General features: G+C 46.0%; 4 protein-coding genes across 5 annotated transcripts; 1 reads left to right on the top strand and 3 right to left on the bottom strand.

The window, feature by feature from the left end:
- Window positions 1-792: 792 nt before the first annotated feature.
- Window positions 793-21,332, bottom strand: Aimp3 (aaRS-interacting multifunctional protein 3). 2 transcript variants are annotated; one of them, XM_077691048.1, is made up of 6 exons: window positions 21,179-21,332; window positions 17,101-17,200; window positions 14,577-14,686; window positions 7,959-8,054; window positions 4,116-4,175; window positions 793-4,020 (listed from the first exon to the last, which is right to left on the bottom strand). In XM_077691048.1, the coding sequence occupies exons 1-6, from the start codon at window positions 21,254-21,256 to the stop codon at window positions 3,949-3,951; spliced, it is 516 nt and encodes a 171-aa protein (XP_077547174.1). In that variant the 5' UTR covers window positions 21,257-21,332; the 3' UTR covers window positions 793-3,948. The 2 variants fall into 2 exon arrangements, with proteins under 2 accessions (XP_077547174.1, XP_077547175.1); XM_077691049.1 differs by lacking the exons at window positions 793-4,020; window positions 4,116-4,175 and adding an exon at window positions 4,198-5,397.
- Window positions 21,333-21,451: 119 nt separating this feature from the next.
- On the top strand, window positions 21,452-28,773 carry LOC144159507 (transmembrane protein 234 homolog). The gene is made up of 5 exons (XM_077691047.1): window positions 21,452-21,682; window positions 22,833-22,984; window positions 23,907-23,973; window positions 26,204-26,296; window positions 28,503-28,773. Exons 1-5 carry the CDS (start codon window positions 21,520-21,522, stop codon window positions 28,577-28,579), a joined length of 552 nt encoding a protein of 183 aa, XP_077547173.1. The 5' UTR covers window positions 21,452-21,519; the 3' UTR covers window positions 28,580-28,773.
- Window positions 28,774-31,904: 3,131 nt separating this feature from the next.
- LOC144159506 (ras-like GTP-binding protein rhoA) lies at window positions 31,905-41,411 on the bottom strand. The gene is made up of 6 exons (XM_077691046.1): window positions 41,114-41,411; window positions 39,681-39,763; window positions 39,372-39,618; window positions 35,404-35,604; window positions 33,729-33,923; window positions 31,905-32,039 (listed from the first exon to the last, which is right to left on the bottom strand). Exons 2-6 carry the CDS (start codon window positions 39,701-39,703, stop codon window positions 31,989-31,991), a joined length of 717 nt encoding a protein of 238 aa, XP_077547172.1. The 5' UTR covers window positions 39,704-39,763; window positions 41,114-41,411; the 3' UTR covers window positions 31,905-31,988.
- Window positions 41,412-47,375: 5,964 nt separating this feature from the next.
- On the bottom strand, window positions 47,376-52,043 carry LOC144159512 (ras-like GTP-binding protein RHO). The gene is made up of 4 exons (XM_077691051.1): window positions 51,541-52,043; window positions 50,052-50,252; window positions 49,492-49,680; window positions 47,376-47,569 (listed from the first exon to the last, which is right to left on the bottom strand). The coding sequence occupies exons 1-4, from the start codon at window positions 51,703-51,705 to the stop codon at window positions 47,531-47,533; spliced, it is 594 nt and encodes a 197-aa protein (XP_077547177.1). The 5' UTR covers window positions 51,706-52,043; the 3' UTR covers window positions 47,376-47,530.
- Window positions 52,044-62,254: the final 10,211 nt, after the last annotated feature.

The following is a 62,254-nucleotide window of genomic DNA, read 5'->3' on the forward strand; positions in this document are numbered from 1 at the left end:
CATTTTTTGTCCAGGATGACAATTCCACTTTTTTACACGATGGCCTTAATTTGATCGATAGTCAAATGTTGACAGTGCTATCAATTTTGCTTTATCAGATTTAACGATTTGGCATGATCCTGCATTACGAAATGCCGAGAGACAAAATTTATCACTGCTAACAAAGCATTCAACATCACCAAATTAATTTTTACTTTCCCGAGTACTGCTCCTTTCTCTCCCTGATGTGCGGTTGTGCTCTTCTAAGCTCAACGAGGCACAGGATCCTGCTCCTCGTTTGGTCCCTCACACCAGTGAAAAAGGGGGTCACCCGATCACCCGTTGTGCCAGTGGGGAGCATGATCCCAGCTGTGGACACATCACCTCCCTCATCAAACCTCTGGTGGGGAGCATTCACAAACCTGCTCCTAACTGCACCCTTCATGCCAGTGAACAGAGGCATGAAAGACCCCTGTCCTTCATAGTGGCAGAAGCAATTGCCGTAGTCTTCACAAGGAAAGAGATAGCAGTAACTTTGCTGCTCTTGCTAGCAAAGGGCAGCATGACACTTCACTTCTTGGAAAGGACTAATGGTTGGCGTTTTGGTTAATGATTCATTGTCGCTTTTCTTGATGTATGTGTATCTAGATAGTGTACTTTGCGAGTGTTGCCAGATGAGAAATGGGGCACGTACGAGGTTCAGTAGCTTCTCCTCCAACTTCTCCTTCCCACCTTAGGAATCTTTTCCACAACTGTTAAGGAGCTATGGTGTTCAAGGAGATTGTGGAGTTCGCAGAACTGAACACAGAGATGTTCTCTTAGGTTAGGCTTTACTGCATCACCAATGCCCATGCACAGTGCAAATGTATCTTTTGCAAATCGTCAGCAACCAAGAAATTAAAAAAAAATACAAACTGCTTGCAAGCAATAGCACTCAACATACTGCTCTTCTTGTTCTTCAGTAACAAAAGAAAGAAGAGGTTGCCATGTTGCTTTCCAAAAAGGAGACGTGATGTTCAATTAGACACAAGTAAAAAACTTTACATTTTAGCTTAGTAGTTCACGAAATGTCAAACAATAAAAACAAGAGCCGCAGAGGTGAAACAAGCCCTACGACAGCGACAGTGAGTGACAAATTTCTTGTCTCGTATGTGTGCGAAGCCCCCAAATTTCATTAAAGCCGAAATATTCCCGCTACACCACAACAAAGACTCAATCAACAGTTAAAAAGGAGCCCCACGTAACAAATATCACGCCCAGGTATATCACTGTGCACTTGGACGTAGAACTAAATACAGAAAACAAGTTATAAGTGATAGGGTTGAAGGCGTCCAGAAGAAATAATAAATAGTACACACCACACGCAATCTAAGTGGCACAAGTTTTCATCGCTCACAGGCCAACAGAACGGATTCACAGATAAGTGCATAAATACTACACAGGCAAGGACACACATTACACTATCTCATTGTTTTCAATGACGCGACGGCGAACACAGTAGAACCGGACAGCAGTGAAAAAAGCAAGCATACCCTAGACAATTGTGCGTTAAATTACGCAGACATTCACCTAAACATGCATGAACGCTGGTAAGATACAATATGTTTCGAAAAAGTACAGACGTACTCAGAAAAATAATAAGACGTAAATTACCACAGACTGCCTTGAAAGCCAAAGTACATTTCAATAGCCCGTCATCAGAGGCCCAAGAATAACCAAGCCAACGAACAGGTATTTAACCGATGTCTCCGGTGATAAACGAAGTTAGACGGAATGATGTCAGCGCAAGAATACATGTGTGCTGCGCATTTTTTTCAATAAGAACTTGTGTTATTTGCAGCCACCTCTTAAGACAAAAATACCACTGAGGAGAAGGTGTCTCAATCAACTTATGAATGAAGCTGTTCAGTCCACGTTAAAAACACAATAAAATCCCAGCAGTAAGACAAAGGAGAACAGCAGCACTTGTATGTGGCCGAAAAAACAGTCAGTGTAACTTTCATCCAGGATCCAACTTTTCTCATCTCCTGCTGACATAGCTCTAACAAAAATAAGTGTCAAGGTATTCACCACGCTCTGATTACGTATATTTGTGCATAAAAAAAAATCCGAACTCACAAAGTAGGCTTGTACGAATATTAATAGTCAATTAAATGTTAGGCAGCTGAAAATTCACTTAAAACTGAAAACCAATATTTGAAAAATCTTAAGTATTCAGTAAATGCAAATAATGTCACTGAAGCTTAATTTATCGTTTCTTTTTCCTTGTTACGTCAGTGCAGGCAAAGGCCGTACTGCATGAAGCATCTTTACCTTTCAAAATGCACCATGCGCTGGAAACACCAGACGTTCTGATGTAAGATCACAGCGGCAGCCACACCGAGATGTCATCAGTGTTGAAGACAAATCCTCAAGCCAGCCAAGCCAAGCCAATTAACCATCGCAAAACAGGTGCAGGCATGGGCGTTAGCACATGTAGTCGCAAAAGTGGGAGACATGCTTTAAACTGGTACTTTACCATAAGTGCAAGTGTGGAAGGCGCTTGTCAAGAGCATCGATACGCGCAGGCCCTAGCGGTGTTTGTCTTATACCCCGGCTACACTAGGATCCAAATGTCATTTAATCTAAATGTCATTTGACTCAAATGGGGTGCTTCGAATGCCATTCAGAATCCGTCGTGCTACACAACAATTTCAATGGCATTTGAAAGCTTTAACAATCGCTCGCCGTGCTGCATGGCACTGCTGCTGTAGAGTTCTGTTTCTACACAATGCCGCAATCAATTTTAGCAGCAGTCTTTAGAATTAAAATGACATCAAATTATCACTAACGTTAGATTTGACGCAGTTTTTGCTTAATTCTGAATCGAAATCGAAGTTTTTTGTGCTGTCTGGCCACACTGGTTTGTCGCTTGCCCGCACTGGTGCTGAGAGTACGGAATTATTACATCTGGATATCACGACCTAAGTGAACGAGAAGTAAATAAAGTCCCACAATTAAGAATATTTTGCTTGTTTTATGTATGCCAGTCATGTGTTCGTTAATGCTGACTTGGAACGCTGTGCACAAGTGCTAGAAATGGCATTTGAGAGCCCAAATGTCTCCCTGGGTGCTCATTTGGCTAGAATGTCATTTGAGCCAAATAGCATTCCAAAACCCAGTGGAGCAGCACAACTACACATTTGAGTCAAATGACATTTGGTTCAAATGACATTCGGACGCTAGTGTAGCACGGTATTAGATAGCGGTGGAATGTGTACAGTTGCCGCTCTTTGACGTTCCAAGCGGACGGCAGCATCCTCCCTTTTATTGCCAACAATGCCGCAGTGACTGGGGAGCCACCAAGAGAAGACTTCATGACCCTCTTGGGCAACCTGGCCATATAACATTCTCATATCTGTCAGCAGCTGTTTTTGAGGTGTCTGAGTGGAGCGACTGAAGCGCACGCTCTGAATCACAGACGGTCACCCATCTTCGGAATTTACTAGGCCCGATGGTGTGAAGAGCGCTATGAGTGGCCGTAAGTTCTGTAAGTTGTGGAAGTGGCAGGACGGGCCATCTCGAATTCAGCAGATGGATTAACAGCACCGGCAGATGCAGACGTTACCGAGCCATCGGTGTAGCATGGGGATCAGTCACTACTTTTCCCGGAAAAAAAAATAAACACTTCGCCTGACAAATGAAATTCTATTAACGATTGTTGCAGCCTTTATCTATTCACTTCGTATTCACTGCTAACCACACTGCAAACCAAAAAAACCACTATTCGCACAAGCCTACAGTGCAGAGCACACAATCAAAACAGACCCTGACTGTTCCCGATATCAGATGTCACAATTGGTTCCTTAAAGTAAAACGCAAGATTTCTGCCGAGCGTAGCCCACCAGATGTACTACAGCCCAAGACTAAAATCGACATGACAAAGTGGAGAGAATGAGAGGAAGAGAACATATATCAGCGAGCTGTCAGTTACACATACAGCCGAGTTTTGCTGAACGTCACGTATTGGAGATCCTGTCGAAGTCCGTCTTGATGTTGCACCTGCACATGGAAATCCAAGGATGCATTATTAGCATAACAACTACATATGCCGCAATGGAACACGCATTGTAAGGAGATGAACAGATCAAACTTACCAGATCAAACCAACGACTCAAGTGACAGTACTTTTCTTTCTCCCTAAAGCTGAGTGAAGACTGAAAAAAAAAAATAATAATAAAAGCATAAAAAAATTTTTAACATGAGAAATTACTTTCGTGCAGAGGGAAGAAGTAGCATTCGTTGGAGGTGAATGAAACACTGTACATAGTTCACACCTTTGGATCATTAAGTACTCTGTTGGGTTTAGCCTCCAACCTTGCATGCCTTCAAATTACATGAGCCCCCTCTACCTACCCTCTCGTCGTTCGATGCAAAGCTGATTTTGCCATAAAACATCCACGCTTCCAACGCTACATAGAAGCGCATGCTCGCTGAACTACTTTGTAATCAGCAATGAGTGCAGCCAGTTTAACGAGGCCTTGGCCATGTGGGTCGACTGATTTATACATTGTACGTCGACATCACTTCCCCTATTTGCAGGGTCCCCATCACAGCTCAGAGCACAGTTTGTATTCATCAGTCACAAAAGATTCACACCAGACTGTCGTTCCTGCTTGCACAGCAGCAGTATTCAAGGCAGCCGAAATGCTATTGTGGCAAAGCATTGCTAAAAAAAAAAAAAAAAGAAGGCAAACACAGAAGCGATCCAAACATCAGGAGAGAGCAAGCAAGATAAAAGTACACACAAAAAAAGAAGAAACGAACTAAGCAGAGAACGAACGTTGTTAGTTACACAGCATGCAATTATTACCACTTGTTATTCACAGCCAGCAGAGTAAAAGTGTGAATATTTGTACGTTTCTCTCGTTTGTTGTATCTTTCGTGACAAAGCCAGCGCCAGCGAGCACATGTGTCGTAATTTGGCAGTAGTTTGATTTTTTCGTAGTTGCGGTACAGTTGCACTTCGTTATGAGACAGACAATTGGGTATAAGAGACACTACTATTCACCCACATGGTTGGCCCCCTACCTTTCCCATTGGTTTGACCTCTTATCTAACAGACATCGGATATAGAAGATAGCAGTTGGTTGTCAAGGGCAAGTTATCCTTGAACTTTGGTCAACACGCTCACTTGGAACAGACATCGGATATAGAAGATAGCAGTTGGTTGTCAAGGGCAAGTTATCCTTGAACTTTGGTCAACACGCTCACTAGGAACAGACATTTTAACTTTAGGTGTGGTGCCGCCAGTCACTACTTGCAGTTGCATTTGTTGTTGAAACAAAGGGGGACAACAGATCCCTGCAGTCGCTATTTATTAGAACTTCAGCAAAAGAAGAGTGGTTCAGCCAGGTATGAAATGGCGATGAGAAGCCACTGCAATAGAAATGCAACGTAAAGAAATGCTTAGAGCCTACTGTTAAGTGTACAAGCACGACCACGCATGTGGGCGTCTGCGTTAGCCAAGAATACCGGAGACGCGTGTTGGGCTCTCCTGATCGCAAAGCTCCCAATCAAGAAGCATTGCAGCTGCTGAGTCCACAAGCCTGATGAATAGCCGAAACGCACAGTGGAAGAACCTATCCATCAGCCTTGCAAACTCAACATTTGCGATGCTTCTTTTTCCGCACACAGTGGAAGAAGTGAAAGCTTTAAGAACCCGTTGTAAAACACATTGTATACACAGCAATAACACAAGCATATCCAGAACCACTTCCTAAATTGTGGTGGCAAAACATGAACAGACCGTTTGCGACATGCTGTAGCCTTCTAATGTGCTTAATTTCAGTCGTGCGACGCCCACATTGAACTAGGGGTTGATCAGTAAGTGAAAACATGGTACCCTGCTTATAAGAAACTTCTTATATAGAAGACAGAAACTGCTCTCCAGTGTGTGTCTCTTACAAAGTGGCCCAATTGTATAAAGGTTGTTTTGTTGTCCCTCTCTCTTCACTGACTGCTGCTGGCGAAACCAAGCAGTGAAGGCTGACCCCTCAGCGCTGCCGTGAGCTATCAGCAGAGCTCCTAGCCCAGAGAGCCCCAAAAGGTGACACCACAACTGGGAACCACTGCTTTACGGAAGGTTTCCTGTGGGGGGCAGCCTGTCCCATCTACCCCTTCTCTTCTGAGAACATAACCTCGTCTGGGCAAAAAATAGTCCGGCTAGTGCGGTCTGTGCTCACGCTTCATTATCGAGTGCTGCTGAGTCTCCGAGCCTGCCACACTCTTCCCAAACTACAGGTTACAATGACTACAGGTCCTATTGTTAGCACATGGTGTCATTCAGCATGACTGCTTCAGTCAAGTAGAAATTAAAGCAGACAAATAAAACTGTATCTGGCAGGAAACGTAACACCATGCTAAATTATGTCATCCCCTAATGCGTTGTAACTACACTGGAAGTTCATTTGATTGAGAAATATCCTCCGAACATGAAACATTTTGTATAAAAAGAACAATGTTACGAAACATGACCAAATAACTTTGTCACTCAAACTACTGATAGTGCAAGCAATCAGGATCAATGAGAGCCAGCTGCAGTCCTAAATTTTTCCGACTTCTGAATACAGAAATATGTGTTCCTATCCTGGAACCTAGAAACACCAACGAATTTTCTTAGCAATATATATACTGTATATGTAAAAATATAGGTCAACGTTTTTTACCAGAAAACAGCCAAAAATTCGCCCCTCTATATATATACCAGTCACTGGCATAATTTTAGTTGACATCCGCCAACCGCGCAGCCCATCAAGCCCATTTAAACCCCAAAGGCACCATCGCCTCTGCCATCAGTCGGACGAGCCACCATCTTTTTTGTAGTTTATCTCGCTGGCAGTGAACGCGTGCATGCTATTTTCTCCTTGCTCAGGATAAGTTCAGCCACTCAGCACCAGTTCCCTGCATCACTTAAAAGAAAGTCCACCAAGTGCCAGATTGGTACCACCGAAAAAAAGTGTACGCTACTGGCGCAAGCTGAAGGGGCAGCTCTCAACATGCACTGCTCGAAAGACCTTGTTTTTAGGCGCCCTGCTGTGCATTTGGAAATGAACAAGGTGGTGATTTTTGTCCGTGAGCGTCCTGCGACGTATCTACGATAGGATGGCGCGTGACAACCCCAGGATGCCTGCTATACTCGAGAACAAGTTAAGAACGGCAATAGCTCATATACGGTATCACTCTGCCTAAGCGACGGACCCGGATGTCAAAGGGCGCGCGCATTTTGAACGCAGATGCTATGAATGCGTGATATCGTCTGCCTTTCCTCGCATAATTTGTCTGCGTCGCTGCAGTACTTTAAAAGCATATTAAGTACAGAAAATTACGGAAACGTCTCGTGCCATGTTCAAAACATTCCCAGTAACGCACTACGTACTTGCGGTGTGTGGAGTAACATCCGGCTGCGGTGATGAGGCACAGCGGCAACTTCCGTTGCCGTTCTTAAGTTGTAAACCGAGTATAGCCACCTGCACAGACCGGGTTTCGCAAACATACCCATGGGTGCCCTATGCTTGGCACTCGCTTCCTGATGACTTGGTCTTGCAAGTGTTTAAAAAGTGCTGCATAAGCGACTCCCTGGACTGCACTGCGGTCAACTCGCCGTGTGCGAGACGGCCAGCCAGAAGCAGTCGTCCAATAAGGTTTCAGACAGCTCTAACGAGTAATCTGAGATGAAACGAGTGCTTATAGCCTCAATAAAATGATGCCGCGTATCTCATTTTTTCCTTCACATTTTTCAGTTTCAAGGTAAGGGGGTCGACCTATATTCCACATTATAGTATGGTAACATTTCTTTGTGCTTTGTATATTTATCTTGAGGGGTGGTGTTGTTGGTGGTGTTGTTGGGCTGGTGTTGGGCAGCCACAGCTCACTTTCAAAGCTGTAAACAACAGGTCACAGCGGTTGACAAAACAAGCTCCCAAAGTGTTTACACTTACCATGGTGGGTTGGAGGCTGTAATACAGGAAAACATCAGCCAGTGTCAGAGTGATGCCTACGAAGAAACACCGGTCTGCGAGGTAATCGTTCAGCTCCTGAAACATTCAAGGAGAAACAGCTCGTAAACGTCAGTGTCTCAGATGACGGGGGAATTGAAAACAAGAAATTCCCTTCATTTGTTCACACAGCACAACAGAAAAAAGAAAAACCATGAAGAAAAACAACATAATAGCAGATGCTAATTCAGGTCACGCTCACATTAGGGTTGTACAAAGCTAGGCAACTTTGTGAGCTCTCTCTCTCTACGTGCTACGTAAAGTCTTTATACTGTCGGGCCTGTGCCACAAGCCAGGCCTAAGAGCAGCACGCAGCAGTGTGCCACCTTTCCATTTCAACACAGCGAGTTGGCATGGAAACATTACAGGAGAGCAAAAAATTCCTTGGGGCACTTACGTCCTCTGAAGGCGAGAGCCTGCCGATACTTTTTAAGAACTTTTTATTGCTAATATTTGTGTCTGTTTCTTTGCTATCGTTTGTTTGACTCCTGGCGCAAATTACTTCAACCACCTTCTTTTTTGCTACACTGTGTATGTGTCTCTTTCTTTGCTTTAGTTTCTTTGTCTTACAATGTGAATCCCTTCAGCAAGCAGCTTGGCACACGCCACAGCTTTCCTAGCCCCGGGGTTCTGCGCGGCTGGTGAGCACCTGTTTCAATCACGTGCCATCACGTGAAGGTGTCATGCGGCACACACTATTCTACAACTTTTACGTTTCCAATTCATAGTCTTCCAGCGCACGTTGAAGATCTCTAAGTGGTCGCCCAATCGGCAGGCTTAAACTACACTGCGGCCCGTATCATAGCCTTGGTATCGCTTAGCCGCACGAAACTTTACGATTATTTTTTAACTTCGCAAAGCCGGCACATTCCTGGTCAATCCCCAAAGTAGGTATGTGCCAAAGAACGGAACAACAGCAACAACCTTTGTTCTATTGCTGCCACAGTGCTGAGATAGCGTAGCGGTTCTCCATCACACTCTACTGTGGAGACCCGCGTTCAAACAACATCAGGTCCCAGATGTATTTTTTTATTTGCTCTTTACAGTGGTGCCATTCGGTTTTTCGCAGAATAGGACACTTAAAGGTACACTAAAGGCTGAATAAAATTTTGTTTCAACTCAAGGATTATGCGTTTCGTAGTTCTCTCAGCTTTTGTTCGACAAGCAACGATGCATATTTTCCGAGAAATAAGTAAATAAATAAACCTTGCGTTTCTCTCTCCCATTTCTCTTTCATTTTTTCGTGACTCAGCCATTGCGTCACAAAGTAGGAGCAAGGCACTGGTGCGGTCTAGGCGCTCTCACGCTGGCTGCGGTAGCGTTTACATCTGCAAGCCATGGCCGGCGCCGACAACGTTTCTCTGGCCGAGGTGACTGGCTTGGACTTTTTATGATTTGTCCCCGACGGAACAAGAAATGCTTTTTGACATATTGGTGATGCCCACAGCAACAACATCACATCAACCACTGCCCAAAGCCACACACCTGGGAGGTGATATGTGGAACAGGTATGCCATGCCAGCTTTCTCCACGCCACTCTAGCAAGCTCCCACGCTGGCGCCTTCCCGGCGTGGTAAGCAGTGCGCCAGTGAAATTTGATCAGTTGCGACCACTCTTCCCTTAAAGCAGCAGAACTCAATAAGCTGACACTAAATATGTCTTTTTGTATGCTCCTTGAACAAACCACCGGTCACATATTACGGCCTGCAAACATTACAACTGAGCCGCCCTGCCGGTTTCCCTGGCGCAAGGGTAGAGCTATGCGACGCTTTTGGGTTATCAGCAGTGGTTTGAGGCATACGGAAAAGTGCAAGGAAGAGCACAATACCCCTTTACCTTTCATGGGCAATAAGGTTCGAACTGGATGCGCGCACACTTTACCGATTTCAACATCCGCATGCAAACAACGGAAGATTAGAAGCTAAGGCGAATAGCTTAAACATCTGGTTCCTTTTGCCGCTTTCTGCCGAGGTCATTGCTTGCAGAAGATCGGTCGTTCACCATCGCAGATTATTGACTTCGCCAGTTGCGCACCAATGCAGAGCCCGTTTTTTACAAGACGAAGCAAAAAACATGATGGCCGACTCTGAAGCTTTAGGGAAGAAGCCTGTCTCGCAACGTACAAAAGCTGCAGTCTGTGGTTTTTAAATAAGATGAGCTCACTTAAAGTTTTCATTTACATTTATTCATGTGCTCAACCACCTAAGAACTGTTTATGTCAGGAAAACAATTGGAGATGCTTCGCCAATGAGCTCTCACCATTCGCAACTTTTGTGACACCACAAACCATAGTACCCAAAAGCGTACGAGGCGTTGACACCCGTTTTCACGTTTCTGGCATTTTCTGCCTTAACTCTTTCGTTACCGCGCCTATTCAAAATCGTTCAATTTGAACGATACTTTGGGAGCGCCTTTTCATAGCGTTCCAGGCATTGCTAGAACATGTAAAATGGCCTTTCAAAATCAGTTGTTTTCATTTTTTCAACAAAAACATGATTTTTTACACGTGTTTGAATCACCTGGTTGTGGAAAAGGGGCATGGTCATCGCGCGTCACTGCTACCAAAGAAGAATGTGTGCCACTCGTAATTATTCTGCATCAGCGTTTGTTTTTTGTTATCAGGGCATGAATGATGAACCAGCAAATGATTTTCAATCGTCAGGTTTGCACTCCGACAGTAATAATCCCAGAAATCGGCTGAAAATGTCAAGCAGTGCCTGTTTGCAAAGCTACTTTATGATTTCAGGCAGTTTTATTGCCTTTGTGCACGTTGTTCTATGTTGTGTGGTAGTTCTAAGTATACTTACTCCAGGACCATTCGCAAACAGTTTACAACAGTTTCAGTTTCGTTTCTGCATCGCGAAATTTATATTTAGCGCTACTACGCAGTTACCCAACTTCAAGGCTACCGACATGGCACCTTGAGCGTCCACGACTGGTCCTTGAACAAAGCATGCCGCTCGTGATTTCACTGAACCTTAATCCGATTTTTGCGATAAGAACTTCAGATGCAAGTCGAAAGATCATACCCAGTCGCCAGATATTTGTTCTGACGAGGACAGCACTTCAAACCGGCCTTACACACTGCCAGCTGTTTGCCTTCCAGTTTCGTTTCCATACAAGGGCATTTCCTGGGGTCTAGTGTTGCTGCTTAGTTGAACTGTCTATCTGGACGGAGTCTCCGATAAGCTTTTGTACTGTTTCATTTCAAAATTGTTAGGTGGCGCTGCAATGGAGGAGGCTCGTTGTGCTGGCCTTTTTTATCACGCAACAGCTACTCAGCCAAAGTTTGCAGGGCACGAATCTAGCGCATCACACCTCATTCCTGCAAGCAAGGCTACAATTGTGAGTCAGAAGATGATAATAAAGCTCAACTTCATGTTTTGAGAGATAACTGACTGTGAACGTCAACAAGCATCAACCACGGAGTTCCGTTTTAAACTTCATGCATATTTTTCCGCATCACATGCTTGCCCAAAATATTTTGCTGACTGTAAATGCAAAGTCAGTCGTTGACAAGATGTTTTTATGTTATGTGGGGGCAAATTGGTGCCTTTGATAATGTGAAACCGCCAGATTTCTCCCATGGAACCACCCGAAATTGCATATTTTGAATTGCAGGTTGGGCCTCACTGCATGACACTAGCACCGCGCGTGCTAACATTTTTTTTTATATCTGAAAAACTGTTCCGCGCACGTCGACATTTTTTCTAGGGCGTGTTTTTGAAATGTTTCCCTACAAAATGTATCTTATAATTTTTTTCTATTACCGGTGGTTTGTTATACACAACTCCTTTTTTATCATTTTTTTTTCGACATTATGACAAAAATCTGATTTTGATATTTTTTTTCCGCAACTATGATATATGAAAACATTTAAAAAACTGGTGTTATTCGAAAGGCTATTAAATAATCTGCATTTTGTGCTCCTGTATTCAGTGCCTAACCAATTTTTTTAGCAGAACAAAACGTTTTCTTGGACCCCTAAAAATCGGTCAATTTTCCCACGGTAACGAAAGAGTTAATAAACTGCTAGTCTGAAGAATGGCGTATGTATATTTATATTCTTGGCACTGTAACCTATTGATACAGGCCAACTTGTTTTTACCCTTTAGTGTCCCTTTAAAACTTTCGTATTAAAGGGGCCATGAAGACAAAATACACGTTTGTTTATTCGAAAGATTGGGTATTTTATAGTTCCCCCAGCACGCTTCCGGCTGCGAACGATGCTTTATTTCCTGAGAAATTACAAAATTTAAGCCATAAGTTCAATTATCCCGCTAAATCATGTGTTTCATGAGGTCAGCAATGATGTATCCAGGGCAGGTATTTGAAACAAATGTATTTAAAAATGTTTGCAAGGGCTGCACCAGACGATGAAACTACTTTTGTTGCCTCGTTTACCGTTCGTCCTCTAGAGGGTGCCACAATGCCGCTAAGGCCCATTGTCCCCATTTGATTTGTTTTTGACCGCTTTGCACCCGGCATATTTTTGTTACGGTTTATAGTGATCTTTTCGTAAACAAATGAAGGCAGCTCACACTAACGCGTAAGACTTGAAGGTAGTGAAGCCGTGTGCAAACTTCACGACCATCATGACGGTTTAAGTCTACGATTGCAGCCGATTTGCTTCTTCTTCACGGTCGCACTGACCTTTACTCCATCTCTGTTGCTATAAGCATGAGCTTCCCTCATTTTTTTTTTTTTATCACTGGACATCACCTTGGAGGGGCGTACGCCATGACGTGTCTTTCTCGCTCCAAGCAAGTGTTGCCACTATCACGCCGAACGTTGGAGTTTTTTTGTGTTTGTATTTGGGCCTATCTCCCCAGTTGGGTATGCCTGGCTTGACAAAGTGCGTCTGAGACGCTGGGCGGTTGTCGCAGGGCTCGCACACACGAGCGCTCGACATTTTCTTGTTGTTTTTTAACTGCCGGGTGATCGCTACGAGGCATGTGCTCATGTGCACTCAGCATTTTCTCGGCATTTTTAACTGAGGACACTAGGCTCAAAAGATTTGCTAAACAGCTTAGCAGTTAAAACATTGGGTATGCTCGACAAATAGGGTCGCGCAAGGCAATGTCGCTCATGCCGGGGCGACCGGGGTCCCGGATGGGGTAGAGGTCCAGCCCGACGCAGTTTGTGCATGAGCCGCTAGGTGGGTAGCCAAGTCCGTGGTCAAGTCCGGTAATCCCCGCACCCCGAGTGTGGTGGTTGGACGCCGGGCTGGGTTGGCCCGGCGCGCCTAACATTTTAAAACCCTTTTTTCCACCACACAGTCCGCACCCCTTTAGCCGCCGGGCTCGTAAGCCCAACATTGCCCGTGGGACACCACATGGAGGCGGGTGCGGACAGGGGGGAGAGTACGCCAACTCCTACTCACCCCCCCCCGGAGCAGATGGTCGATGCTCTGGTCCAGTCATACAAACCACAGTAAATGTGTGAGGCCATTCATTTCCCATTGTGACACATTTAAACATTCTTTCTTTCCGAGGGCTATCAAAATGTGGAATGGGTTACCGCGTGAGGTTGTAAGTATGAATTGTGTCGACGGTTTTGCTGAAACAGTCAAGGAACTTTGGTTACGCAGCAATGTATAAACATGCACCATGTATCGTTTTTGTTTAATTTTGTGCCTGCAATGTATGCTGGCTTCATGTTAGTTGTGTATAAACTCTGCGTTGGGTGTTTCCTTTTTTGCATTTGCTTTTTTTGCGTTCAGTTGTTCATCAGTGTTTTGTTTATGTATACGCTCTGACGATCTTGTAAGCTACTCTTGTGTTTCTCTTTTATGCCTACCCCTGTAAGGGCCTGACCAAGGCTCACAGTATGAATAAATAAATAAAAATAAAAATGCCAATCGGCCAGTGTCGTGTTAAATAACCTAAAAGCGCCGGACTGCTGCACAGTTATAACAAGCACAGTGCATGCAGTATGCACTAGTGATTCTATATTTACATGTGTGTGTGTAACTTCCATTGTTTACCCCCCATTCTTACTGCTATAAGAACAATGTGCACTAAATTTAGGCACAAATAGCTTGTTCTGCAAGCCTATCAGACCTGCCTACTTGCGTTTACTTTTGCCAGCCTCAGCAAACTGCATATATGTTATAAGTGCTAGCGTGGGATATGAGCTAGTGTGTCGCATGGCCCAGTGAAACATTTTAAAACAGTGCGGTAGAACTGAGACAAAGAAGAGGACACACAGGACTAGCGCTGGTCCTGTGTGTCCTCTTCTTTGTCTCGTCCTACTGCACTGTTTTAACGTTTCACTGCTCCAGCAACCCCCTCGGCGGCACATTTATGCGTTGACAAGTCGCATGCCCATTATCTTTTTTCCTCATTATAAAGCTTATTTCAGTGAATTTTGTGCTAAAAGCGGGGCCAGTGTTATTCTAACGAGGCAATCTTTTGAATGAACCAAAATGAAGCAAATTTCATAGCCCGTTTAAGGTTGGCGGCATGCTTAAAAGTGTGCTGCACAAGGCCCATTTTCAGGTGCCACAAAACGTCATCACGGCTATTGCCACAAAATTCCCAGCCCGAATCGAAGCATTACCTGCAGGATTTCGGCCGCACTGTCCGACGGCAGTGCAGCAGAGCCTGTAAAGTGGACAACGGCATAGTCGAGCCACTGCTGGATGAGGGCACGTTCTTTGGCGTCCTTTCCTGCGTTGCATGCAATGGCACAAGATCAGTGGAAGAGAAAGAACATGAAAAAGCAACATGCAGATCAAGCCACTGAAGACCCACACACACGCATCAATGCATTACGACCAATACGATAATATGAGCAGAGTCCTTCAATGCTTCTCTGGTCATGAAACTCCCGGCCAAGTTTCGTACGGGGACAAAGGCTACCGCGGGTGGCGCCACCGCAGATCGGAGGGCATCGGGTGGCCGCCGCTGCTCTGTAGCCAGACCGGCAGGCAGGAACGCAGTAGCAGCATGCCCATTCACACCAAATTTTTTCGCCACTCACAAAATGACAAGTCCATTTTAGCGGCCCACGACAAGTAAAGCGAGAGCGCACTGCTGATAAGGCAGCGAGCGTCTGTTTTATCTTACTCCATGGTCCGCTCCCTGCCAAACGCGCTCTGACCACGCCCCCGGCTGCCCTCCGATCAACACCAGCGCCGCGGCGCGGCAGCGTACAAAGCTCTCCCATAGCGCGACAGCGAAGTTTCATGACCAGAAAAGCATTGAAAAACTCTGGTATGAGCTAGGTTTGAACAAAAAGAACAAATATCAACAACCGTCTTGGACAAAAACAGCAGCCCAAATGAACATGCGTGTTAACTCAAGTGTTCAACAAGTCGCCTGTAAGCATTGTCTAATTAAATTAGTATTACAACACCAGATTAGAGTCTAGAAAGTCTTGGCCATGTCTGGAGTTCTTTCTGGTGCATCCTTGGATTTCTAAAGGTTCATGCAATGGTGCCATTGCTCTTGCGCCATCCTCTGTGCCATGACAGCCAACTGGCAAGCCACAGGGCTAAACTTCACACTTGGTAGCCCATTTACGCCATGAAACTCGCCCATGTTTTGTGGACAAACAAAAAGACAATACAGTCGAGCCTCGTTATAATGAACTAGTATCGGGGCGGTGAATGAGTTCGTTATATCGAATATTCGTTGTAACAGTAGAGGTAAAAATTGGCTTAAGAAGTCGACAATCTGGCTTGCGCAAAGATCCTAGATACTAAAACGCATTATTCTAGTCTTGGAGACCAATATGAACGAAGTAATCCTTATCTGTCTTTTTTTGGCATTTCAAACTAAAGGGACCGGGGAATCACAACACGAAAAGACAACAGAACAAGGTCTGTTTGACAAAACAGGCCTGCATTCTTATTTTTTTTTAAGAAGGATGTGAGCTTCGTGCGGTGGCTTTTTACGGTACTGCAAGATGAAGTTTTCTAGTGTCCATGCACAAAGGGCCTTTTCTACTTCTGTAGTTTTACAAGCAATCAAAACATTGTTGATTGCTTGTACTTTATGCTACCTTGTACTTTTTTATGCTAGCTTTCGAGTTTTGAGCCTCACACATACCACATACTTCTTCGTTATGGCCGATATCGAGCGCGTCCCTCGCGGTTTCTATTTTGTTCGATTTCGTTATAAAAAGAACAAGTGTCACTGAAACGAAGCGAGACCAACTAAGTTTGTATTCAGTTTGTTATAGCTGATAATTCACTATATCAGTGTTTACTTTAATGAGGTTCGACTGTAGTAACCTTGAAATGGGTAAAAATGAAGAATCTGAAATATGGAATAGCATGAAAACACACCACCAACCAGCGTAACGAAGAGATGTAGTATACTCGCAGATGTGTAATGACCAACACCTACGGTCGGAATCTTTCGTTTCGTGAAAGTCCTTATGCTCGCACAGTGCTGCAACACACCCACAGCACTGTACTTGCCACCACTTTTACCGCCATTTTATTTCTGCACGAGTCCCAAAACTCGCACAGTGTTGCCAACATAACACTTGCAGCATTTTCACTGTTACAAAGCAAGCATGTGTAATGCTAATGCAGTCCAACCAGCTTTGCAGTGTGAATCGGAACCACTTGAATTTCTGGAACAGCATGCTATGCCCTGTCACTGGCGCAACGCGTGCTTGTTTTTTCCTCCCCTCCCTTCCTCTGCCATCACGCACGTCACCATTGCCGACTACTACGGCACCTTTTTACGTCGGACAAAGTTCTCGGAAAGACTGAGATTGCGAGGAAGAATAACAGCTCTGAATTGACGTTGGCAATTACTATAAACGTTAAAAAAAATCAACGCCATTTGGATGACAATATTGGGGGTGATGAGTGCATATACATCTCACTATCTTTTATGGCAAAGAAGCGGTGCTCTCAACAAGCAGTTTGTTAATTCTCAGCAGCAAACCAACCCAGCTAGCAGAAGCGGTTTTTGGCTGGTAAAGAAAGATGTCGTGGTGTGGGGCTTGAGTTGTTTTTCACGCAGCTTCTAACAAATGTATGCAGTAGACGGTACACAAGTGCAGGTACCGCACCAGCATGTCATGCATAGGCAAGTAGCGATCCCAAGACGTAAGCAACCCTCACCCAGGAGGCTCCGTCCCCTCTCGGAGTGCTCAGCTATGTGGCGCCCAATAGATGCACAGCCTGTCAGCTGCAGCCCAGAGACGGTCCTGGCACTTGGCACCTGCGACGAAAAAAGAAAAAATGTTGTGCGTGTTGGGGCATGCACTCTGTGGACTGCATCTGATGCAGCCTCCTCCTAATGGTAGCGTGCACTAACACCACAAGCAGACAACTATCACAAATTATTGCTTTTTTTTGCACCTTGCACTTGTCAGCACAAGAAACAGAGCCAATTCATCAGCAGTATGTGGAAACTTTTGAAATTAGGGACAAGGTACTTGCAACTTTTTCAAAGGTGCTAGCCTCCTCTTTCATAGTGAAAACCTGCAGCTAGCACAGAGGACTAAGACACGTCTAAGTAGAGCACAATGCCGTGCATTGAAAATTTGTTGCTAGGTCCACTGAAGGACTTTTTTTTTTTTATGTGCCTGAAAGTGCCTTCAAACAACCATGTTCATCTACACACTTGTCAGCCTTTAAAATTCTTTGGAAATGTTCAACCTTTCCATAGTTCCAGTGAATTAGCATTTATAACAACAGACAAGAAAATTGTGTTACCCCTGTGAAACGAGCTGCTTTTCACAAGAAATTTAGCAGTGGGGAATCAGTTGTCAGCAAATCAGCTTAAAGGAGCCATGAAGACAAAACACAAGTTGGTGTTATTCAAAAGATTCAGTGTTTTTAGTGCCCCCAGCGCTTGTCCGAATGCAAACGATGCTTTATTCACTGAGAAATTAATTAGTTTAAGTTGAAATCTTGATTTTCCCGCTAAATCGTGCGTTTTCGTGGTCTGCCATGACATCACAGGGCCTTGTTTACCGTTAGTTAACCTAGATGGCGCCACCACACCGCAGCAAGTTGTTTTCTGCCTTTGGTTTGCTTGTGAATGTATTTGTACCTGGCTTGTTTTGTTCATGGATTTTGTGAAACATGGTGCTCGCTCAACAAATATGGCCACGTAAGACATCGTCGCTTGCGTCAATCGGCCAGTGTCGTCCGAAACAACCCCAAAGCCCCGCAGTCCTGCGCAGCTAAACCAAGCATGGTGCGCGCAGTAGCAACAGCAGTAAGCATCGGTACTTCTATGTTTACGAGTGCTTTCGTAACTTCCACTGGTTTTCCCACCATTATAAGGGCTTTAAAAAGAATGAGCCCTAAATTTAAGTGCAAATAGCTCGTTTGGCAAGCTTTTAAGCTCTGCCTAATTTGCGGTTGCTTTTGTAGCTGTCTGGTATGACATCATAGGTTCTGTTGCGGGAAATGAGCTAGTGGGTCGCATGGCCATTCCCTTTTTTCCTAATTATATAGATTATTTGAGTGAAGTTTACATTAGAAGTGATGTCAGTATGATTCTAACGAGGAAATCTTTTGAATGAACCAAACTTGTGTTTTCTCTTCATGGCTCCTTTAATATTTATTTCCCCCGTCAGAAAGCACCAAGACTGATGCAAGCAGATAACACTCACACTACGAGGGCACTTCTAATGACCACTAAACTGACAGAAATTTGGTTTTTCTTCTACACTTTTCCACCAGCCAGCTTACTTCAGTGGCAAATAGAATTTCTAGTGGCAAGAGTTTAAAACCACTCCTTAACTCAAACCTTAAACAAGGATAGGTGAGGGATTCAACAGTGATTGCCTCAGTGCTTGTCAGGATAACCCACGTATGTTAGACATTGGAAAGGTGTGCTGGCAGAATTATGCACGGCCAAGCAAGGGCCGCACAGTTGCGACCACAGACCCTGTTGGAATGTATGTAGCCCATAAGTGGTATCCTGACACTTCAAAACAGGAGGCGAGCAACTGCATTCCAACTTGCCGCGTTGACTCAGTGGCAAAGGCATTGGGCTGCTGAGCGCAAGGACACATGTTCGATTCCCAGCTGCAGCGGCCGCTTTTCTGATGCAGGCGAAAAGTAAAAACGCCCATGTGCACGAGATTTCGGCGCACGTTAAAGATCCCCCTAGGTGGCGGAAATTAATTCAGAGCCCTCCACTACGGCGCGCTTCATAGCTCAGGTGTAGTTCCAGCGTGCTAAACCCCACAATCAATCAAATCAACTGGGTTCCGGCTACACTACTGCACACAAATATCTCAATCCACCCGTTAACTATTCTGCGACTCTTGAAGTGAAACAAGGGCTGAGTGAGGAGTTCAGTGGACCATGACAACGCAAGCGGCATGCCTCGGCATGCCTCTATGTCACCTCCAGCAGTAATATAAGGAAGCCCAAAAGTGGTTGCCCCTCCGGACGGCCGCCGGAACTTAAATTACCGAGTTCACAATAACAGCATTTTACTTATTAGAAAGCCACATACAAGGGACAAGCACACCAGCCTGGAGCAAGAAAATCAGATGAGTGGGCGGCGAAGAACGTGAAAGGCGAGAGATTTTGAACTTGGCAGAAATTTATGCCGATGTGGTGGTAAGCCAGCTTGGCAACATAATTAATGTCTTCACTTTACAAACATAGTAGAGAATTCAAATTATTAGAAATATTTTCCCCTTTGCATCTGGATCCCGCACTTTTCCCTCTTTCCTCGTTGTGACCAGTGGTCTTCCCTCTCCAATGAAAGGTTCCACTACTACTAATTTTTTGACAGCAGCTTGATGGAATCGGCTGTGGACGTAATACGCTTGACCACGCAGTAATATGCACAGGTGCCGTCAGAAGTAATTGGAACACGGCAGCAGTGTATATGATCCACATAGGAGAGCTGTGTAGCTGCATCGTCGCTAAACAAAAGGAGTTGAACGCGCAAGAGCACCTTTTGCCGGTGATAATCCATTTATACATCTAATCTACTTCTTTTAACCTGGCTTCGAGCATTTTTCGCAGCATTCTGGTTCCAGCGATGGCGCTGATAGCAGAGAGACATCTGGCAGCGTCTCTCGCACACTTACAGCGCATGCGAGCTGCTGTAGAAGCGGCGCTATCGCAGGCATCTTCAGTGACAATGTTTAAAGCAAAGCTTTAGCACTTTCGTCCAGCGATTTCGTGGAAGATGCGCTAGGTGACCTTTTGACCGGAGACACACCCCTCGCAGCGCATCGCGTTATTCGCCGGGACCGCTGACGGCGCTGCGCACAAGGCCCCGTTTTAAGTCGTTTTGCGACTTAGCAACGGCGGCCGCTACGGGAGCGGCCGCTCAGCTGATCGGAAGCCGACCAAAACCACCGCCTTCCACGCATGCGTTACTTGGTCATTTCGGGATATGCGACTCATTACGAGCTGCGTTCGCCGTGAAACAGCCACGTTCGCCGAGAATGAAAGCAAGGCCGGGCCTGCTGTGAGCGTTGCACGGGACCTAACGATCTCGAGCTGTGGTCGGCAATACAGCTACATCAACGGTTACAGCTACAACCAAGCGAAACCAAGACTCAACCAGACTATGCCAAGCTTTTGCTTTGCAGTTCCAAGGTTAGCTGAGCTAAGCCGCAACCATTTTTTTTCTTTTCAAATATTTTGAAGTGTCTGCTACAAATGCCATCGCAGAGATGAGTATGCTGCGGGCAGTGCTCGATGCCAGGTTAAAAAGAAGTGGACTGAGAGGCATAATGGATTATCACCGTCGGCAGGCGCGCATGCGCGTTCAGCTCCTTTTGTTTACCGACGATGCAGCTACACGGCGGTCCTATGCGGTTCGGTCACAGCTCACGTGTTCCTATTACTTCTGACGGCACCTTTACCTAACCAGCGCCGAGAACGACGTGTTGGTGATAAACAATATGGAGGCGACACTACCACAACAAAAGTAGCAATAGACTGTGGCAACGCAGTGCCTCCTGAACTTTTTTCAATTTATTCTACGCGTGTGCGAAGAATTCCCGGGAAGTTTTGAACATCGAAGCATCGAAACACAATTTTCGACGGGACAGCTATGCACACCGCTCAGTGATGGGTGTAGGAAGCGATGCACTGCCGGCGAGCACGCTAACACATGTGTGCTCACTTTGGCAAGTCAAATCAGCAGTTCAGATAAGATGATACCACGGGACGCACTGTGGGCGGTTCATTCAAAGCGAACACAGCTTACCTCTTTTTTGAACTGCAGGTTAACAGTTTCTGGCGCAACATTCAGGAAATTAAGGAACTTTTTTACGTGGGCTACCATCTTGAACGTTGATACCAAAGACGCTGACGCTGTCGTTCGTGTGTGTCATGCGCAGGTAATCTATTTCTTAAAAGTTTTCAATTTACTATACAATTAATATAACTTAGTCTTGTTATGTAATAAAATTAACAAAAATATTGACACTGATTTATTTTTTAGCTCTCTAAAACAACCGTAACCACAGCAACAGCAACAACAAATGGCAGCCCGTCGATCAATTTCAGTAATGGCGGTATTCGCAATGACAGGACGGGAGTAAATCCATGAGCAAATGCGTTATATGCACGAAAACTTCACCAGGTTACACCTACCAGGCTTCCCCAGTGCAGAAGCAAACATTTTTGCATGCGCCTTCGCTCAAGTGGCTGCCGAGCGCTGCCGTGTTGCCGTATCTCTCACACAGAGCACCGGACATGCTTGATCCCGGTATGGTAGTGTTGACTTCTCCGTTCATCTGTGAGCGTTGGAAATTTGCGCACGTACTACTGTGTTCCTTCTGATCTTACAAAGGCCTTTATTTTTCTGGCCGTTTTTTTCTGGCTGCTGCCACCGAAGTTGCGGCGAGTTTGGAAGGGACGACCTGTCTGCTGCACGCTCGACTTGAAAGCTGATAAGCTTGTTCTTTATCACAGACGCCTTTCCTGAGCCAGCGTCTAGACACGTGCATCTGCTACAATGCGCTTGTTAAGCTGGCATTAAGTGTTGTCACAAGTGCGTCAGTGAGTGAAAGAAAATTGACGCAATGGGATGCATTCCAATGGGATGCATGATCAATTAATGAAAGGCTGTGTGATGCTGCATTGGTGGGTGTTCGATAGAGCAACCCAACACGGCTGTACTGGGTCAGGACGTTTAAAAAAAATTGTATTGCATACCCGAAATTATTTAATACATTGCACATATCCCGCAGTCAAATCACATTCTATTGTAAATGTCTAAGAATTAATCTTACGCGACTCCCACCGATAATGTGCCCGCAGGTCTGTCCGTAACGGGTGGTTCAATGCGTGTTGTATGTACACATGGCCATAAGTAATCTTGAATGAAATGCCTTTAGTTAATAGGATACTTCATAAAAAAAGACCCCTAAGGCAAGCATAAGCTCGACGTTTCGACGTCGTAATGTTAAGGCCTGTTCACGCTTGCGATGAAGCGACATATTTTTGTCGCGGAGTCAAAAATTTGTTCAGACCAAACGACAAAAAATATCGCCGCGCGACAAAGTGACAGAATTCCCGTTGCTTTCGTCGCAAATGGGAACGGACCGGTATGCTTGCCCACACCATTGCCAAAGTGGCAATCCAAAGAATGTTGTTTAAATTTGCTTTCTCCCCATTGGCGTCCTTACTTTAGATGTTTTTTCTTTGTCATGTTGACCACAAAAGTTGCAATTGCTAATGCTTTTAAAATATCGGTTTAGGTAAATTTTAATACAGTATTCTCCTTTGTTACTAAGTAGTATTAAAGGCAATTGTTGTTTACATGATTTTTATTAAAATTACTTCCATTGCTGCGCTTTTCCCAAAATGCCTTTGCCATTCACGGAGAGCGAGAAAGGCATTTGTGTTCCTTGCAGTGCAAGTGCTGTGGCTGGTCGCTGTGGCAGCACTGTGGGGCCTGTCAACTCCTCTCTTGCGTCGTGGGGGTAAAGGTGTTGAAGACATCAAACGGGACGGACACCTGAGGCAGTGGCTTGCAGAGGTCAAGTTTCTTGCGATGCAGCCACAGGTAAAAACTTTGCATACCTATCCTTAGACAAGAGCATGTGTAGCAATTCAAGGGCAGCAGATATCTCCAGCCCTTCATTACACTGTACGTCCCTTTAAAAATAGTCCAGACATCAACCTTAATGTTTGGCAAGAACCCTGCTGCTGAGCCTAATTACCATTACATTTGCCTTTCATAACGAAGTTTTCTCCCCCTCCTAGTCATATATCTGAACTAATTGAGTGGGGGTACTACTTTATGTGAGAAAAAATATGCCATAAGATGAGGCTTCTGTGTGTATTTGCACTGTGAAATGTTTTTCAGCAATAATGCGAGGCTTGACACCTATGTTACGCATAACGTACAAGGATACAATCCGTTTGTAAATTTCCTCTTTATAACATGCCTGTTCTGGTAAAAGCAGTACGGTTTATCACAGCTGAAGCTATGCTGTTTCTAATTTACATAAAGAGACTGTAAAATCTTGCCACTTCGCCCATCGCTCACAGAGCACCGGTACACCAGTGGTGCTGAACACTACTCACAAAACGTGTGCATTGTTAGTACTTTACCTCAACTAGGTGAGTTTTTAGACTTACGTCGCAGTGTTGGGGGACTGAAGTTGCCAAGACCTGTCCATAGAAGCCAGAATTAAAATTTCTTTTAAAATTCGACTGTGCAATATAGCAGCCAGTGTACCACATCTGGAGAACACTCTATAGCAGTTTTCAGTTCGTATTGCAAGCAATTATTCCTTTTACGCGCATAGCCAACTATGTAAAACATTGACCTTATTGATTGCTTTTAATGGCACTCCGAAACTATTTTAGACTTCATGCAGGGATGAACGTTGCAATCGTTGATAGCTCCTACAATGATTGTACCAATTTTTGTTCCCTCAGTCCTTGACACCAGCCTGTCTCTCTCTGCCCACCCCTTGTAGTACGCCCTGCCGTTCCTCATAAACCAGAGTGGGTCTGCCATATATGCACTGGCCCTGGGATCAGCAGGTCAGTCTCCTCACTCCTGAACTCTTTGTCACCGATGCCGAAGCTAGCACAAGGAACAGTTAAAAAATGCATGTTTATTTAGAACACAAACAGTGCTTCGCGACAGGAGACAAGAATGTGGGGGTGACAAACATGAGCTTGTGTGCTGGCTCAATGCATAAGGAAAAGGATAGTTGCATGAAAAATGACAAAGATATGAGGCAGGTATTACGGATGTCTTGGCGAGCATCAAAATTTTTTTTGTTACCTTGTTCTGTTTTTTTTTTTTCTTCTTTTTTTTCACATTGTTGGCACACATGACGTTAAAGTGTGCGAAAAGAAATTGGCATAGCTTGCACTGGTATTGCAAGGCTGGGGAAGCAGCAGAGTTGGCCGCCCCTCGCCCTTCGTCGGAGACCCGGCTGTTGCACCTCACATGGATTTCCGAACTTGCCGCTGAAAGTTCTCCGTGACTGGCAGGCCTGGATCGTTTTGCCCACAGGCTTTCACGTCTCTCCCAAAGTGACCACTTTAGCACACACTAGAACCCACAGCAACTGGCTTCGCGAACTCTGCGTCTGTGCTCCCCGCTTCAGGCGCGAATGCACGTGAACTGGTCTTGAGAACAGCACGCAAGAGATCAACTCACAAATGTTGGGTAGAGCTCTTGAAGGATGAGCTGGCCGACATCGGGTGCTCCTCATGAAGTTACGCTTCGTATTTTTTCTTGGCATTTTTTTGCGAGCTCCTCACGTGGAACAAGCCCACACACAAGCCTGGGCAACGCTGGGTGCTCCTCACAAAAGCACGCTCCATTCACTCGGCTGGGCTGAGCTTTCTGGTAACGCTCGACGGCGGAACTAAAAGCTTAAACAGCTCGTCTGTTAAAAAGTCTCTTCTGTTCCTTACAGCAGTAGAAGACAGCAGAGAGATAGTACACAGGAAACGGAAGTACCAAAACTAAGATGGTAGCATCCTCATCTTTCATCCTGCTTCCTGTGTGTCTACTATGTGACATACCGCTTGAATGTCAAAGCAATCTCTCGGTGTCCTTAGGAAAAGTAATTTTGTTTTCTTCTTGTTTTATGCTTGCCTTATGTGGGTATGAATTGAGCACAAGTTTCATGATGCTAATGGCAAAAAAAAAATCTATTTTAATGAAACACGTGGTAGGGAGAAGAAAGAGGTTGCTTGCAGGAAAACCAAATTTTTGTATTGTCAGTAAAGTTGAGCTGAAAAACAAAAGACATAAGCCCTCGCTGCACAATGAGCACCTTTATAAAATTTTAGATGCTTGTGTAAGCCTCAGGAAGGACAGACATCCTCATATTGAGAACCACGTAGAAGTCTGCCTGGTGGTGGGCCAACTTAATTTGTTTTTGTTTCTGTAGGCAAGCATTAACACTGTTTTGAAGTTTGAAGTTTATTAGGAAGTTTGCAAATAATACAGTAAGCCTTTTCTTCTAGTATTTTGAAAACTTGTTTGGTGCTCGAAATAAGGGTGATCTACAACATCGTGTTATAAAGCACTCCGGATTATCATAAAGTCCGGAAAAAATGCCCCCCCAAATTACAGAGATATTAGGTGAAAAATACGAGATGGGTGAACTTTCAGGTCAGGTGTGGAAAAACAGCAAAAAAGTGTCCACAACGACAACCAAAACTGTGGCGATACCAAGACAAAATGCGAGATAGGCCAACTTTGGGGTCAAGTGTGGAAAGGACAAATAAGTGCCCGGATTAGATGATTCGCGCTCGTTTGTTCACTTATCAGTGCTAAAGCCATTCGCGGGTTCGATTCCCGGCCTCTGCGGCCGCTTTTCTGATAAAGGCAAAAAGCAAAAACGCCCGTGTGTACGAGATTTCAGCGCACATTAAAGATCCCCAGGTGGTCAAAATTATTCCGGAGCCCTCTGCTATGGCAGGCCACATCGCCTGCATTGCATCAGTGCGTTAAACCCCACAATCAATCAAAGCTATTGACATCAGGGGGGGGGGGGGGGGCAATCTTTGGGGTCTTTTAGTAAGCTGAATATTTCACCCCTAAAGGGCAGTGGGCGATGTTTTTCAGAGGGGGTGTTCTTTCAGAACTTTATGGTAGTTAAATCTGCAGCCGTATCCCATTTTATCAAGTACTATAATACTTTTGGTGTACATGTTTTTCGCAAGCCAGCCTCCCTTATCATTTATTGCAAAGCTTGAAAACTACTGTGGTGCACATTAGTGACTGAAAATGTCTTGTGGCCTCCAGATTTGTCACTGGCCGTGCCGCTGACCAATTCCCTCAACTTCATCTTTGTCACCTTGGCTGGACGGCTTCTTGGTGAAACGCCGACCAACGCACGTGAGTACGACTGCCAAGTGTGGTAAACTCCAGGAAGAAAAAAAATTGAGTAAGAAACAGCGCAAGAAAATTAAGAGGAAATACAGTAGACTCTCGATAAACGGAACTTCAAGGGACCGAAATGATTAGTCCGATTTAACGGGAGTTCCGTTTACTGAGAAAGATGTGCAAAAGTGCAAATTTATGTGCATACACACACTTAATACCATTTCATGAAAAGCTAGACACTAGAAGGTGAATGTAGCTAACAGTTTTTCTGAAAGGAAGAAACTTGCAAAAGGTTTAGGTACAGCATTCACAAAGCTTATTTGGCAACAGTTAGTCGCTGTGCACTAAAAAATGCATCCATTTGTTTGTTGGAGTCCTCGCAACTGCATCTTCAGGATCATTTTTTTCATGGCAATTAAGATTTGGACAAACATTTCAGATCCTGCTTCCTCCTAAAAAGAATGTTTTAGAGACTGCACAGCTGACTGTGCTCCTTGAAGTGTGGTATGTTCCACAGCAGCTAGAAGGACTAGAACAAGAGCTGAGATGTTGCATTCGTCGTGCTACCATGGCTCACTATGAGGGTTACACGGCCGACGAGGCAAAAAAACAGCCGGAACCGAAAAAAGCTGATGCTCATGGCAGCGGCTCTGACAAGGAGGAGGAGGAGGAATAAATGTTTATTCCACGAGCGCTGGTGCTGCTGTTAGGGCACCTGCCCGGTGGGAGGCGTCCCTAGTCCGGGATGCCCTAGCCTTGGCTGGCAGTCCAGGCCCTCTTCACCAGTATTCACTGGGTCCCAGGGTCCGGACTTTTCAGACACAAGAAGTTCCATTTTCGGTTCTGTTTACACGGTGACATAGAAATTTTAGTTCGGATTACCAGAAGTTTTTTTCCATTATCTGAATACAAAACCAACCAACTTACAGGCTACTGTTCTGTTTAAGTGATTTCCGTTTATCGAGATTATGCTGTATAATGGACATCCACAGCTTTATTCAACTCGGCTGTTTTAAGTCGGACAAATTAGATCGATTTGGCTGACCGTTGCTTCAAAGTACAGAGGAAAGTAACTCAGCAGGAACAATTTTGTGTTTTACGTTTCAGTTAACGCACATTTTTTTAGCATCTTCAGCGCCCAACAAAAGATGGATAGACAGGAAAGAAAGCACTTCGTAAAGGAGGATGCGAGAAAGGCAGGTTTTAATAGAATTTGTGGCAAACACAGGAGATTGAACGAAGAGTACGGGGGAAAGAGTGGAACCGTGGAGTGACATAGAATAGGAAAGGCAAGTTGGCTTTTTAAGCAATTCCGTAGAAGGCCCTCACTCCGGAAGTGAAGTGTAGGTGCCACGGCAAATGGAATTTTTTCATAGGTGCTGTTGACATGGGAAGGGTAGAAATTCGTGTACTAGGTTAACACCCATAGAGTGTTCAAACTGGGAGGCACCTTGTCATGACTATTGTTATAATAAAACAAGTTGGAGGTAAGTCATCAGAGTTCAACTCGCCACATAGCCGACGAGGCAAAGTGGTGCGATACTCCAGGAATGCTATATGTCGATTCATGTTATTCTTTTGGATGATAACCAGAGAATCATGCAACTGCTCACAAATTTTGGGGCCAGGAAGACAGACCTCTGTTTAAATTTTAGTGGCAATGAAAACAGCGGGGAACATGCCGTTTTCTATGTGGTTACATATGCACAAGGCAGTAAAACAATAGGCATGTCTCTTATTATTTCTCCTTGCTCTAAGTCACTCTCCAGGGTATTAGGAAAGGGTGCCAGAACAGAGTTTGGCAGATTTCCTGTAAAAGTTGTTTTCAGATGCAATTATCTTTACCATACGGTCGTGTGAAGCGAAAGTGTTACAAAGGCTGGTGTAAGTAATTGTACGTCCTCTGCACCCCCAATTTGTAGCTGCAGTCTTGGCTTTGCAACGGGTCACATTAAAATGCATTGAATCAGAAGAGGAATATGAAGAAAATGTGGGTCTTACAGATGCAGTCTCTTTCAGCCACCCTGCTGTTCAGAGTCTGCGCCATTTGGTAGGCAGAGAGAAGTCATCACTCATGACTGTTTCTGGGCATTGGATTTACTCTCATGATTGTTTCCAATTGTGGACTCATGGTCCAATATGCTGCACTTTACCTCGGCTCTACATTTAACCATCAGCGATGAGAAAGCGCAGTTCTTGAGAACATTTTTCTTTCTAGGCACCTACATCGGCATGGCGTTTGTGACAACGGGGGTGACACTGTGTGTTGCCGACAGGGCATGGAACCAAGGCTGACGTCCTCTTCTGCTGCCGTGACCGTAGCACTGTACATTCCACCAGCATTCCAGCAATCGCTGTGCCCTGTGAACTCGGCAAAGCCACTGGAAAGTGGTGTCACATCAAGTGGTGTGAAAAACTCGCTTTTTCTTTTCCCCATGATTTTTGCGCCTGGTTTGTGCCAAGTGCCGAATAGAACAGTGCACTGAATTTTTTCTTGTTTCAGTCGCATTGCTTGCCTGTGCTAGAATAAAACACAAGTCGTGCATTTTAAATACGAATGCATTTTCCGGGCTGTTCCTACCAATGCAGAAGAGTTCATTACTCCTTTGTCTGTACACTTGACACCCCTTAATACGGCGTCTGAGGGGACCACAAAACACATCGAATTAACCAAGCTTCCAATTAAGGAAAAAGCATGAGAACAGCATTGTTACCAGTCTGCAACATGTCTTCCTTGATTTCGTTTAGAACATCAACTTTCGTCACCAAGTCGAGTGTATGACACACGTTGCCATGATAGTTGAGACTTAGCCCTAAAATTGAAGCCTCAAGCGTCAAACTGCGACAAACTGCTCACACGGCGCTGTGTATGACAAAAAGGTTGACGACCTTGAAAGAGATGTGTACACTGGCGTGAGTCTCAATTGGCCTGCTGCTTTATCAATGGCGCGCTACCTCAGTTGTGATGACACCGACATCAGTACAGAACGCTGCGCTATTTTCACTCTCATAATTTCTGTTTATTGAGAAGTGATGGTCACCTCGATACTTTCTATTCTGAAGACCTTCCAAATAACTTATATGATGGGTTTCAACTTTGTAATATCAGGCAGTTTCTTCCGTTGGATTGCATGTTAAAGTGCCGGGACCAGCACATCACTTCCAATTAAAAAAATTCTAGTTAAGTGACTGCGAATCATTGAGAATCGACTGTATAACAACTATGACTTCCGCAGGAGTGGAGATTGTGGGACTGAAAGCCAATAGGACATGTGGAAAAGGAGGAGAAATGGCAGGACATACCTACTCCTGTGGTGGGTATTACGCCTTGTCCTAAAATGAATAATACAGAATACAAAGGAAACGAGAAAGCAGTTATAGCTGGTTATAGCAATGCAACCATACAGGAACCCAGGAACAGTTTTGTAAGGTTACAATTGAGCAAGCTCGATTGATAGAATAGATGGCGGGGCATATGTAAGCCAAATATGAGTCCCGTACACTTGGCATGTGATTTGCAAACTCCTTTCAAAGGTAGCTTTTCCCAGGGTGTACCGCTGCTTCCACTGTGAGGGCTATCACTTGTCTTTGCCTTTCAACATAAAGAGGGGGAACTGCGGTTGTCTCTGTTTAAGAGTACCACACACGAGACCAAAGGCTTCCAATCCTGCCAGCTCACTATTTTTCCAATACCTGTCGAGTCATTTGCTCTCTGCGCTCCAGTAACTGTGGTGCAATTGCAAGAGCAGTTGCTTTGAGAGTTCCCCTTTCCTACATGTGAATGCTTGTCAGGAACTTCTGTCATGTTTTTGTAAATCCACAGTATTCTTGATCATTCCGTCGCGGTAGCTGAGCGTATAAGGCGTTGTGCTGGTGAGTCCAAAGACGCGGGTTCAGTTCCCGGCCGCCACGGCCGCTTTTCTGATGGAGGCGAAAAGCGAAAATACCTGCGTGTTCGAGATTTCTGCACACGTCAAAGATCCCCAGGTGGTCAAAATTAATCCGAAGCCCTCCACTACGGCGTGCCTGATCGCCTGTGTAGTCTGCACGTTAAACCTTCTATCAATCAATCAATCAGTATTCCTGATCAGCTGCAGCAGACACTTTATCCCCTTACGCTGGCTGAATCAGTGCATTGATGCCTGCACTTGCCTTTTCCTACACTGCTACACTACATACTCGTGGCCTCTATTATCAAGAACATTTCAGTTTTTGTGTACCATCAGCATAGACACTTAGAGCCCAGCCACCCCAGGGTCGGACAATCCGCGTTGCAGGATTAGTCAGGTTCTACGTCTTGCTGTTCCTACGAAATCAAGCTTTCATTTGTGCCCTACTAAATCAAGCTTTACAGGGCATGCACATTATGTAAACATTTGATTTCTTCAGTTCATTTGCGTAAAATTTTTATTTTTAGCGGCACAGCTGTTGAAAGCTTGATTATACTATGCCCTCAGGGGCATTTGGAAGCAGTAAAGCTACAGGTTCTTTTTTTTAACCTCCTGACAGTGAGAACTTTGGCTTAGCAGTGAAATGGGCAGTGCTGCTTGACGGGCAAGAATAAGTATGTTCCATCACTGGTAACAGAGCCCATATCATTCTCGCCTTTTTCCAGACTTTAGTTGAGAAAACTATGTAGCAGCACGGTGAAAAGGCAAGCACAGAATATGGGTACTGCAGGTTTGTGTGAGAAAGTTAAAAAGCAGCACAGAGACAGGTAGGGGGTAGTCAAACTAGGAGGGGCCTATTTCCAGCTGCCGTGGAAGTGCAAGTAAAAAGAGTAAGCGTTCGACGGTGTGGAAGAGTCTTCTCAAACTGCTACAGTAAAAAATCTGGCTAGAATACCACATTTTCACGCGTATAACCTGCCCCTGCATATAATCCACACCCCCACTTTCAGCCCACCGGAAAAGAAAAAAATCCTCGTGTATTGCCCGCACATTTAATACAGGAAAGGTTGAATCAAAGCTACTGCTCAAGCAACACATCGCATACTATGTAGGCTAAAAAAAGCGTATATTTAGCAAGTAGGATACACTGACTGCAAGATGAAAGTCACAATTCACTCAGTGTCACTGCTCTCGCTAGAGCTATGGAAGGCTAGTCAGTGTTACTGCGTAGGAGCTTCACGGCATAATACGCATTGCCGTGAAGCTGCACTAAAGTAAGAACCCCACGTATTATCCGCACCCCTACTTTGCCACTGAAATTTTTGCATTTTTGGTGGGGGTTATACACGCGAAAATTCGGTACGCTGCCGTGCTATAACTACGAGACACCAGGAACATTTTTCTGTACTTCTTAGAGGCGTTTCTGGGTTCCTTTAAATTGGAAACCTTGCCATGGCCAAACAATGGTGATGAATGTTGTCAAAGTTGGAAATATTTATGTAGTGCAATATATATAGTGCACCCAGTATTTTTATTTTTTAGCCATGAAACTAAGTGTTTTGTTGCGAGATGAGAGTTGAGTACTAATATGCGAGCTGATTGGAGAATAAAAATACCCATGTACCTCACTTGTGCAATAACTGTATGCACACTGTTTGAAACATGTTTATCATGTGGATCAGGCTCGGTGTGCTGTGAAGAGTGTGTGCTAAATGCAACAGAAGCCACTCATAACCAGCACTCTTTTAATATGGAGATTTTGAGTATTGTATCGAAACAATGTACTGGTGTAAAAGAAGAACACACAATGAACTTTACAGGATGGAGCAACAGCAGCAGCGGCAACATTTCTTCTTCCTAACTTTCTGGGGAAATCGGAGGAAAAAAAAAAAGAATGACACCGTTATGTACGAAATCTCTGGATCAGACACCACTTTATTGTGCAGCATAGAGTTCCCCAATAATAGAGTTCTGCACTGCAGTAAATACAGTAAATACAACCACAGCAGTCAAGAATGACGCCTAAATGGTGACAAGATGTGACAAACCTTTTAGCACTGGTGTTTGGTTGCGTGCTGAAGAACATGTTCAGATTTGAGTGAAGAGTAATTATGCACTCTGCATTGTAGCCTTTGCTATGGCCAACCAATGTCTATTGTCCTTCACAAGCTGTACGGGAGTTATGCAAAGCTCTAGTAAAATGCCCAGCCATAGCTACAAAAAGGAAGTGGAGACTGCTGTAAAAAAAAAATGTATCCGGCTTCTCTTCCTGAGAGGAATTGATTGGCTGTGTTAAATGGATGCAGAAAAGGTATCCCAGCACAGAATGACTAGAAAGTTTCTGCATGGCCTGTTACAAAGTGCATCACGGCATGCTGCTGCTCGTAATAACTTGCTTGATGCCCCGCGTTGGTTCTTAAATTCTGCCCACTTCGCTGTGTGGCTAAGGCAATAACTTGCGCTTATTGACACGGCACACACCGCCAGTTTTGCGACTAGTTTCATGAGGCTTCAAGTGCTAATGTTGACGTTAAGTATCCTTTATTCAACGCAGACGTTTAGGCTGGTGTGTGATGGAACACTCTGGTGCTAGGTCCTGTGTAAGTGTTCTTTCTTGTATCCCCATTCTTTCACGCTTATTAGCATGTCAAAGCATCTTTCATCTTCCCCACTTTACCTAAGTGCCTTGCGAGCTGCAGAAGCATGCAAAAGGCTGTTTCACCTCCGAAATGGTGTTTCTCCGTAGCCTGGCCTTAAAATGCTAGTTTTCACTTGAAATATCTGCACCTCGCCTGAAGTCATCGTCTTCAAATACTTAGATCGTGCTTGGGCTCCAGGTGGTATGGAAATTAACCTTTGCAACTTAAAGGCCAACTGCACTCAAATTTCACCCTGACCAAATTGTACTTTGAATGTACAGTACACACTGCCAAACTAACTGGGACATGACTTGTAGCCCCGTGAAATGCGTTGTTAATTAGTTAGAAACGTTTAAAATAGATCCATCGCCGGCGACGCTGCACCTGCCGGCGGATCGCGCAAACAGCCATGTTGTGGATGTTGCATTGTGGGCGGCCCTACGCTTTTTCCTACGGCCAGCCAGGAGAACCGGTCAAGCTCCGCTGAATCAATACCATCTTGAAAAGGTCAAGATGGTGTTGGCTGAATACTTTTAATAGGGCTGCGGTGATGGCGAAGCGTTGCACGCAGGTTTGCTCCAGCTGGCGCGGCTGGGCCGTCTGGCATATCACTTCTTCCTGACCGTAATGGCCGCGCTTATCTCAATTACGGTTTCAAGATCTCCGATTTTTCATGTTCGTTTGCGCCGCGGATATGCGAATTTCAGCTGTCATATTTTGTATCTTGCTCTCTTTCTAGGCAGACTACACATACGGAAATAACGCTTTCACGAGTTTAAAATTCTGAGTGCAGTTTGCCTTTAAACCTCATCCCACACATTTTTGTAGCCATTATTGTTGCCATATTTGTAGCCAGTATTGCACACACTCCTGTGGTCATAAGCTCCACCGAGAAAATGGCATGCTTTGAGTTACCCGTTTGAGTGCTGCTTCGATGGCCGCATGGAAGACTTCGTCTAGGCACTGGTCGACGAGTGCTGAGCACTCGACGTAGGCTGTTGCCCCAATGCATTGTGACACGGCCGTGCCCTCCGAAGTGCTCACAAAGGACTCGGAGGCTTGCCCATCATTTACCTCGCACAGAGGTTGCTGGTCACTGTTACGTAGGTCCTATGGAGAGTCACGGTGTGAAAAGATTACTCAGCTAAAGAAAAACTGAACAGTAATCATGTAAGAGTGCTGTAAATTTGGCCATCAGCTTAAAGGGACCCTGCAACACTTTTTTAAACTTCTTTTGAAATCTTAAATCCTTGCAGAACGTAGTCATCCAACACACCCAGTACTTAGATTACGGGGTTCGCAAAGCACCTCAGCCAAAAATTACTGCTTCATGCCCATGGAAAACTTGGAAACGCGCTCAGAAGACTTTTCTCTCTTTCCCAGTCTTGACGTTCTTCGACGGCTCGATATAAATCACTAAGGCCATGTAGCGGCTGTTGGCCAGTTTTCCTTCAGTTGCAGCAGTGAACGCTTTTCGATGGCAACTTTAAAAATAAAGCCACAAAAACAAAGCAGAAACGGAAGGCGTATCTGGTGCGACAAACAAATCAGGCATTGTCGCTTTGTGCTGGCAACATAGAGTTAATACTACTGACTCGCTGGCAATAACTATGGCTTTCTCAGTGCTTCCAAACGCGAAGGAAAGAGTGAAGGCATTCATCAAAAGTGTTGCAGGGTCCCTTTAAGTTATCTTGTTGCAGTTATGTTGATGATGCTGCACTATTTTTTTTACAGTTGATTTCTTTGTTTTGCTCGAGGTTCACCCAAAGCAAAATCTTGAACCAAACACAGTTGGGCATTGTCATACCAAACTTGTCAGAAATGGCAAAAAGTTGGATATAGCCCAATATTCTGGGCTCTATACAGAGCACATGGTTTAGCAGCCATCATTTCATGAATTGTTCTGCAAACTTTGTGCCCCACAAGAATTCACAGTGTGGTTGTGTTTCTCCTTCCTACTTAATTGCATCAGCTGCGACCTGATTATATATATATCGCAACATGCTGCGTTTGTCATTACTGTCTCTCCGATCAGCCCATGTACTGCTGGACAGTGAGCATCAAATGGTAGTATTGTCGCTGACTTTGAAGGGGGCAAACATGCTCAATCTGCTGTAAGATGAAACCAATAGGTGCAGCATGTAAAGAATAGAGGAGAGGGGGGAGATTGTTGTCCCCAGCTGCTTCTTTAGTGTTGGTTACTCTCACAGCTGTATTAAGGGATGAGGGAGGGTCACAGCAGGTTTAATGAGTTTCTTTTAGTGGCTTGGCTGCAACAAAAAAAAAAGAACGCTTGTAAAGAGTAAAAACCTTTTTCTAGGGGGGGGGAGGGGGGGAGGAAAGGAGCATCTGATTGACACCATCACCCTGCATGCCTACTGAGGGACTGAAAAACTTGTTCCTATCCTGTGTTAGCCAGTCCCAGTCTTTTACCCTGAATTCCGCTATCTCTCCACTAAACTTCCAGCCTCCCTTTTTTGCCTCTTTACCCATTTCTTGGTAGTCAATCTCTTACTCATGTAGTGCACCTCCTTCGCCTCACGTCGACATGCGTGCAAGATGACCCCATCTGAAGCTTCTGGTCACTCACCTGCTTATTACCGACGAGGATGATGGGCACGTTGGGCAGGGACTCCCTGATTTCAGGTGCCCATTTCTGCTCCACGTTGACGAGGCTCTCCCTGTTGTCGAGCGCAAAACAGACCAGGACTGCATCTGCCTCGGGATATGTCAGCGGCCTCAATGCGTCGTAAGCACTTGAGCCTGGAGTATCCCAAAGGTTCAGGTACACCTGTTCGGAAAATAAAAGAGATGTGCCTCAGTCTCCAGTTCTCATTTAAACGTTTTAGTTACGGACTAAGCAAAGCTCTAATTGCGACGTGCTTTAACTATTAAAAAAAAGGCTGAGAATTATGAAATTATGTTTCAAAAGATGAAGTAATGCTTAATAATTTTTTGAAAAATATACTTGGGAAAACTCGTAGTTTGGATGTTATTGTTAAAAATTAAACGATCCGAGTGTCTCGTGGAACACTGCAAAACTCCTATTTTTAATCTGAAGAGATTGTATGACAGTAGGTAGCAATGAATTAACATCAGTACTCCTGTTACCGTTGGCACTTGTCATACACGCCCTCATTATTTAGTGCTAAGAAAACTGCAGGTACATTTGGGACAAAATATATTAATGGACAGTCCCCGCGTCCATTTAGTTAGGAATGCTAATTAGGTTGGGTTTTACGATAGTAAGCGAAAAAAGTAACCACTGAAGAAAAAAATTGAAGCAGTTCCACTCAACGTGAAAGCCGTTGGAAGTTCAGAGCAGTGGTTCGCCAGAGGGGCTGTGGCGTCGTCGTTCGCTCTTTGCTACCACCTCTCACGATCTTCCCCTTCTGTCTCACTCCTCTCTTGTGTTCAATGCACTTCAATTTTCCCGCCTTCGCAGGGATCACGAGCCTTCTGGGGCAGCTCACACGCTTTTCGTTACCTTTTGTTTCTTGTTCTGCCTGGAACAGCATGAGTGGGAGTTCTATCCTTTTGCGCTTGCTTTCACCTCGCTCGTGCTGGAGCCTTTCTGTGCCAATTGGAACGGTGGCGTTTTTTTAGGCGGCCACTTTTTTTTTCGTTTACTATCGTAAAATCCAACCAAATCAGCATTCCAAACGAAATGGACGCAGGGACTGGCGGTTATTTACATATATTCTGCCTCAAATGTACCTGCAGTTTCCTTTGCGTAGTGGGGACATGTATGACAAGTGCCAGCAGCTCCAGGAGTTTCGAATGTTTCTCCATATGTAAACCTCTTTATCAATATCATCTTAACTCTTGACCGGAAGGCTGAATCGAGGAACAAGCGGGTATCTTTTCAGAGCCTGTCTGCAGGGTGCGTGACGCCGCGTGACTGCGGTGGCTAGATAGCGTGACCGCGAACGAGCTACGACAAGCTGGGCCCCTAAAGTGTTCTGCACTTCAACAAAATTAAAGCTGTTCCACTAGTCGTGAAAGCTGTGGGAAGTGCAGAGCAATGATTCGCCATAGGGTCAGTGGTGCCGTTGTTCGCTCTTTGCCACCACCCCTTACGCTCTTCTCCTGTCTGTCTCACTCCTCTGGTGATGAATTGAACAGAGGTTTGTTCAATGTAATTCAAATTTCGCGCCCTCGCAGTGCTCGCGCGCCTTCTCTTGGGACGGCTCGCTTCCTTTCCTAATCTTTTGTTTCTTGTTCTGCCTGGAACCTCACGAGCAGCTGTTCTGTTCTTTTTGCGCTTGTTAGAAAATCTTGCAAGTGCTGCATTTCGGCAACATTTTGAACACGTCGATTTTTTTTCTTCCGCGGCAACTTTTTTGCTCGCTATCGTAAAAACTAACCCAATGAGCATTCCTAACTAAATGAACGCGGAGACTGCCGGTTAAGTGCTTATATTTTACCTGAATAGTACCCGCAGTTTTATTTGCGCTAAATATCCGGACATGCATGACTAGTGTAAGCAGTTCCAGGAGTTGCGAACGGTTCCGCGTAAGTAAACCTCTTGTTCAAGTATCATCTTTACTCTTGGCCGGAAGGCTGCATCGAGGGACAAGCGGTTATCTTTTCGAAGCCTGTCTGCAGGGTGCGTGACGCCTCGTGACTGCGGTGTGGCTAGATAGTGTGACCGCGGACGGGCTACGACGACAAGCTGGACCCCAACGCCGCGTTCGAAATTGCGCAGAAAGGCTCCAGCACCGCCGAGATGAAAGCAAGCACAAAAAGAATGGAACTCCCGCTCATGCTGTTTCAAACAGAACAAGAAACGAAAGATAAAAAAAGGATGCGAGTTATCCCCGGAGAAGGCGCGCGAGAACTGCGGCGGCGGGAAAATTAAATGTCATTGAACAAACCTCACCAAGAGAGGAGTGAGGCAGAGAGGGGAAAAGCATGACGGGAGCTAGCAAAGAGACTTTGAAGGGAGCCGCAGCCACGGCTAGTCACTGCTATGCACTTCCGACAGCTTTCACGTCGAGTGGAACTGCTTTAATTTTTCTCAATGGGTACATTTGAGCCTTATGACATGCAAGCAACATCATACTCATCGTGCGTTGAGCAGCGGGTATTACGGCAGAGGCCCAACGTCGTGTCGGCGCATGCCTGCATCACCTTTGTGTGAGCGAGTTATTAACTAGAAAATACGGGAGGCTTCATACACGACCACGGCAATTTCGCGATTTCGACTTCCTCACAAACATGCCGACAGTGACTGCGCCCGCCGTAAATGGCTCGGAGGCGCACTGATCAAGACCGTGTGTGGTGGACCAGTAGTCATGACGCTAATGCGTTCCTCTTTATACCAGGCATAGTCAAGTTCGAGCCCAATCATTCACTCTAGAAGCTCGTGGCTTTTTTGCCAGCACTAACAATATAATTGCCCAGCGCGAAACGGACGCCATGTAGTGCGTATCATGTGCACGTCAGCTGAACATAAGCTTTGTCGTGTGACCGGAGTGACTCATGTATCTCGCCACGGTTCCATGCCGGGTAGTCTTCCCGCGACTGAAACAGTATACTATCTACCGTATTTCCGTGACTGCTGGTCATGTTATGACGGGTGGTATCCGAACGCCGTCCTACAACTCAATTCGCGAGGTTATGTGCGTTCAGAGGCCTCGATGTGTGCGTGTGCGCGCGCGCGCGTGTGTAGGGAGGGGGGGATCAAGACTATTACCGATGATGACTGATAATATTTTGGTTCCACAAACCAGGGTGAGTTTTTTTTTTTTTTCGGCGTCTGAAATATTTTTTTTCACAGAGGTGCCGTGGCTTTACGAACTAAATGTTTAAGCGAACATCATTTATTTCAAGTAACAGCTTTTTATCCACCTCAAACATCCCACATAACGTAATAATTCAAGATATTATTTGTTCGGTTAACAAACAGCGATGGCATCCTCTTCGGAGAACTCGAAACGCCTGTGCAGGCGCCTTCATACAATCCACATCGTTAATGAAATAATTTATTCCCGTTGACAAGAAATCATGTAAGACTAATGATAGTAATCTTTCAGTACCAAGAAACAGAAGATCCAAAACGAATGGAGAATTGAATAATGGTTAGCCTTAAAATGACTAGGTCTCATTGAACCTCGCGCTTTTGACCTTTCCATCCAATTATTTATTTGGTTTTGGACACATGATTTATCTAACCGTGCCAAGAACAAGGTGGATTGAGCGCCTTCTTTTTGACTACAGAGGAGCTGGGGTGCTCTCGCCCCACCCTCCTGCTAAAGCCCTATAAAATGTACTTAATAAGGGTAGCGTCCTGGGCACGTTGGTACTCCATTGTTAAATAAATTAATTTGCTCTAAAAAGGGGGACACAGCGTGTGTGTCTGTCCTCACTTCGTCTGTGTCCCCCTTTTTAGCGCAATTAATTTATTTAGCTATAGAATGTGCTGCTGTGAAGGCAAAAGAAACATTTGGAAACACTTGTTCGCTTCCCGCCGAAAATCACTCGCGAAAATGAATAAAGTTCCCATTTTAGGCAGGCATGGGTTTGAGAGCGAAAAAGGCATGCGGTGTGAGCTACCGTTTCACCGTTGCACACCAGCAGGGTCTCCATCTGGTCGAGGGCCGTGGACAGAGATTCCTCCGGGAAGCAGCGGTGGACGAAGGCGTGGGCCATGGCAGACTTTCCCGCCAAGCTGTCACCCACCACAACGACCGTGACCCGCGTGATGTCGCCGCCCTTGGGGCCCCCCATGGCATGTCTGTCACCGCTGCTGTTCGTTTCCCAGACTATGAGGATGTGGACCCTTGTACGCCGCTCCTGCTGCCTATCCCACGGCACACCACATTTCGCCTCCGTGATGTTCGACAATCCGGTCACTCAGCTCACCCTTCTGGTCGTAACCAAGTCATCAGCTCCAGCAGTGGCCTCTGTGCGGCTCTTGCGTTTTCAGGCTTCGAAGCAGAAGGTATCTGGAGAGGAATTTGGCGGAAACGAGCAAAAGGAGCAGTCGCTGTAGGTTATGAAATGACAGCATTCTAGTACTCACGATGAAAACGTAGAACAATGCATGATTGCCTCCGGGCTAATAATCTGTGGGCGTAAAGCTCGTCACATTCATGAATTTCCACCTGCTAAATATACAGTGTTTGCCTGCATGTCTCAGATAACGCAATTGGTTATTTTATGTTTTTTTTTCAGCGCAAAAGTGAGTAGGTTGGCGCCTATCAGAGATGCCGCGACAAAAGAACTTCACCCGTACGCCTATTTACTTTGATATTTAACAATTTTATCGGTATGTCATAATCAGCGAGTCTAGTGACTATCACAGACGGCACAACAAAAAGGTTTTGCGCGCGTTGATGGCTTTCAAACTCAATTTTTTTTTGTCAGAGAGCACGTGATGCTTATGCAAGGAAAATGTCCGAGCGTACACGTCACGAAGTTCTCCAACATAATTTTATAATGGGACTGTTCCGGCCTTTCACCGCTGCAGGAACAACCCAAAGCCCCCGCGTTACCGCATTGGAGGAATATGGACAGCCTCACCCCTCACATGGATGCAGCAAGCACGATCATTTCTTTGTGGAAGTTTGTGCGTGAGGCAGAACTGACCATCCCACTCCCCTTTTCTGCTCCCCTGTTCCCCAACCAGTCGCCCACTAATGAAGTTTCGTTCATTCATCCTGCTCGGTGTAGTAGATTTTAATGCGCGGCTTGATGGTGGGCCAGCAAACCACACTTAACTTCCTATATAGTGTATAACTTCCATATAGTGTTAACTTCCTCACAAAACCAACTACAGTGGCTCGTCCACTATAGCGTCAGTGCCGGTGCACAGCCTACGAGTGCTGACAAACTAAGCACCATGTTTTATGGCTACCCAGCACACAGATTTAGGTATACGGTAGTTACAGTGTCACTCTACAAGGCGGAAACTCAGCGCAGATTTTGTTCCATACGCGCCTTTCTGAAGACGCGATGAAAAAGGCGCGCGGCTGTAGAAAACACGGGACGACGCGCTTTCGTTTTTTCATTCCGGGTCTACGTCAATCGCCCGCCTTTTCCGTCATGAATCAAAGCCCGCTCGCTACACTTACCATCGAGCATTTCGTATGACACTAAAGTATTTCCATTTGTAACGCACTACTATTCCAAACTTCACCGATACCGGTACAACACCCTCCGGAGTGCGCTTTCGTCTCGCAAGCGTTGCATGCACTGTCGCATCCTGTTTGCGTAGCCCGAGCTGAAGCGCACGCCAACAACCCCAGTTCGCTGCATAGATGAAGGGGAAATACGCAACGCGAGCAGGTTCTCACCGTTCGCAGCTTGCGGGCGACTGCAGCGACGGTCGCGTACCGCCAACAGCACGAGCTCGACGAATGGCGTTGGCTTTGTTCGCGTGCCTATGTGTCATCGACACGCACACCCCTTGCGTCTCCGATGTGTTTGCCGGCGCGGCAAAGCGAGCGGCGTCGTGCCACTGGCACCTGAGATGAGGCCCGCTGCTGCTGCAGTCTCGGTTGACTCCTCGGCTGGCTGTCACGCTGGTCGGACTGCCGGTTATCCGGTTGCTGCCCCCGTCAACGTCGACAACCACATTTTGCGCGGCCAAACCAAGATAACGAACATTCGATAAGGGAAATAATCAGAAGCCACAACATGCATGATAAGGGATAGTGCCTGGCTTATTTGTTCTCGCACGTGGGGAATTGCCCAACGCTGTCGATTACTGTAATTGCAACGTGACATTAAACGAGTTGAACAAGCACGGGGCACCCCGCGAACTTACCGAGCGTCGCTTGAACGGGCCTTATCTGTTAAGTGGTGACCCAAAATGTTGGGCAGAATTTTGTAAGAAAGTTTGAATAGGTTAGAGTTTAAATAGAAAGTTTAAATATATTACAGGGTATTGCGGCATTTACAATGCCCTTACGGCCAAGGCCACCAAAGGCCTCTAAAGGGAGAAGCTGTTATCCATATATGCTTGATTGTGTCAGCTTAACTAAATGGCTTACAAAGCGCGCCGTATATTACATCGGAAAGCCACCAACTTGATAATCATGGTGATCTTCAATACAGGCTAGAACCTCATAAACGCATTTTAGTGCGGGAGCTCTAGTTGCCCCGATCCGTAAATTTGATTCCGTCGGAGTGTGAAGCCCGTCAATCAAGGTAAGGGGATAATAATGCAGCTCGCAAAAAAAAAAAAAGGTGTTCGATTGCAGCCGATTTGCTGCTTCTTCGCTGCAGCAAGGGCCTTTACTCTATCATTGTTGCTATAAGTGATAGCTTCTTTTATTTTTTTGGAAGGAGTAATCATTGAACATCTCCTTGGAGGGACGTACGCTATGACGTCTCTTTCTCATTCCGAGCAAGTGTTACCACGATCACGGCGAACGCTGGAGTCTTTCTCGTTCGGAGCGAGTGTTGCCACGATTACGGCGAACGATGGATTTTTCTTTTAAATGCCGAGCATTTCTTAGGCTCGCCAACTCCTCCGTCCATAGGCGTCCGCAGCTCATGACGTCACGTCGAGGCGCAGGTGCGCGCCTCTCCCCCGTACCCTCCTCGCTCTCAACAACAGCTGCGGCGGTGCGGTAGGAGCGCGTCTGCGCGCGCATGCGCCGTAGCTGCCCCGTGCGCCTCGTCGCTCTCAACAACAGCTGCGGCGGTGCGGGGGGAACGCGTCTGCGCGCATGCGCAGTAGTTACCCCGTGCGCTCCGTCGCGCTCAGCAGCAACAGCGGCAGGTGTACACGTGATAGCGGCGTGCTAGCGGCGTGACAGCTGCGTGACAACAGCGTGGAACAACAGCAGAAATTGCTGGAGTTACAGCGAAAATGATGGCGAATACTGTGGCATCACCCTCGTCGGCAATGTCTACGCCGATTGTACCTCGCACGCCATCGCCATTGGCAACTACGTTGACAGCACTCTACACACCAAGGTCTACAGCGTCGGCGACGGGGTTACCGTCATGACAATCTACCTAGCGCCCAACCTCGCTTGAAGGACAGTTACCGAGTACGTCGACCGTGCAATGAACAGCGTGTACGCGCTTGCGAAAGTCCGATCCCTTCGTGCTCGTCGGAGACTTCAACGTTGACATACGCAAGGACGAGTGGTTGGTCGAGTACATGGGGTCCCGCCACGGCCTGCACTGCGTCTCCACCAACAACAACAAGCAACCCACCACCATCCACGGCAGTTGCATCGACCTCATCTTCACCAGTTACTCCAACGCACGACCGCTGCTCAAAGATCCCTTGACAGTCCACTTTAGCGACCATAAAGCAGTTGTTCTCTCCGTCCAATACAACGACAGCACCAAGGAATAAAAGAAAATAATTATGACACCTTCACCTGTCCTTCCTGTGTCCGAAAATCACGAAACATTAAATAAGAATAATAAAGACGAAAGAAATAATTAAGCATTCCAAACCCTCCCCACATCCAAACGGTAACCACAAACTACCCAATTACGCAATTTTCACGCAATACAACCACCCCTATGCGACGCATTTACTCCAGTCCCCCCCGTGGGAAGATGCGGGCGGGCGGCTTTTTTTTTTTGGCCAATCTCCCTAAGTGGGTATGCTTGGCTTGACAAACGTGCGCCGGGGACGCTGGGCGGTCGTTGTGAGGCCCATGCTCACGTGCGCGCGCTCGGCAATTTCTTGGTATTTTTAACTGCGGACACAAAAAATTACGGTTTGCTAAACAGCTTCACTGTTGAAAACGTGAAACGAGAAGTCTGCGTGGGTGACGTGGGCACGATGCAGAAGCGACAAAAGGTGGAAATTTAGGTGTGAGTATATGCATGAAAACGCTCAAAACAGTGACACGGACGAAGCCGGCATATATGGTAGGAAGGTTGTTGCTCATGAGGGAAGCCGTCCTCCTCCAGGGGCAACGGATTTGACATGATGGTAATGATGGTATAGGAAATTATTCTGTGGGGGTCCCTGTACGAATTTTCGAAGTGATCAGATATCACTACGGTTTCTCACTTTTAAGCCTTTTAGAAGTTCCGTGGTCCCCCTTCTTCTATAAAAAAAGAAAAAAAAAGTGGAAACAATACCTGCCACAGCACACCTATGGCATGTTTAAAGCCAATAAAAAATGACTTTAAACGGGCGTTAGCTCTGGAGACCACGGTATCAACCGGTCACAAAAATCGCTCGTTCGAAATTTCTGGGAGCGGGGATACCGTTCCCCCATGGCGTTATCTATAAGGTGTCAAGTGAACAAGGAGCATTCGCACATGTCTGTTACATAGAAACACGTTCGATCGTTCGATGGGACGTCAATGAGGAACCTGCCAATACCACGGCACGGTGCTAGCAGTTAATCGTGTATTCTCTTCACTGTTGCCTTCGTGTCGTCAGTCAGCAACCTCGCCATGATAGGGGAGTATCCAGGGAGGGTTGAAGTTTTGTTTAGGGCCTGTTCATGGAGCATAGGACTGAACGTGCGCCTGGTGAGGAACGCTCGGCGTTGGCGAGCTCGACCTTCGAGAGCACTCTGCCCAGCGTTCGTGGAGAGATCGCGCGCGTGCTCTTCTGCTCGCCAGTTCACGTCAGTTCGCGCCTAAGTGGGAAGCGCAGACGCCGAGTTCGTGAAGACGGATGCCGCAGTTTCTAGCGCGGTCTAGCGCGGTGCACTTTGGGATAGATGTGAAAGCCTGCGGTCAAAACGATCCGCAGGACTGCCCTTCTTGGAGAACTTTCAACGGCTAGTTCGGAAATCCATGTCAGGTGCAACAGCCGGGTCGCCGACGAAGGGAGAGGGGGCCCCGCCAGCTCCGTTGTTTCTACAGCCTTGCACGTGCAACAAGCTGCGCAGGGGGAAAACCCCCTGCGCTCTCGCGTTCAACGAAATATCCACGATTCACCTGGGGGCAATGACCCATAGGACAATCCGGAGTGGGGCGGATCCACGGACCTGACCAGGGTACCGCCGCTGACCGACCATATACCTCGAATCCCTGCAGTCAACGCACCGCGGCTACTATACTCGGTTACAACTTAAGAACGGCAACGATGATGATGATGATGATGATTCATATTGGTTTCCCCTTTGAAGCGGGGTGATGACATGTCATCTTACCAAAAAGGACTAATATAACCATGTTTTACACTCTTGGTTTAATACTAGCGCTGCTTAGGGCAGTTGCCACTGTGCCTCATCACCGCAGCCGGATGTTACTCCGCGCGCCGCAAAGATACTGGGAATATTTTGAACATGGCCTGAGCCGTTTCCGTAATTTTCTGTACTTAATATGCTTATAAAGTACTGCAGCGACGGCAGACAAACTACGCGAGAAAAGGCAGACGATATCACGCATTTATAGCATCTCCGTTCAAAACGCGCGCGGCCGTTGACATCCGGGTCCGTCGCTTAGGCGGAGTGATACCTTATATCAGCTATTGCCGTTCTTAACTTGTTTCCGAGTATACATGCCCGAATAATGTCCAACTCCACATCGGCAGGTCACATTCGTAGGCATCCACGTACCATTCTACATCAGGCCGGGTTCAGACTGTTGCCGCAACTGTCGTAATAACTTTAAAAAATGACGTCACTTAACGTCTCAGCCAACCGAACTGCGTGACGCGCCGTTTTTTTACCTCCACAGATCACGATATGGCTTTTGCTTCGGTAGTCTGAACATAGCCTCACAGACTTTTCGTTCGCTGCCGACCGTACCGACAAACTGTGCAGTGCTGCGCCCTCTGTGGGGAGCTAGGACCCAGGCAGGACGTCTGCCATAATCCCGGCGCATCGCATTTCGTACTTCAGGGAGCGAAAAACCCCGAAATTCCTGTCCATTCAGTGCAAACCTTTAAGAGAAAAAAGCAATTCCCATGAAATGCCTTTCCATGAAAACCATGAAAAGCAATTTACTCCTCATCAATACTCCAGCGGCCCTTATGGACTCGGTGTTTTGCCTTGAATGTCAACTCAGGTCAGAGCACCGCCGCTCGCTCTCAGTGATGCTGCTGAGCACGAAGTCGCGGGTTCGATTCCCGGCCGCGGTGGCCGCTTTTCTGATGGAGGAGAAAAGCAATAACGCCCGTGTGTACGAGATTTAGGCGCATATTAAAGATCCCCAGGTGGGGATCTTTAAAATTAACCCGGAGCCCTCCACTACGGCCCGCCTCATCGCCTGCGTTGCGTCGGAGCGTTTAACCATATACAATCAATCGCTCTTACTGATAATGACGACCGTTATCGACGTCAGGCGTGCTATCGTCCTGCAGCTGGCAGCAACGAAGGGATCTCTGTACCCGCCCGATGACGCGGTGGGCATATATCAGCCCGCCAAACTTTAAATTTACTCTGCTCCCGCGGCTTTATCAGCATTTCTATCTGCTCCTTCGCCCTGACAAACAGTCATATCTTAGTCTGCCATTGTTTTCTCTTTTGTATGCGTTTCCCCTAAAACCAACGGCTAGCTTCACAAAACAAGTGCGCATCCCTTGGCGTCCTAAGGCGATATACCATTGCGTATACTGATGGGTGTTTCCACTGAGATTCGGTGTAGCAGAAAAATGGTGCGCTCGTGCACAGAACTGTGCTGTTTTATGCGCGCACGCTAACTTGAGTAGTGTCATATGAGAGGGCTTATGATTCCACTCTTCCTAAAAAACGGTTTCTTCCACCGCGCTGTTCAGTTGTGTTGAGGAGCGTGCGTAATCCTGGGGCCAGATTTTATAGGATGCCGGAAAACTTCCGGTGGGGTTGATTTCTCACGCGGTCTCAAGTGAGTGGCTGCGCTGGCAAAAACGCATCAGATAACGGCGCGCACAGCCAATCACGCGCGTCCGATGGAAAATCAATCCAGCCGGGAGATTTCCAGCAGACTATAGAATTATCAGGCATTCTCATATAATGAATGGCAGCCTACCATTGTCCCCGAAGAGGAAAGTGTATGACAGCTGCATCTTACCGGTACTCACCTACGGGGCAGAAACTTGGAGGCTCACTAAGAGGATTCAACTTAAATTGATGACGACTCAGCGAGCAATGGAACGGAACATGATAGGTGTAACATTAAGGGACAAGAAGGGCGCGGAGTGGATCAGGGAACGAACGCGTGTTCAGGACATGTTAGTAGAAATTAAGAAGAAGAAATGGATGTGGGCGGGGCATGTGATGCGAAGGAAAGATAGCCGTTGGTCATTAAGGGTAGCAGAGTGGATCCCCAGAGAAGGCAAGCGTGGTAGGGGGCGGCAGAAATTCATGTGGGCAGATGAGATCAAGAAGTTTGCGGGGTTAAATTGGTCGTAATTAGCACAGCGCCAGGATAATTGGAGATTAATGGTAGACGCCTTCAACGTAGATGGGCTGGTGATGATGATGATGATGATGATGATGATGATGATGATATAGAATTAGTCCCCTGGTCATGACTCTCATGACGGTCTGATGCGTACACGCAGACCTTCACAAGCCCCGTACCGCGGCGATTCCGGCTTTAGAAAAAGTTCCACTAAACAGCACCGGTGCGCGGGAGCCTTGGCGTGACCGTTGCAGTGAACGTGCAGCCTGCGCGACCTGTACAGTTGAGAAAACATGGTAGCAAAAGTTTGATTTTATTGTCTACTTTTTTCGTTGTTTCTTGTACTCTGGCATGCATGTAGTAGCAAAGTGGGAAGTGGAATGATCTGGGATGAACATGAGCAAGTTAGTTCTTGATGGCGTCCACGAACGGCTGCTGCTTGGTGCAACCTAGAGCAGACGACACCCATATTTCCTGCTCCGACCCGGCTGAAAAAAAAAAAACAAAAAAAAGAGGGATAAAGAATTTAAAAGGAGAGCTAGCTTGTGGGCTAGTTGGGACATTGTTAATTAAGAAAACAGAGCGATAAGTTAACATGGACGAATGGCACTGAGAACAGAGACCGGGTTTTTTTGTGTTTTATCTTTGTTTACGTTTCCATGTTACCTTAAAGGGTCGGAAAATAAAGCCAGTTGATACTTGCGCTTTCGTATGCGTACATCTCGTTTGTCACTGTCCTTCGTCGTTGTTAACTTAGCGCGGTGTTCTCTTAATTAATAATTGACAAGTTCTTGGTGCCCTACCGAGATATATGGTTACAAAGTCATAGCGGGAGCACTTAAAACAAGGTTTTTTTTATGTAATCTATCTATCTATCTATCTATCTATCTATCTATCTATCTATCTATCTATCTATCTATCTATCTATCTATCTATCTATCTATCTATCTATCTATCTATCTATCTATCTATCTGTATGTCTGTCTGTCTATCTATCTATCTATCTATCTATCTATCTATCTATCTATCTATCTATCTATCTATCTATCTATCTATCTATCTATCTATCTATCTATCTATCTATCTGTCTGTCTGTCTGTCTGTCTATCTATCTATCTATCTATCTATCTATCTATCTATCTATCTATCTGTCTGTCTGTCTGTCTGTCTGTCTCACTCTTTCGCTCTCTCTCTCTCTCTCTCTCTCTCTCTCTCTCTCTCTCTCTCTCTCTCTCTCTCTCTCTGCGTGCGTTCGTGCGCAAACCGAGATATATCTACTGTCAAGTGGATTGAAAAATAGTTCCACAGCCTACTCATCGGTAATTTGATATACGAAACTTCGCTAAGGTAAGCTCTGATACAAACACCCACCCTCCCTCTCATAATTGGGATTTATTGTGGTAAAATTCGGAGGGAAGCACAAAAACAAGGAGGATGCAATCAAGTTTGAGCTGAAAAGGGGTCAAAACTGAACGGCAGACGCAACCGTATCGGAACTTCTGGCGCATATATAGTTTCGGTGAGGTGAAAAGGGTCAGAAAGTTTATTGCGCCTGGAAATGTTGTCAGTTTTTATTTCTCATCGTTTACTTTTTCAGCCTATTTACGTATACTGTCCTCTCTATACTTCTGGTGCTACCTCTCGGTTGATACTCCGTTGCCCTGATGCGGTTGCCACGTCACCGTATTACCGTTGCCGTGCCAACTTCACCTTTTTGTTAGCTTCAGCAACGACAGTATGTATCAGGGGTTTGCTTCCTAATTCAGTTACTCGTTTCCCGTGCACTCTAAGCGTTAGCAATAATGAGAAATATGTATTGAGAAACATATGTATAGTGGAAAATATCCGGTGGCGGCATAAGTGGGTTTCTTGTGTTTTAATTATCTTGGACCGTTTCAGGGGGCAATTTATGAATAACTCCGCGGGCGAAATGGACAACACTAGTCAGGTTATGCTTTCAGTGCGTTACCTAATCGAATCGATTGATTGTTTTTACTCAATGAGGAGGCTCGTGGATTTTTCTTTGTTTTTTTTGTATTTTGTGTATTTTGTATGGTTCAGTTGTTATTCCATGCATAATCGGTTCGTATTCGAGTTAAAATTGATCTTAATTTACAAATCCCTAGCATTTTTTATTGTTATGACTTTCCGCCCTATCTAGGCTGCACCTCTTCCATCCTATCTAGGCTATACGGCGGTGATACACAGCGTCACCCCCGGAGAAACAGGCAGACCGTTCACACAACACATAAGTTCGTTCACTTTCATTCGTTCGGACGCACAACAAAGCAGTTTTTGACTACCCTCTCCCAGTCAATGGAGACCGCCTCTTGCATACACTAAACCCACCCCTCTTCTTCCTTGCACTTTCGTTTAAGAGGAATTGGTGTACAGTGTAAAATGTCCCAACCTGCGGCTGGAGCGACGCCTTGATGGCCGCGTCGAAGACCTCCCGTACGCCGGTCATCCTGAGCGCCGAGCACTCGACGTACGCCGCCGCGCGAATGCTGCTCGCCACGGCCTTCCCCTCGGACGTGGTCACCGGAGGCTTGTAGTTGCGCGGCAGCACCTCCGGCGGGCTGTGATCGTCGCGGATGTCCTGCACAGAATGTGACCAGAGACGTGTCATCGGCCTTCCAGGTTCCTAAACCTTCTTTAGAGCAAAAAAGGCCCCATTCAACTCCCGTTTCGACAGCCCTGGCAGCATATGTACGGTAGCATGAGACGGTTTACCGCCAATCCTCTGATCTTGACAGGATGTAGACGCTTGAATCACGGCCCGAGGATTAAAACAAGGCCCCCTTCACCCCGAGTTGTCAGAGCGGCGCTGCATATCATCCGCGGGACCAGGATACGGGTAAATTTACAGAAATTGGCTGGCTAGCGCTACAGTAGGTGATGCCTGCTGAGTGTCCCGGCTGCCACGTACAATAGCAAAGTCCCCGGTGCAGAGCAGCCGTCCACGCGTACCTTCTTGTTCCCGACGAGCACGATGGGCACCTTGGGCAGGTAGTGGCGGACCTCGGGCTCCCACTTGTACTCGACGTTGACCAGGCTGTCGCGGTTGTCCAGGGTGAAGCACAGGAGCACCACGCTGGCCTGCGAGTACGATAGCGGCCGCAGCCGGTCGTAGTCCTCCTCGCCGGCAGTGTCCCACAGCGACAGCCGCACCTGCAGACGGGCAAGCATGTCGTCCAGTCATCAAGCTTTCACATCGCGATTTCGAGGCGCTTGTTTTATTTATTTATTTGTTTGTTTGTTTGTTTGACACTGTTCGCCTACCCCTGATTGGAGTCGATAACCACGTATTCAATGATATTGTTTCGGGTCACCTGGTAACGCATCCAATCAGAAACGATCTTATATGTTGTTTTTCTTTTCAAGAAGGCGAATTTATGAACTAAGTAGGATGCCGAGGATAAGTCTAGCCGAGGATATATCTAGTTTTTGTATAACTTCTGTTGTTATTTTTTGATTATCTGCTCTTCTTGCCCAATAAATAAATAAATAAATAAATAAATAAATAAATAAATAAATAAATAAATAAATAAATAAGCAAGCAAGCGTCTGCAGTGGTAGGCATTGGCATTGACCGTTGAACATTCCGAGGAACTCTAGGAAATTTGGCAGCGTGGAAACCGATGTAAGTTGTAAAGAGTGTCTAATTAAGAACTTAAATTTAGCGGATTGCAAGCCTGTTTATTCTGTGAAACCTGTGCGGGAACAGGAAACGAAATCCATGTTAACAACGGAAATAGGTAAAAATGAAAACTTTGGAGTCTGAGGTAGCATGAAAACAGGTTGCAAGCAACAATGACGTGGTAATTGGAGCGGCGCCGTGAACGGTGCGAGGTCACCTAACAGAGTGCATTGGTTAAACTATGTATCCACAGATGTAACCTCGACTAATTCACCTCTGTGTCGCTTTTAAAAGTTTTGCGTGATTGAAACGGTGCGAAAAAGTGCTGCAGCATTATGGGCAGGATTATTTTGGGATGTAATGGGTAAGACAATTTTGTGATTTGAGTGAAATTCGTGCATGGACAAACGTACAGCGAAAAAATTGTTTCTATGAATATGCGGGCCTTTCCGGATCCGGGTTTCCCATTAAAAAAAAATGTTTCGCAGCAGCAGTACCCACTCCTCTGTAAAGTGCTTGGAGTATGGGGGCTAAATAAATCAATAAGTAGCGGTTACTACATCTCGTCCAGGGTGTTTACATCGCTCCCAAAACAAGTAACTTGATCTGTGTCTCAAACGTTTGACGTTCGCTTAACAGTTATCCCAGTCTCCAAATCTTTGCTTCAAAACCGTTCACCTAGCTGTAATTTTAATTTACGGGTAAGCAAACGATGGACTTAAACCATTTTCATCACATTTGCTGTGGTGCAGTTTCCTTGCGCGTATATTTTTGTCTAAGACATTGAAATAAAGTACGCTGCATAGCGCATGCTCTTACCCTGTACTGACTGTACTCGACGAACGTGCTGTAGGTCTCGAAGACGGTCGGCACGTAGTCCCGCGGAAAAACCTCGCTGCAATACGTCACGAGGAGGCAGGTCTTGCCGCAGTTGCCGTCTCCGACCACGACCAGCTTGCGCTCTATGGTCTCCTTCCCGGCCATCGTTTGCGACAGCCGCTCCTAGCGCAGGACACCGTACTTGTCCTAGGCCTAAGAGTTCCCAAGAGATATGCTCCGCTCGTGGCTTCTACACAAACTTGCGTTGACGTAGGCGCGGTCGACCGTCAGTCTACGACGACACATCCATGGCACTCAGCTTGAAAGCCATTGAATACGGCACGCGACACTGCGTATAAACATTCCCCGAAGCAGTAGCTGCTGCAACTCCGCAAAAAAAGTCGCAAAAAGCCGCCGACGGAGGAGTGTAGTTTTGAAGTCGTGTTACATTTCTCCCCCGTCCGCTGTAGCCCCTCTGTGAGAGTTGACGGCGGGTTTCGTTTCCGCTATGGCGGCTCGGGCTTCCGCTGATATCGAGCGCTGCGAGGCCGCAAATCACATGCCCCTGTGTGGTTTTCGCCTGGTATCTTGAGTAAAAGCAAATGAGGCGTTTTTTTTTTTTCGATATGAGCCAGACCCGGAAACCGAAACGGAGTCGAATAAAGCGGCAGTGACATGAAAAACTCGGCAACTTTCCCCTAAAAGAGGAGTGGATGGAAAATAGTTGTGATAATTAACGCCTTGAAAACGTGAACGCAGATCGTAGTTCGTATCGAAAATGAGCCAAATGCGTTTACCAACGGGTGTTGGTAATGCTGATTTCTTTAGGCTGCCCGTCTTGAGTTTTTTCATTAGGGCAAAGTTTGAAATTCATTTAAAATATGTTATACTCAACAGTTACTGTCGAAACTTGCTGGGAGATATCTCCACATATAGAGGAAGCTATTTACATAGTTATCTCAGCTTTGAAATTTCGTGTCAGTACAGACTGTTTCGTGGGTGTTCTCGGAAGTCTTTTTTTTTTTTTTTGCGTTTCGGAGCTGGCCGATTACGAATTCAGCCCGCAATTAGGAGATCGGCGAAAGATCTGTCCCCAGATGTCAACGACAAAGTGAGCGGAAGAAATGAATGAAATGAAACAGAGATGTGAAACAATGATTTCATTTCGTCTCCTCCGTTCCGACGAAATAACTCTGGTTGTATTTATGTTTTTTACTCCCACATTTACCATTTCAGTACTTACCTAAATAGCCGCCGCATACAAGCCGTGGCAGATATGTTTGATATGTTTGATATGTTTTACTTCTCTCAAACAAAGTACACAAATAAAGTACACAGAGTACACAATGAGAGAGGGCGGAAGAGAAGAAGCTGCTATATGCAGCTTGAAGACCCCATACGCCCACTTCGCAGTTATGTGGTTAGAGCACAAACGCAACGCGACAATTTGAAAAATATACACAACTACAGAAATTCAGATCGGTAATGACATTGTTATACAATTCTAAATATATACAAGTACACAATTCCACGCAAGTACCATTACACAATTCTAATGTCGAAGGCAAGAAAAATACAGCGAAAATAATACATCGTGACATTTCCCCCCTCCCTCCGCCTCCCCATGCTCTGAGAGTACGAACCCCTTCATTAAGGTGAAGAATAAGATATGAGGAGCCTTCTTGTGGAGCGTTTTTGGAAATTCATGACAAAGCAATGAAGACCTTCCTTACTTTGTTAGTGCCTTAAGGCGTGTCCATGATGAGTATCCTAGGGAAAAATTCGAAAAGACCAGCTAATGGTGCCAAGCGGACTCACCTGCTCCCCAAGTATAGTTCTACTGTTCTTGAGGCCCTGTTGCATATTTTAATGCCTTTTACACCAAAACTCAACAGCACAATGCTTGAATGTAAATTTAAATAAATTTTTCATAAGGATGCAGCATCAACCTTACTGCTTCAATTCAATATGAGCTAAATCCAAACTTATCACCCCATTGCTCAAATTCAATGAAATTGCTAAAATTCACAGGGTAATTTTTAACTTATTTGTGGCCATAAACTTCCTCTAGCTGGGCTGTAGAATATATCATATAATAGTTTTGACGACGCTGCATTTAGGTCCGGTAAGAAACTTCCGCTTGTTTCTCAAATTTGCGTTAGGTGGATCTGGCTCAATTCGAAAAAAATTCCCCCGCATTTCCCCGAGGGGGAGAATGTGAAAGTGCGAATGCACGGTTGTCGGCCCGCTTGCGGCGCTTGCGCTCGGCCCCCGCAGCCCACCGCCTCGCCGCCTTCTCTTCCATCTCTTCCATCGGGTTTGTAGTATCACGTGTACACCACGCAGTTATCAAGCCGCTATAACGCCGCTGAGTCGCCAACGCACGCCGCTGACGACGTAGTTTGAATGCGTTAAAGATATAAGGCGCGTTACTCACCCCGATATCAGCGTGGCGTCCGTGGCTTAGTCGGTAGAGCGTCGCGCTGCAGCCGCGAAGTCCTCGGATCGAAACCTGGCGCCAGATGCTGTTTCTTTTTTCAATATAGAGGAGCACTGCGGACGCCGCCGCCGCCGGCGGTGGATGGTTTGGGGTCGCTTATAAAGTGCATTCGCACTTAAAAAAAAAAGTCAGTGCCTTTCAAATCTGCGAAGAAGGATGACCAGCAAAGCTGTGGTGCCGAGCCTCAACGTGAGCAACAATATTCTTTGGCCGGGTTGTAGTAGAGGAGTGCGCGAAGGAATACACGCTTGTTTGTAATTTGCGATCGAGCGTAGTTCCTAATTAATTACTTGAATGAAATTTTGACGAAGTAAAGTTTTATTCTGGTGGACAAACATGGGGCTGTCCGTTTCCCTCCCGTACAAGCCCGTGCATTGATAGCGGGCAAGAATTCCACAATATTTAAAGCTTCACTGTGCACTATATAATTCTGAAAAGTAAATGAAACTCGGCGTAATGTTACAGTCGTCTTATCAGCTGACTGTCGTATGATTTGTTTTGGGATAGTTGTAATAAAACAGGAGTTGGAGCCACTTTATATAATCATACTGCCTCCGTAAATGAGCGCACTTCACTGTGCAATACTTAATGTTGGAAAGAAGCCATCTCACAAACACCAAGCTTACAACGATTCGGTTGAAGTCGGCCTCACCTCTAGACACACATGCATTGCTGGGAAGACATTTATCTAAAGGAAATATAAGACGTCCTATTTTAATATATGAATTATTTTATTTTTTACGAGTTTTTCCATTCGTTGAAGGTGTGGCGCAGTTTTACGATCCCGGGGATTTGAGTGGGCGCCGCAACGTGGCGCCACGCTCGCGTGCGATTCTTGTCTACGTCGTCTACGTCGCTATGTTACCGGAGGCGATCTGCTGGAACCTAGCCGTAGACAGCTTTGCTGTAAAAACGCTTCAAATGAATACCGCGTGCCAGCTTCCGCGGCTTGCCGGGGGACGCACTTGTGCGAAATCTGTGCCCGATCCATAAATTCATTCAAGAAAGTTGTCTATCTATTCATAGACAAGCATGGTATCGGATTGCGACACTATGCTAGCTGTCCCGTATTGTGACAACGTGTAAAAACGGCAAGTTGCTACTGTTTGCTTGCGTGTTACGGTTGTCCATGTATATACATCTCGCACTGGTTAGAAACTTGTGCAATGGGGAGCGCTTGTATTCAGCTAATGTGTAACTAAGGAATGACAAGTCGGGAAAGAAAAAAAAAACAGAGCAGAAGATTACAGATAGCGAAGCGTTTTTCGATGTCCAGGTTCCGCCAGCACTGGTGCGTGGTGAATGAATGAATGAATGAATAAATGAATGAATGAATGAATGAATGAATGAATGAATGAATGAATGAATGTTTTTTTTTATTTCAGACAACCGAAAAAAAAATTGCAAGGGAGATGTTTACTGAGTAAACATCATAATGAACTCGGGGGATGCCGGAAAGGCAAACCAATTACCTGACAAAGCGACATCCCCCGTCCCCCCTCCCCTCTCCTCCCTCCTGCCCCCAGTTTTTAACTTGAAACATTATTATTAACGTAGTTTCCCTTGTATGAGTGGCCAATGGGTGAGGAGTTCGAGGAAATCTCCTGGAATGCAGATTTTCGGTGGACCAACGTATAAGCACATATTTGAAATAGAACGAAGAGAATAGAAACAAAAGGAAGCTACAGAAATTTTGGGAACTGTCTAGAAATTTGTAGGTGTTCTTACGCCGCTTCTCCTTCTCGTCAACCTTACGTTTCTTCGGGGGAGTGGACCTTTTCCAGACGAGAAAATTAAGCGCTCGTAGCGGCGAATACGGAAAGCACAATTGGGGGCTCTTTCAGCCATGGTTGCTGGTGACGCTGGTTTCCAATATTGATAATCACGGAGCACGCTCTTCGGGATAGAAGAGAGGCATTCTTTGCGTGCACAATGCGCTCAATGCGCTCCGCTTTTTTTTTACTTCATGCGCAAAGGTTGCTCTTTGAGTGCGCTGTTGATAAACCTTCGGACATTTTTTTGTGCCAGTGATTGGCCGTCCGATGACCTCGCGCTTTTGCAGCCTCCCCCGGTTGCGAACCAGTATCTACTTGTAGTTAGGACCGGCGTCCCTGTCACATCCGTCAGAAGCGGTATCTGCGATAAGATCGAGCCACCAAAAGTTATGGCGGCACCTTCAATCGTATGCGCAGATAGAGGTCGTGGAAAAGGTTCATTAAAAGAACACATACTGCGGCTTTCTCTCTTCGTTAGTTTATCGCGTGAGGGTGCAGATTAGATAGATTTTTGTGATTTAGCATGTTCGTTGTCTCGATTTTAATTCTTATGCTTAATTCGTCAATTGCGTGAGGACGCTGGATCAGATATACATTCGCGGTTTCGTTTGTTCAGTTTCAGCTTCTTTTTTTAAATTCCCCTGAGGTTGCTTGATTTTGATTGATTGTAGGGTTTAACGCGCCGACGCAACGCAGGCGATGAGGCGCGCCGTAGTGGAGGGCTCCGGATTAATTTTGACCACCTGGGGATCTTTAACGTGCGCCGAAATCTCGTACACACGGGCGTTTTTGCTTTTCGCCTCCATCAGAAAAGCGGCCGCCGCGGCCGGGAATCGAACCCGCGACCTTGTGCTCAGCAGCGCAACCCTGAGGTTGCTGGATTAAGTGTACCTGTGCTGATTAAGTACACCATTTTATTATTATTTCTTATATATATTTTAGTCCTTTTGTTCTACTTGTTATTATTTCGTTATTATTTAAATGGGGAACATTTACACCATTATAACAACTAAATATCTGTGTCTGTCTGTCTGTCTGTCTGTCTGTCTGTCTGTCTGTCTGTCTGTCTGTCTGTCTGTCTGTCTGTAGAATCACAGCCAGACCAGAAACAGTTGAAAGAAAGCTTGAACACAAATATATATATTTAGGCAAGACTATTCTAAACTTCTGGCACGACTCATACATGATAGCAATGTTCAGTGCAAAGCAAACCTTAAACATATTTTAGGCGAAACTAAAAGGAGTACTGACACCAACTTTCGGCGTTAATATTATTGCACAGTTCGCTTTCTTTGAACAATGAGCAATGAACTTTATTCACATCATGAACATAGTACACAATGCCGGAGGCATTGCGGTTGCGGGCTATCTTCAACAATGGATCTTCAACTCAACAATGGATCACATACATGTCGTTAATCAAGTGATAAAAAAGTTCTCAGAGTATAATAAATCTCATGGAATTTTTAGACTGCGAAAAAGCATTTGATTCAGTAAGCACCGTAGCAGTGCTGGAAGCATTGAAATACGAGGGAATAGAGAAGACCCACATAAGACTCCTAAACGACATATATGAAGTATGTACGGGCAGGATAATCTTTCACAAGCAAAGCGGCCAATTCCCGATCCGAAAGGGCGAACGACAAAAAGATACCGTCTCGCCATAACTGTTCACAGCATGTAGGGAGGGGATATTCAGGAAGCTTGACCGGAAAAACACAGGATTACGGACAAACGGGGAATACTCAAACCATTTGAGGTTTGGAGACGACATTTTCTTGCTAGGCGATGCTGCAGAACACCTGCAAAAAACGCTTGGAGAACTAAGCATCTGAAAGCATGGCCACCGGGCTAAAATAAATATGAACTATAGTAATGATGAATAGACAAGCCGAAAGCACCCTGTTCAGCATATGTAACGAAAACACTATGGAGCAAGTAGAATATTGTAACTACCTCGGACAGGTAGGTTGTCTGTGCAGCTGACCACAACCTCGACAAAGAAATCCGGCGTAAAATAGGTATGAATTGGGGTGCACTCGGCAAATGCTCCAAATATTGAAAAAGCACGTAAGTTAGCTCTGTCACTCAAAAGAAAAATCTACAACCAGTATATACTGCCGGTGACGACATACGGAGCTGAAACTTGGCGCCTTACTAATCAACTAGAAAGCAAACTCAGGTCGCCTCAACGGGCCATGGAACGAATAATGTTAGGAGAAACACTCAGGGTCAGGAAACGAGCTACCTGGGTCAGAGAACAAACCTGAGTAGAAGATATCATAGTTCAAATAAATAAAAATAAATGGACTTCAGCTGGTCATGTAGTGAGACGAGCCTTCAAGCGGTGGACAATTAGGGTAACAGAGCGGAAACCAAGAGGCAGGTCTAGAAGAGGGATGAAATAGAGAAATTCGGGGTAAACTGGGAACTCGAGCAGCGCAGGGCAGGAGCGGTTGGAGGTCATTGGGAGAAGCATTCGTCCTGAAGTGGGCCTGAGTAGGCTGATGATGATGGTAATGATGATGATGCAGGCGAAATACCGTCTGGTACCGACCTGGCTGTGCAAAAAGAAAAAAAAAACACGTAGTCACTTAAAGTGGGCGTGTTCTTTTCTGTCTTTACGGTTTTTCCCCCTCGAACTATTAAAGAGACTCCGCAACAGTTCCGATAAACGTTTTCACTCGTTTCTTCACGTGTGCAGGAATTGTTGAAGCTTCAGTTATCATCAGCACGGAGCGGCACTGGGTGGTTTGCTCGACGAAGCAGATCCGCCTTCCGTTTCTGCGTTGCTCTTGTGGCTTTTTTTTCTTTCTAAGGTGGCTATCGAAAGCGTTTATAGCTTCAACTGAAAGGAAGCCGGCCAATAGCTCCTGCATCGGTGCAATGACGTAGTTTGAGTGCTTGAAGAACGGTAGCACCGGGAAAGAGAGAAAAAAAAAGTGTGGCTTATGCCTCTTTCATAGGAATCGGTAAAACACGAAAGTGAAATGTGCCTTCACAGGAGCGTGTGAATGTTTATTGTGCATCCGTATAAACTTGCATATCGCTATTCATATTACGTCGGTATGGCACCGTTATACGCATCAACGTTAGACACTGGATTGCACGCGCCGGAACACTGCGTAAATCCGACTGAAACCACAGCCCCTTCGAAACCGTGCGAACGAAACTGAACCGAAACCGAAAGCAGTAGGTGGCGGAGGGTGCCTCGATTCACCCATGATTCACCCGCGTCCCGCGTACACGAATACGCTGGCATCGAGGCGCCAGCTGTCGGCGCTCATTAGCGTCATGATGAACTACTTTGCTTCATCTCTCCTAGACGGCAGAACCACCTGAATGAGGAAGGTAGCGGGAAAGATATAAGGCGCGTTGGTAGACTTACTTGCTTTTGAATTTACAGTGCAGTGGCAGAGCGCTGTGTTGTATCTTCCCTTGCGGCGAGAAAGTTCGTGGCTCAAATCCGGGCGCAGCCACGCCAAGGGAACTTCATCTTGCGATGCCATTTCCGTGACGGATATGACGCCGGTGAGATCTTGGTGCACCCGGGCATAAAATTATCACTTTCGTGTTAAAATTGTTTGAGCAAGTTTCTAGGTTTCCTGATGGGCATAGAGCAGGAATTTTAGATCCAAAGCATCTCTTGCTCTCGGCTCCGTCGTCCGTCGTCCGTCCATCCACCGGCCCAGGAAGACACTGGCAACACTGCCGCTCCAGGAGCCTTTTAAAGGGAAGCGTGCCCGTCTCGTGCCGGCCCAGGAAGACAACGGTAACACTGTCGCTACAGGAGCCATTAAAGGGTAAGACACCACTGGGCGTTCAGCAAGCCGAACTGAAAACTAATGACCCTTCAATCGACCCCATGGCTGCTTTGCGTACTACTCAGGGTTCCCCTACGGGAAGATGGTGTAATTTTTTTTGGTCGAGGTACTTTGTGACCCCCTCTTCTAAACACTGGATGTGTTTGTTGACTACGTTCTGAAACTTGAAATCATTTAGGATTTAGAAAAAAGGTTAAGAAACGTGTTGCAGGGTCCCTTTCAGGGTGAGTAAGCATGCTTCTATTACTGGTACTTACCCGTGTACGCAAGTCTTCCCCCGTAAGCAATACTTAAACTAAGAGAATTATTATGCGTCCTTGGTTTAAAACATATTTCGAATTGTAGAGAGAGAGAGAGAGAGAGAGAGAGAGAGAGAGAGAGAGAGAGAGAGAGAGAGAGAGATTGAATTTACATGTAGTAACACGGCAACATGTAAAATAGAAAAGTATTAAACCACGATCGTTCCCAGGTGTCATGCGTGTGTGCTACGCGCTAAACTAGTGACTCAGTTTTTCGCGCATTTTTCGCCGAGCAGTGTTTAGGATTGGGCGAGTAGGTTCACATTGACTTGAAATTTCAGCTTGAACGTGAAAGGCCATGGTCTTCAGAAAAAAACACGGACAAAAGGTCGATAGCTTTTCAGGTAGGTACCTAGTTTAACAATATTTTTGTTTTTCGTGTTTACTTTCCGTCGTTTACGTTCTCCTGTTTCAAGAAGAACGCAGGAGAACGCTCGCCTGCCTCAAGTTTCAATTACTGCACTCGTTTGTTTCCATTCAACACTATAATTTATGAAACACCTATTAGACATTTTTTATCCTTGTGTTAGTAACCATTGTGTCTCTTGTATAGTTTCTTTTTCCTCGCACACTTTCAAGGAACAACTAACAAAACTTTTGGTTCTGAGCTCTTCCCATTATTCCGAGGAGGAGACGAGAAGAAAATCCCGGGCCATCTCCATCCCTGGTAAACGGGGAGGGGGGTGAAGCATGCAGTGTGCGCCGGTGTTTTCCACAGCAAAATCGCTGCTAATGCGCAATGAGATATAGATGGTATTCGTTAAAAAGTTAAGCGGTCAATTTCTTCGCTTGGCAACACTGGAAACGGCCACAGACATGGCCGATGCGCCACGGACATGGACAAGTACCGCCATCCCGCGGAGCCCGACGTAACGAGTGACGGCGCACTCACACGGTTGCATGGAGGAGAAGAGGGGTGCCTGATCTGGCGGCCGTGCGCACAACGTCGCTTAGCAACAGACGCTTGGCCACAGATATGGCGGCGCACTCGCATGGTTGCCTGCATGCATTCCACGCCATTGAATACCGGCCATAGACGATTTTGCTTCAATTATATACACATATATATATTTATTATGTACAATCAGCAATCACGCAGCTAATCCCAGTCATTATGCATAATGTATTTCTTGGGTTCTTCTGCCTCGCCCTAATGCTCCTGGCGTTGGTGAGGCTCCTGCGCTTCCTAGTCGTAGATCGTGCCGAGTTCAGGTAGAGATGTACAGTTTTGCTGTAAAAGTCTTGTGTCTTTGAAGCACGAAGCGTTCTAGCGCGAGGCGTCGCAAAGCGATTGACCCGGTGTGTTCTTTTAGCGCATGTGTGTTCTTTTAGCGCCCACGGAGATGAAACGTTCTACCGCGAGGCGTTGGAAAACGAGTGCGACGGTGTTTTAGCACCGTGACTACTCGAGACGACGACGAAGACGACAGGAGACGGCGACAGCCCGAGCCCCTAAGATGCTTCGCCCCGAAAAATGTACCCAACGATTCATTGGTGATTTTTTAAATGTGCGTGAGTTTTTCATCCCGCTTCATCGCAGACTTGAGCCCATGTCCGATGCGCACGCATTGCTCCTGTTTTAAAATCACGCCACGTGGCGTTTCTCGCGCGCCCCTCGCGCCCAATGTCAACCGTGCTTACCGCTATAGCCATCTCAGTTGTCACGTTCGGCCTCTCTAGCAGGGGCATTGGCTACCTTTCACTCCTTTTGGTGCTTACGAGTACGCGCTGTGGAAATCTAAGCTCGAGGGACAAGGACCTCCATGCAGAGAAGAGCGACATTGTAGGTCGGAAGCTTTAACGGCCACTTCGAAGAGAAGGTTGAGCAGCTCAAGCGAGCCTTTTACGTGATGATCGGAACCGATGATGATGATTTTATCCGTGCAGCCGCGATGATGATACGGAAGTCTCTACACCAGCATTTCGTTGCCGTCACTCCCATTCCATCCTCTTTCTCATCTACTCGGCCCTGGACTCGCTGCACTGCCTATTTCACGCTGGGACTTTGGGTCGCTGGGCGACGGGCTCGAGAAGGCGCCGCTCCCCGAGCAACAAGGCGGCAGCTGCGCGAAGGGAGCGCCGCCGCTGCCGGTTCGGCTTGCTGTCACTTCCTTCTGCACGCGTCCTTTTGTTCCTTGTTCTCGTGCCACTCCCTGTGGATCGAAGGCGCAAATTCTTGGCTACATGGACCAGTGTTGCTCGCGGAACAGAAAAAAAAAAATGACGCAGCTCGCACTAGTGGTGCAAGGCTGGAGAAAAAACGGAGCTTGGGGTTCACCTACCTTCCGGGTTTGCGAAGTTTTGTTGCTAGGTCTT

Source organism: Haemaphysalis longicornis, unplaced genomic scaffold, assembly GCF_048455015.1.
Source record: "Haemaphysalis longicornis isolate Haplotype H1 unplaced genomic scaffold, Haemaphysalis longicornis Haplotype H1 scaffold_10, whole genome shotgun sequence".
NCBI lineage: Eukaryota > Metazoa > Arthropoda > Arachnida > Ixodida > Ixodidae > Haemaphysalis > Haemaphysalis longicornis.

What these genes read in the sequence shown, in the direction of transcription:
- Aimp3 (XM_077691048.1), bottom strand. Translation starts at nt 21,256, where the DNA reads ATGGTAGCCCACGTAAAAAAGTTCCTTAATTTCCTGAATGTTGCGCCA. An exon ending in ACCTGCAGTTCAAAAAAGAG is followed by an intron (nt 17,201 to 21,178) that starts GTAAGCTGTGTT and finishes TTTTCGTCGCAG; the next exon opens with GTGCCAAGTGCCAGGACCGT. An exon ending in TGAGTCGTTGGTTTGATCTG is followed by an intron (nt 4,021 to 4,115) that starts GTAAGTTTGATC and finishes TTCCATGTGCAG; the next exon opens with GTGCAACATCAAGACGGACT.
- LOC144159507 (XM_077691047.1), top strand. Translation starts at nt 21,520, where the DNA reads ATGAGCAAATGCGTTATATGCACGAAAACTTCACCAGGTTACACCTAC. An exon ending in TTCTTGCGATGCAGCCACAG is followed by an intron (nt 22,985 to 23,906) that starts GTAAAAACTTTG and finishes CACCCCTTGTAG; the next exon opens with TACGCCCTGCCGTTCCTCAT. An exon ending in ACTGGCCCTGGGATCAGCAG is followed by an intron (nt 23,974 to 26,203) that starts GTCAGTCTCCTC and finishes TGTGGCCTCCAG; the next exon opens with ATTTGTCACTGGCCGTGCCG.
- LOC144159506 (XM_077691046.1), bottom strand. Translation starts at nt 39,703, where the DNA reads ATGACTTGGTTACGACCAGAAGG. An exon ending in ACTTGGTTACGACCAGAAGG is followed by an intron (nt 39,619 to 39,680) that starts GTGAGCTGAGTG and finishes GCCGTGGGATAG; the next exon opens with GCAGCAGGAGCGGCGTACAA. An exon ending in TCCTCGTCGGTAATAAGCAG is followed by an intron (nt 33,924 to 35,403) that starts GTGAGTGACCAG and finishes GACTCTCCATAG; the next exon opens with GACCTACGTAACAGTGACCA.
- LOC144159512 (XM_077691051.1), bottom strand. Translation starts at nt 51,705, where the DNA reads ATGGCCGGGAAGGAGACCATAGAGCGCAAGCTGGTCGTGGTCGGAGAC. An exon ending in TCGAGTACAGTCAGTACAGG is followed by an intron (nt 50,253 to 51,540) that starts GTAAGAGCATGC and finishes GCCCGTCTGCAG; the next exon opens with GTGCGGCTGTCGCTGTGGGA. An exon ending in TGCTCGTCGGGAACAAGAAG is followed by an intron (nt 49,681 to 50,051) that starts GTACGCGTGGAC and finishes CATTCTGTGCAG; the next exon opens with GACATCCGCGACGATCACAG.